The sequence below is a fragment of the Lycium barbarum genome, chromosome 12, assembly GCF_019175385.1.
Source record: "Lycium barbarum isolate Lr01 chromosome 12, ASM1917538v2, whole genome shotgun sequence".
Lineage (NCBI taxonomy): Eukaryota > Viridiplantae > Streptophyta > Magnoliopsida > Solanales > Solanaceae > Lycium > Lycium barbarum.
Genome location: NC_083348.1, coordinates 2369928 through 2442016, shown reverse-complemented (window position 1 = coordinate 2442016; position 72089 = coordinate 2369928). Strand labels below are relative to the sequence as shown.

The 72089-nt window shown below is 38.7% G+C and overlaps 5 protein-coding genes across 7 annotated transcripts; 4 read left to right on the top strand and 1 right to left on the bottom strand.

Moving 5' to 3' along the window:
* The first annotated feature begins 21923 nt into the window (after window positions 1-21923).
* LOC132622188 (uncharacterized) lies at window positions 21924-23671 on the top strand. Its single transcript, XM_060336746.1, has 4 exons — window positions 21924-22227; window positions 22339-22404; window positions 22550-23142; window positions 23654-23671. The coding sequence occupies exons 1-4, from the start codon at window positions 21924-21926 to the stop codon at window positions 23669-23671; spliced, it is 981 nt and encodes a 326-aa protein (XP_060192729.1).
* Window positions 23672-32113: 8442 nt separating this feature from the next.
* On the bottom strand, window positions 32114-34402 carry LOC132624887 (uncharacterized). Its single transcript, XM_060339626.1, has 3 exons — window positions 34279-34402; window positions 33799-34187; window positions 32114-33014 (listed from the first exon to the last, which is right to left on the bottom strand). Exons 2-3 carry the CDS (start codon window positions 34147-34149, stop codon window positions 32841-32843), a joined length of 525 nt encoding a protein of 174 aa, XP_060195609.1. The 5' UTR covers window positions 34150-34187; window positions 34279-34402; the 3' UTR covers window positions 32114-32840.
* Window positions 34403-34739: 337 nt separating this feature from the next.
* On the top strand, window positions 34740-59421 carry LOC132621506 (uncharacterized). Of its 3 annotated transcripts, none has more exons than XM_060335804.1 (7): window positions 34740-35515; window positions 39936-40038; window positions 40171-40236; window positions 53857-54030; window positions 54108-54204; window positions 55781-55909; window positions 59151-59421. In XM_060335804.1, exons 1-6 carry the CDS (start codon window positions 34951-34953, stop codon window positions 55901-55903), a joined length of 1128 nt encoding a protein of 375 aa, XP_060191787.1. In that variant the 5' UTR covers window positions 34740-34950; the 3' UTR covers window positions 55904-55909; window positions 59151-59421. The 3 variants fall into 3 exon arrangements, with proteins under 3 accessions (XP_060191787.1, XP_060191786.1, XP_060191785.1); XM_060335803.1 differs by having other exon boundaries at window positions 55781-55913; XM_060335802.1 differs by lacking the exon at window positions 59151-59421 and having other exon boundaries at window positions 55781-56207.
* Window positions 59422-61212: 1791 nt separating this feature from the next.
* Window positions 61213-64151, top strand: LOC132622537 (uncharacterized). Its single transcript, XM_060337144.1, has 4 exons — window positions 61213-61859; window positions 61957-62504; window positions 62591-63201; window positions 63579-64151. Exons 1-3 carry the CDS (start codon window positions 61528-61530, stop codon window positions 62767-62769), a joined length of 1059 nt encoding a protein of 352 aa, XP_060193127.1. The 5' UTR covers window positions 61213-61527; the 3' UTR covers window positions 62770-63201; window positions 63579-64151.
* LOC132622178 (uncharacterized) lies at window positions 62851-63971 on the top strand. The gene is made up of 2 exons (XM_060336728.1): window positions 62851-63201; window positions 63579-63971. Exons 1-2 carry the CDS (start codon window positions 62851-62853, stop codon window positions 63969-63971), a joined length of 744 nt encoding a protein of 247 aa, XP_060192711.1.
* Window positions 64152-72089: the final 7938 nt, after the last annotated feature.

Sequence of the window (72089 nt, the reverse complement as noted above, 5' to 3'; positions counted from 1 at the left end):
TTCATTAAAAGTTCCTGCTTAGAGAAATTTCCGTTTCATCTAGAAATTTAATCGTAGAAGTACCAGATTTAGTTATAGTTTCACTGTTGACTATTGAAATCAAAACTTTGAGGAAAGTGAGGGTGAGACATAGAAAGAATGTTGTCTGGAATATGTCTAGAGATTTCAAAGTTGCTAATTGCTAAAGTATGTAACATTGCATTAGTTACAACAGCGCTCGAATGACAGAATATTCTCTTTCTTCACAATATTGAGTTTGTTTTATATGTTTTCTTTACTTGTATTTTTTGCTATTTTTTATCTGACGAAATTGATGTATATGAAGGTCTTGAGATACGTTGGAGTCGTGGATGTTGTCAACAGAAAAGGGACTCATCGAGCTACAAAGATATAGTAAGGAGTGCACAACTCTCAGGGTTGGATAACATAATTGCATTCACAACTGAAAGATATGTGAAGCAACCTATAATAGTGCGTGTCCGGGTGCTTTGATAGCTGGTGAAGTATTCTGCTTTTCTAAGTACCAAATTTCAGATTTTGACTTTGTTCTATGATTTTCATGTGGAATGATGTATTTAGTGTTAAGGTTGTAGGTGAATCACTAACAATACCTGCTCCACACAGATATAAAGATTTCACGTTCTTCTCATAGAAAAGGCAAAGGCTTTTTATTCCCAAAGGTAGCCACTAATATCCATGGCTACGAAACTTGCTAATAGTTCATTTTCTATGTTCTCTGATTATTACATTTGGGAAAATCTCTGTTTTAAATACAAATATCTCTCTTGTTGTGGCAGGGAGGTTGGGAAAAAGATGAAACAGTAGAAGATGCAGCACGGCCTGAGACTGTGGAGAATGCTGGAGCACGAGGTGAAGTTGAGGTTCGGTTCTCCCTCGAGATCTATTTCAGTTCTTTTTATACTATACCTGTCGCTTCATTTTATATGACAATATTTTATTTAACATGTATTTTAAGAAAGAAAAAGACTTTTCTTTTTATTAAGGAGTTTCATTCACAAAAGGGCATCAAGAAGATGCATAGTTACAACCAATAATGAAAGAAAAATTGACAAACGAACTGAAAGAAAAGATAATCCCTTTACAGTATGTCAGTCTAAGACAATGGAACTAATAAACTCAAAAACTATTCAGTGCTAGATACATTAGCCAATTTAGACCAGCGAAAAAGTAAGAGTAAGCATCTAGATTTGAGGGAGTGATTCGGAGTTGAAATTCCATCAAAACCTCTGCTATCCCTCTCATTCAAAATACTCCAGAAAGTAGCAACAGGGATCATTAGCCAGATCTTTTTGATGGTGTCATCAACTCTCCACAAGCTCCAGTTCATATGTGCCTCTGTTATGGCCTGTGGCATGACCCATTTTAACCCAAAAAGGCAGTAGAACATGTTCCAAAGATTAGTGGCCACCTCACAGTGCAAAAACAAATGATACATTGTTTCCAGATTTTCCAAACAGAAGTAGTATCTATTTGCTAACAGGAAACCTTTCCTATTGAGGTTGTCTTGTGTTAATCAAGCTTCATGAAGGGCAATCCAATTAAAGCAAATTATCTTAGGGGGTAGCTTTGTCTTCGAAATCAGTTTCTAGGGCCAATTGTCAACTACTTGGTTTTGTGTATCAATCTTCCTGTAGCATTCTTTCACTGTGAAAGTGCTCTGTCTCCCCCAACACATAGTGTCTGCCGTGGTCATATCAATATCAATATTAACCCTTTCCGCATCTGCTAGCAGCTCTATCAGTTGGTCCATCTCCCAATCTTGAACTGCCCTTCTGAATAGGATGTCCCAGTAGTTTCCATTACTATTTTGTGCTACGGTAGAATTCTTATTTACAGCAATGTGATACATGGAAGGGAACTTTTCCTTAGGGGATGAACCATTGAGCCAGTTGTCCTTACAGAATCTAACGTGAGCTCCATTGCCAGGTTTGTAGTGGATGTTCAGGAAAAATTAAATTCCTAACCTGGTAATGAGCTTCCAAGGACCCACTCCATAAGGATCATTGGAACTTCCTGTACTCCAGTGATCATGTTCACCATGCTTGGCCTTGACCGCCTCCTTCCAAAGGCTTGTTTCACTAGTACCATACCTCCAAATAAGGCTCTTGTTGTGTGATGCCAAATCTCCGACTCCCATACCTCCCTTGTATTTTGGTAGTGTGACTTTTTCCTATTTAACCAAGTGAAATTTGTGAGTGCTACTTTTCCCCTCCCAAAGAAAATCCCTCCTGATTTTGTCTAGCTTCTTTAGACTTTGTTGGGTATAGGAAGCAAAGACATGTAATAAGTTGGCAGGCTATCAAGCATACTATTAATAAGAAAGAAAAAGACTTTTGGCACGTAGCAAAAGTATCCTCTAGATGTATGGTTACAAACATGACATTGACATTGTTATAAACATGACATTGACATTTCTATGGCTATAAGAGCATCTTATTAAGGGTAAAATGAAAAGTTTATGGCTAAAGAGTTTCTAAATATAGGAATGTAACATTCTTTTTGGAACAAACTAAAAATGATAGGGTGTCATATAAGATGGAAAGGTGAAAAATAAGCAACAAAGTCTTTGTGTTAACTTGTCTGTTACATCAGATAAATGACAACACTCCAGCTGTGGTGATCGTTTTGGATTAGGAATATGAGATTATCTGACTATCTGTTGTTTTGTTGGCATTGATTTTGATAAAGTAATAAAATCTATACTTTGATTATGTCTAACTTGTTCTAACAAGTTTGACTCTTCTGGTTTTGGATTGCTTATTCCAGTGCAATTGGAAACATGGTACTTTGAGAATAAAACCAGTGACACTGCTATGACAGGGCACATGTTTCCTTTGTTTGTAACTGAATAACTAGGCTCTTGGCCTGAGAAAGAGATTCGTGAAAGAACTTGGTATGTAATAACCCGTTCTTTTTAAATCTGTATATATATCAGCTTAGGTAACAAGTAGCTTCAAATGTGCAGATAAATGTGTGTGAAGCAAGAAAGCTATGCCAAAACGGGTGGATGAAAGAAGCGTTGGAACTATTAGTAAGTCGCCCCATATCATAAAGCAAGCGGTCCAAAGGTGAACTATTTCCAGGAATGGAATGTACTTCTAGTGGTAGAGCAACTCAAATTCTTTCTCTGCCTCTACCATGTTTTACTGAAGAAGTGTAGTCTTTGTTGATATTGATCCACTGTACAAGTAGTTTTTGTGAATAAGAATCATTGAAAATGAAAAAATGATCAATCTAGCAGGCAGATTAAGTTGTTCAGACTTCAGAGCATGAGTTTAGAGCAACTTCAGTTTTAAGGAAACAGAAAGAAGTACTAATAGGAGTTATATTGTTTGTTTGTTATCTCAGAAAATTGGAGTTGTGTGACATATTAGAGATTTAGAACCAGAGCTGGCAAAGGAAATGTACATTGGCTTTCAATGCGTCTAAGCAAAAGGTAGTTAAGTTTAATAGAATATATAAGCTTAATGAACTGCTGGCATTTGTAAATAGCTACTAGGAACAGTGATGCTAGAAAATAACTGCATTAAATTATTGGATTTTCTCTTGGCTTTCTAAAAAGAACTTACCAAGATTGCTGGAATTCAGAAGGTAAAAAAGGTTTCAATTTTGTAGGAAAATTATGCATTTAGAAGATAAATAAGTCGAGTGGAATTTTAAATTTTCGAATATATATATATATATATATATTAAATTTGGTACGTATATATGAAATATTTAGACAAGGTGAGCGTAAAATTGATAGATGAAATCCAGGAATCACAAATGAATTCGAGAATTTCTTAGACGGGGCAGGAAAGATTAATACTTTCGAGTGAAACAGTCAGATGTAATTATGGAAGAGATCCGAAATGTAGAAGAAGTAAGTTGTATATTCAGTAATCAATGAATGAATCCAATCAACACAAGTACATGGCTATATGTAATGAGAAAGGCAACTACTTAGCCTAATCAACTGTAGTATCCTAACAGAATTCTTGACAGCTAAGTGTAACTAACTTGGTAACTAACTCCTTAACTAACTAGCCAACTCATCAGCTGATGTGGATATTACAATTAATCTCGATATTCCACTAATCTAATTATTATGTATCAGTACTCCCTGCCTGAAAAGATCCTTGACCTCAAGGATCAAAAGTTGGAAACCTGAACTTCAAAGTGTTTACAAACTCCCAAGTGGCACAATCAGCAGAAAGTCCTTCCCATTTAATCAAGAGTTGAGCTACAGCTTTATTTCCTTTCTTTACCATCCTCCTTTGCAACATACATTCAGGATTAGGGCAGTAAGGACTAGCAATATCAGTCACAAGAGGGTAGGAAACCAGATCAGGAATCTGATAACACCTTTTGAGTAAGGAAGCATGGATTGTAGGATGTATCTTTACAGCATCAGGAAACAGTAGAGTATAAGCAACTAATCCTACTTTTTTGGCAATTTGGAAAGGACCATAATACTTAGCAGCTAGCTTGTGAAATGGTTGATTGGAAACTGTGACTTGTCTATAAGGGTGAGTCTTAAAGTACACCCAATTTCCAACTTCAAAACTCCTCTCAGACCTATGAGAATCAGCCTGTTGCTTCATTCTAAGTTGAGCTCTTGCTAGGTGGTGTTTGAGTAGTTGTAGCTTCAATTCTCTGCTCACCAAAGTACTGTCCACCTCAACTGAAGCAGATTCACCACGAAGATATGGGAGATGCAATGGTAGTGGCCTCCCATATAATGCCTCATAAGGAGTAGTCTTGATAGAACTGTGATAAAAAGTATTATACCAATATTCAGCCAATGCTAAACACTCAACCCAATTTGTGGCATCATTTGCACAAAAGCACCTTAAGTAAGTCTCCAAGCACCTATTTACAACCTCAGTTTGCCCATCAGATTGAGGGTGGTAAGCTGAGGAAGTGTTGAGTTGAACTCCTTGTATTAAAAACAACTCCTGCCAAAATGAAGTCAGAAAAATAGCATCTCTGACACTTGTGATGTTGTCAGGTAGACCATGTAGTTTAACCACCTCATTTAACACTGCCTTATCTATTGACTTAGCAGTATAGGGATGTTTCAAAGGAATGAAATGAGCATATTTGCTCAATCTATCTACCACCACTAGTATAACCTCATAACCATTGGATTTTGGAAGGCCATTAATGAAATCCATGCTTACCTGGGACCAGACTACATCAGGAATGGGGAGGGGTTGCAGTAAACCTGGATAAGCAGCTAAGTCAGACTTATTCCTCTGACAAATGTCACAATACTGCACAAATTTCTTAACATCTTCCCTCAGTCCTTTCCAATAGAAGAATGTGAATAATCTTCTCAAAGTTGCCTCAACACCTGAGTACCCCCCATTGGCAGAAGCATGCCAAAATGTTATGATGTCTTGTCTTAACTGATGCACCTTACCTACCACCAATCTTCCTTTTCTCCTCAACTGACCATTACTCCAAGTAAACTGTGAAACCAAGTCAGGAGTAGCTTGTAATTGAGTAATAATTGCTTTCACCTGAGAATCAACTTCCCAACTTTGAGCTGTAGCTTGTAATAAGTCAGAGATTGTATTAGAAATCACCAGTGCTAGTATCTCAGAACCAGTTACTCTAGATAGAGCATCAGCTGCTTCAGTTTTAGACCCTGTCTTGTATTCAATTTTGTAGTCAAATGGCATGAGTTTAGTCAACCACATAAGTTGAGAATTGGTGTGAATTTTCTGTTCCATAAGGAACTTCAAAGCTATTTGATCAGTTCTGATAATGAATCTTTGGCCCAACAAGGATTGAGACCATTTAGTCACAGCATGAACAATGGCCAACAACTCTTTATCATATACAGACATGGCAGCATGTCTAGGTGACAATGTTTTACTGATAAATGCAATAGGATGGCCTTGTTGCATCAAGACAGCACCAATGCCATAGCCACTAGCATCAGTTTCTACCACAAAAATCTTGTTCATATATGGTAAAGCCAAAACAGGCACTTGAATCAAGCCAATTTCAATTGTTCAAAAGCTGCAGTAGCATCAGATGACCACTTAAAACTATCTTTCTTCAAAAGATCAGTTAAAGGTCTACTAATCAACCTAAATCCTTGCACAAATCTCCTATAGTACCCTGCTAAGCCAAGAAATCCTCTCAGTTGTTTGAGAGTAGTAGGAATTGGCCAGTTCTTCACAGCTGCAATTTTCTGAGGATCGGTTGAAACACCTTCCTCAGAGATAAAGTGACCCAAATATTCTATCTTTTTAACTCTAAAGAATCACTTGCTTTGTTTGGCAAACAGCTGATGTCTTTGCATTTCCACAAAAACAGTCCTCAGATGGGCAACATGTTCACCAATATTCTGACTATAGATCAGAATGTCATAAAAAAAAGACTAACACATATTTCCTGAGAAAATGCTGAAATACTATGTTCATTAAGCGTTGAAATGTTGCTAGAGCATTTGACAAACCAAAAGGCATCACCAAGTATTCATAGTGACCTGAATGTGTTCTAAAAGCAGTCTTAGGCACATCTTCTACTGCCATTCTTAGCTGCTGATAACCAGACCTAAGATTTTTCTTGGAAAAGATCTTAGAACCACCTAATTCATCCAATAGATCTTCCACAATAGGGATGGGAAATTTATTCTTCACAGTATGTTTGTTCAAGTCCCTATAATCAACACAAGGTCTCCAACTCCCATCCTTTTTGCCCACCAAAACTATGGGAGATGCAAATGGGCTGTAGCTAGGTTGTACAATACCCTGATTCACCATATGTTTCACTAGTCCTTCTATTATATCCTTTTTAACAGAAGGATATCTGTAAGGCCTCTTGTTGATAGGCTCAGTACCAGCATGTAATACAATTGTGTGGTAAAAAAACCCCTCTAGAAGGTGGCAACTGAGTTGGTTTAACAAACAAGCTCTTGAACTCCTCTAATAACTCAGTTAAGCCAGGTTCCTCCTTAGAATCTTCTGTGGATTCTAAGGCATGACCATGCAATTCATAACACATAGTAGGAACTACTTGGATCATGCAGAGTTGTGAACTATTACCTAAAATTCTGTCAAGTTTGGTTGCTCCTGAAGTTACAATTTGTTTGCCTGCTCCTCTTAACAGATGTCTTTTTCCTTTGTACATAAACTCCATAGTAAGTTTGTTGAAGTTCATTTTGATGTCCCCTAGTGTCAACAACCATTGAACACCCAATACAACCCCACAAGAACCCAATGGTAGTACCAGAAATTCAGCAATGAACTCAGCCCCTTGAAGTAACCAAGTGATTTCACACACCTTATCCACTTTCATGTCATTTCCATTTGTTACAGATACCAACTGTGGCATGGTTGTTCTAGTTGAACACCCCAACTGCTTTACTATTTCAGGGTCAATGAAGTTGTGAGAACTTCCAGTATCAACCAAAATATGTAATGGCCTTTTGGAATGATAACCAGTGACCCTCAATGTTCTAAAACCCAATGATCCATTTAGAGCATGTATAGATATTTCCATTTGCTCCATAGGTTGGTTTACTTCAGCTAGCTCCATTCCTGTCTCTTCTATTAACCCCTCATCAGCATGAAGGTGTTCCTCATCCATTTCCTCTACTTCTAACAAATACAATTGCTTAAGGTTCTTGCACTTATGTCCTGGTACATATTTTTCTGTGCATAAGTAACACATATCTTGTGCCCTTTTTCCATTCATCTCCTCAAAACTCAACCTTCTTCTGGTAATCCCCTTACTGCTTGACTGATTCTCAAAGCCAGGAGTTGGTAATAATGGCTTATTTTGAAACCTTTGATCATTATTCCTTCTATATGCAGAACCAGGACTTGTTGAATATGCAAGAAACTGTTTATAGGCTTTAGATTGAGCAGCTAAGAAATTCTCTTGCATCCTATCAGTTCTATACAATTGTGATAGTGTAGTAGGATTAGTCAATTTTGCGGCTAAATGCAATTCATCTGTAAGTCCTCCAAGAAAGCAACTACTTGTATTTTCTTGAGACAAATTCACCCTTGTCAATTTACTTTCAAAGATGGCTTGGTATTCCTTTACTGAACCAGTCTGTTTTATCTTTTTAATTTCCTCCATTGGGTCATCATAATCATCCCCAAATCTTTCAACTAATGCCATGATATACTCATTCCAACTAGGAGGGTAAGTATATTGCCTATACCTCATGAATGACTGATGCCATTGTATTTCTCATCTCTCGAGATGAACTGCTGCCAATCCTACTCTTTGATCCATGGGAATGTCATCAAAGTTGAAAAATTGCTCAACTTTGAATAACCATGATCTCAAATCTTCTCCCGAGAATTTTGGAAAATCTAGTTTAGAATACCTAGCTATTCCATGATGATGATGATGATGGTAATTCATAGAATTATTGTTCCTTTGTACTTCATCTTGACGATTGCGGTGCACTGGATTCTTGTCCTTGGATCCTCATCAGTGGATTATCTCTCTCTTGAAGTTCCTGCTTCCATATACAATAAAGAAACATCACCTCCATTGCCTTCAGGATGTTCCTTCAATTAACAGTTTGATCCAGTTTTTTCAAGTTCGCGACTTCACCAGTAAGAATCCCAATGCCTAAAATCAATTTTTGCATCATTTCACTCATATCTCCACCTTCAGTGGTGGTTTCAGTTGTGTTTTCACCATTTGACCTAGTTCCTTTCGCCATTGATGCCGAGAATCAATGGGCTCTGATACCAATCATCGATGAAATCCAGGAATCACAAATGAATTCGAGAATTTCTTAGATTGGGCAGGAAAGATTAATACGTTTGAGTGAAACAGTCAGATGTAATTATGGAAGAGATGAGAAATGTAGAAGAAGAAGTAAGTTGTATATTCAGTAATCAATGAATGAATCCAATCAATACAAGTATAAGGTTATATGTAATGAGAAAGGTAACTACTTAGCCTAATCAACTGTAGTATCCTAACAGAATTCTTGACAGCTAAAACTAACTCCTTAACTAACTAGCCAACTCATCAGCCAATGTGGATATTACAATTAATCTCGATATTCCACTAATCTAATTATCATGTATCAAAAATAAGCCAAAAGTCCCCAACCATTGGCCAACACTCGCCTTGTCAAATAGAAAATCGAGTATTTTTTTTTTACTATTTTTTATTTTTATCAAGTTCAACTAATTTTATTTATTCATTTCTACGGAACTGCCGATTAGCAAATTAGTAGTAAAGAATGCCATAATTAGTCCCTTGTAAGCTAGACAATGTATCCAATTACAATACGCACACACAACTCTAGGTTTAAGCTAACAGTTTGGAGAATGAAATGAAGACTATCATTTGACTAATATCATGCTTGAATTTGACAAGAGAAATCATTTATGTACGTTTTTCATACTTGGAAAGCAAGCTAGGGGGCAAGGCTTGTTTAATTTGGTAGAGTATCTTTGCCTTAAAATAGTAGGACGTTGGAGGTTCAAGTTAAGTGAGAACCCGAGGGCAAAGAAAAGAAGCAACCTAGGTATTACGAGTAAAAATTTCACGAGTATCTTGTTGATAGCCCTGAAAGTGCCAAACCAGTGGTAGCCTTTTGTGATGTTAAAGGCTATACTTACTAAGATATAACACCTACCACCTCAACTACCTAACTTAAATTTTGTTGCTTAATTTTACAAGTTCAGAAAATTATCTAATCATTTTATCGTTCAACAAAGAAGACATTTGAATAGGATGATTATTCATCAATTTCAGCTTGTACTTTTGCATTTTGAATTTTCTATTACTCATTGCAATGCAGTTGTAATATGCCTCATACTATTTGTACTATTTACACGCATGGGACACACATGCAACGCACGTGTCCAAAAACTATTAATAATTATAATCCTATGTTATCTATCATCCTAATTCATTAATTTCCGGTGCCAATTTTCCAAGTTGGATCATTATTCAATTATGAATCATAATTATTAGCAAGTATTTCCACTGCCCAATACGAATATACAAGTAGAATACATAATGTATTTGCCTTTAGAATTTGTGGTGAAGTCTGCATATCTATTTACTTTCCAAAGAATGAGAAGTACTAATAAATAACAAACATTTATTTGATCTGTTATAGAAACTCATTAGTTGGCTTTGTTTTGTCTTTTGCTTAATCTCATTTTTTGTACTCATGTGGCTTTGTTAATTGGTGTACATTAAATTGTAATAATTTTTTGTGAATTTATTCTTGCTCTTTACTTCCTTCGATTCATATTATATGGTATTTTAGTTTTTATATTTAATTAAAATATCAATTTTATATATAATTGAGAAGGCATTAATTGTTTTTTTTTAAACTAAATTTTCCATTATTTAGATAAGTGAATTTTTACACAACTAAAAAATCAAATTAAGTTGGTACTATTTAACTAAGGTAATTTAGTAAACGCTTCTTACTTTCTAGCACAATCTAAAGACACCATATAATATGAGCAGAAAGGATTATTAAATATTTGTTATCATACATATTACATAGTAAAATTTAGGCAATTATGGAGCCATATTATCGTTTTCAACTGGAGCATTTATTAGATCTTACTAATTACTCTTGCCCCGGTTATAATTTATGTGGCACTTTTTATTTCGCCAGAGTTAATTTGACTAAATTGAATTAGATCAATTTAGTATTTAAATTAAATTTAGATATTAAAAATTCAAATAGTACTATAAATTGCAATATTAGCTTAGAAGAAATATTTATACGCATAACCTATATATTAAAACTAAATTGATCCTCGACGTTCATTTAATGAATTTAATTTCGTCTAAAACTAAACTTAAATCGCCACATTTAGTTAGCATAAACTCTTGTTACATGAAATATTATGAGTGAAATTAAAACTTAATAATACCAAAAAAAAATATTTCTATTTATAAATACAAAATTTATTTGCTCACAAATTCATAAAAATGTCAATATTTTTCAATTATGATTTTCACCGAGTTGTATTATTTTACATAATTTAAATTATGTTACTTTACAGAATGTCGAGTCGGTTGTGTCTCTTTGGTATTTGATGATTTTTCTGCTAAACTTCCTTTCTCATAATTAATATTTTTTAAAAATTATCTAATTAGTTGACTAAAGATCATTAATACTATCGGAGACTTATCAACATACATATTTAACGTGCCATTGAATTGTTAATTATGTGGTAAGAAAACATGTAATAAATTATAGGGAAAACATCATTAATTTCCCGCCCAACCCAAACTAATTACCCGCCTATGCCCCCTTCCAAACTATTTTTGCTTCTGCCAACCCAGCCCAAACTAATCACCCGACGTGCCCTCCTCGTCCAAACCCCTTCTTCCATGATATCATCGCAGTATATTTATATATCATAATGGTATCATGGAGGACTAAGAGAAGGACTGAAGCAGTTCTCTATGATACCGTCTTAGTATATTTATATACCACGATGGTGACATGGTCCTGAGGAGTGTCTCATTGACGGGCTGAAGCATTTCTCCATGATACCATCATAATATATTTATATAAGACGATGGTATCATAGAGGTTTTTTTTTTTTGAGAAAAGTGTGTCATTTTTAATAAATGAACATAATCATTCACAATACCGTCTCAGTATATTTATATATCGTGATAGTATCATGGAAGATTAAGATAAAGAGCGAAGCATCTTTCATGATACCATCTCAGTATATTTATATAACATAATGATATCATGGAGGACAAAGAAAAGGATTGAAGCATCTTCCATGATACAATCTCAGTATATTTATATACCATGTTGGAATCATAATTGAGAGGCATCTCGGGTAACTACTTTTGATTTTTTCTAGGGATACGAAAGTAATGGGGGTATGGCGGGTAATAATTTTGATTTGAGGGGGCATGCATGAGCTTTCCCCTAAATTATACTTTTCTAATTGAAATATGACTGCTTTTATATCTTGAGTTTGGGCCCGAACCTAGCACGGGCCTCAGGTGACTAGTAAATTAAATAAAGGAAAATTTTCATAAATGACTACCTTTTAAGGGTTATTGGCTGTGCATGGCTACATTTATGGTAGTTACATCTCGTAGCAAAGTTTTAGCAAAATCCAGCTTATGGTTTCAGTGTATTCAATTTTCTGTGTCACTGTATTCGTGAATACAGTAAGTAAAATCTGCTGAAATCTTGGGATGAAATCTCCTAAACATGGCAAACAAAGTAAAATCTTCCTACAATCACTCTCAACGACCTGGCTTCCTATTTCTACACGGTTCTTTACTAATCCATCAACTCAAATTCGAATTCAAAAAATTGAAATAAAAACGTTTAAAAACAGAGCACTTCACCAAAAACGATTCAAAAAAATCAATTCAAATATACAAATTACATTCAGAATCTATTTCGTTCCGAAGATTCCATTTTGCTGTTGTTCATATTGGTTTCTCTAGAGTTGTATACAGAATTTGTTGATTTGGCGGCATTAGATGCGTATATTGATTCTACATTTTTAAGGTAAAAAATAAGTTCAATTGATGTTCATGATCAAACTTGTAGTTTTACGTTGAATTTGTGATATTCACTTGCGTTCCTGAATTCAAAAAAAATGTCAAACATAACGACAGTAATGCGACATTCCGATTTTTGGAACGATGAAAATTGTTTTGTGAATTACACAATCGATGCAATAGTGTTCAAGGATTATGCTTCTTCTGAGGAGTTGGTTGATGTAATTGCGAAACAATTGAAAATAGATACGAGTAGCAAAAAAATTAAGATCAAATACATGATCGAAGGTGATTCTATGCCTCTTGAAATACACAATGACATGAGTGTCAGGGTGTATGTTGAACTGAACAAAGATAGTAGGCAGTTCAGGATGTATCCTCTGTGCATCACTACAGCTGATAATATGAGTGAATACACTGTGTCGGTTGAAAGTGTTGTTGAAGGTGAAATGCTGCAAATAGAATACAATCGTCAATTACAGATTATGAATATATATGATTCGATAGCACTGGCAGCATCAACTTTTGGTCAGCCAATAGTTTTGTACAATGATTTCATCATTTCAAATCGTAATCAAAAGGAGATAATGGTAAATCAAGTATACAGTGATAAGGATACTTTGAAGGTTGTGATGACGAAATATGCAATTGACCAATAGGTTTCAATTCCGTACAGAGAGGTCAAATTCTATAAGGTCAGTTCATTAATAGTTTTTGATGTATTTGTACAATTCTTTACATGTATCCTAATATCTATTATTGATTGGTATATGTCACGACCCGGCTAGGGGCCGTGACGGGTACCCGGGGCTAACAGCCGAGCACCGCTCGTACTATTACTTTTTAGGCTTATTTAATAATCATTTATCAGATTCATGCTCGATTTATAAAAAAAAAAACCTATTTTCATTTCGAAACATAATGTTTTTATACACAAGAGCACTTAGGCTAGCAAAATAATATGTATACTTTAATACATTTACACAATGACCACGTCGTGAGACCACATGACCCACATTGAGTATCTACGAGCCTCTATGAGATGACATCTACAATTGTACACAAAAGAGTCATCATAGGCACCTCCGGGACAATGGAGTGCTTTCAGTCAACTGACAACCTCTAAGAATCCAGAGCAAGATCTCCTCCCTGTCTACCTGTGGGCATGAACACAGCGTCCAATGAAAACGGACGTCAGTACCAATATTGTACTGAGTATGTAAGGCAAGACTGAAATAAATATAATAGAAGGATCATGAGTTATGAAAGAAGGATATAACCTGCGTAAGTGTCATAGGCAATCACAATTCTTACATATGTCACATTTTACACAGTCATAGTATACATGTCATCACATCTCATAAATCATCTCATCAAAATCCTCATCGTTAACCCGCGTCCGGGTAACCATCTCATCATATGCCTCCCACTAGTGGTGATCATGCCCGGCCCTCTAGGCTCGGTGTAACATCACAGCCCGCCTTAGCGGTGACATGCCCGGCCATCTAGGCACGGTGGAATCACATGCAGCCTATCTTCGCGGTGACATGCTCGGCCATCATGGCGCGGTGGAATCTTATCATCACAAAATCAATAATAACGCATCACTCTTACACATCTCATTACATAGCATCATCTTATGGACATATCATACATTAGCATTAAGAGCATACGTTAGGCTTTAAGGATAGTCATACTATGTCGAGGTGACGTAAGGTCGTGAACTACCGATCGTATTATGAACATTTATGAGTATCATGCCTCACCTTGAAGGAAATAGAGCATAAGGCGAGTGTTAACAATGATAACATCATTAGCATTGTAGGAACATCGTGCCACAATTTCTTGAATCTCTATACTCTAGCTCATTATCATTATTATCATGATCATATGTGATTCAATATATAGAAGGGCTCATAAGCTTCATCTTATAGAAGGATTATGGAAAATTGAAGGATTCATGCCTTTTGAAACAAGAGTTAAGCCTCACATACCTTTGACGTTTAGCTAAGCTATAACTTGTGTGTTCTCCTTTAATGCACACGTTCTACCTTCAAGAGAATTTATATCGTCATTAGCTACACAATTATAAGAACGGACTTTCGAAAGCTAGGGAAAATTGGACAGCACTTCCTTTTTTTATACTACTTTTCCCATATTCCATATTAACTCCCAACACTCACAACAACAATCACAATATAGCAATCAACAATCATCATTCATATACAATGACCATAATCCACCATTTCTCTTCATTTCTCCACATTCATGGTTTTAGCTTACTATCGTGTTTTCTCATATATAATACGTATTTCATGGTCTACATGTCATTTATGACGTTTTCACAATCATAACACACCAACATTTATGATTCAATCCAACTACCATTCAAACATGACACTATTCACTCATTAATGACTCATCTCCTATGCCTTGCTACAATTCAAGTATCTTAACATTTCAATACCTTAAACAACATGGTTTAGTCATGAAACTTACCTTAGATGATGGTTGAACAAGTCTTAAGTGGATTTTCTCCTCTAGCACCAAAATCCTATCTCCTCTCTTTTGGTTTTCTTTGAAGAAGATGAACTTTACTTGGGTTTCATACACTTTGATTCATGGATTATGTGTTGTTGCTCTTGGTTTCCCTTTGATTTCTCTTGTAGTTGAAGAGTAGGGAGGGTTCTAGATGTTTCTGGAAGTGTTGAGTGAAAATAGAATGGAAATGAAATGAAAGAGGTCTCTTATACTTAAACTAAAAATCTGCCCGGCCATGTTATACGGACCAAACATACGGTCCGTACTATTTATACGAACCGTATGTGTGGACATATGTTTGGTCCAGTAGCTGGTGTCCTTCTTGGCCAATTATACGGTCCAACATACGGCTGGTACAATTTATACGGTCCGTAGGTTGGGCCGTATAATGCCCAGTGATTTCGCTTTCGTTATAGTTGTCTCGTTTGATCTCCGATCCTTATGGAACCTTCTTGGCACTTGTTTAACATCTCAACATCAACCTTAGGGGCATTATTACACTTCTCTAAGACATCATTATGTCATCATGGATTTGTTGCTCGGAATTCTTATCCAATACACAATATATGACTTTGTTTTCCTTAACAACTTTCTTTCCCTTGCGCTATATGCCTCTAAAATCTCGTTGAGGTTGTCGAATACTATCTCTTACTCATCAAAACATTGCATATGCTATGTCCTCTGTTAGCCTATTCACTGTACATGTACGGGGGAGTTTTCCAAGGTGTAACATTCTCCCCCCCCCCCCCCCCCCCCCCTCCTCTTTTGGAACATTCGTCCTCGAATGTTAAACACTAGGGATTCTACAAAAATTTCGCCAGAGTTTTCCCTGTAACTTGGCACTACCAACCTGTCACAGCAACCCATAATATCATCGCCTCACAGGGATACATCATAATATCAACACATCTATGGCCACATACGACCAAAATCATAAAGATAATGCATACATACCTTATATTGTTGGTGTTTCATCTTGGATCTCTCCTGGGGGCTGGAATAAGTGCGGATACTTGGACTTCATCTTCTCTTCTGCCTCCCAAGTCATTTCTTCCCGATTATTGTTTCGCTATAGAACTTTGACTGAAGCTACCTCTTTATTTCGAAGTCTTCGCACTTGCCTGTCTAGAATGGCAATAGCCACCTCTTCATATGTTAGCTTTTCTATCACTTGCACGTCATCTATCGGGACAATATTGGTGGGATGTCCAATACACTTGTGGAGCATCGAAACATGAAAGACTGGATGGACTGATTCAAGCTCCGAAGGCAGATCCAATTCATAGGCTACCTGACCCACCTTGCGGGTGATTTTATAGGGTCCAATGTATCTGGGACTTAGCTTCCCCTTTTTACTAAATCTCATCACCCCTTTCATTGGTGACACTTTCAAAAATACCCAGTCATTAATTTGAAATTCCAAGTCTCGCCAGCGGTTGTCCGCATAAGATGTTTGGCGACTTTAGGCTGTCAACAATCGATCTTGAATCATCTTGACCTTTTCTACTACTTGTTGAATCAATTCAGGGCCTATTAATTGGGCTTCCCCTATTTCAAACCATCCAATTGGAGACCTACACTTCCTTCCATATAGAGCTTTATATGGAGCCATTTGTATACTAGAATGATAGTTGTTATTGTATGCGAACTCGATTAGTGGCAAATGATCATCCCAACTACCACCGAAATCCAGCACACATGCTCGTAGCATATCTTCTAGGGTCTGAATGGTACGCTCGGCCTGCCCATCAGTTTGCGGATGAAATGTCGTGCTAAACTTCACTTGCGTGCCTAAACCTTCTTGAAAAGACTTCCAGAACTTAACTATAAACTGTGCTCCTCTATCTATAATAATAGATAATGGAATTCCATGGAGTCGCACAATTTCCTTAAGATACAACCTCGCATAATCTTCGGCTGAGTATGTGGTTCTAACTGGAAGAAAATGGGCTGCTTTTGTCAATCTATCCACGATCACCCATATCGAGTCATACCTGCCACGGGAACGGGGTAATCCCACGATGAAATCCATGTTGATCACTTCCCATTTCCAGGTGGGTATCTCTATTGTTTGCAATAAGCCTCCCGGCTTCTGATGTTCAACTTTTACTTGTTGGCAATTTGGACATTGTGCTACAAACTCTGCTATGTCTCTCTTTATGCCATCCCACCAGTACATCATCTTGAGATCATGATACATTTTGGTTGCACCTGGGTGAATAGAATACCGGGAACAATGTGCTTCTTCTAGAATTCGTCGGCGCAATTCCGCCACATTCGGCACACATAGCCTGCCTCGGTATCTCAGAATCCCATCCATAGAAACTTCAAACGGAGACTTTTCTGTCCCATGAAATGTGTCTCTATAACGACACAACTGAGGATCTTCATACTGCCATTCTTTCACTTCCATATCCAAGGATGAAATTGTGGAATCATTGATACTAATCCCTGCATGACCCGAATCAATTACACGCACTCCAAGATTAGCCAATCGATGAAGTTCTTGAACCATCTCTTTCCTTTCCGGAGGGACTTCACATAAACTGCCCATTGATCGGCGGCTAAGTGCATCGGCTACTACATTTGCCTTCTCGGGTGGTATAAAATGTTAACATCATAATCTTTTAATAATTCTAACCACTGCCTCTATCGCAAGTTTAACTCTTTTTGCTTGAAAAAGTACTGAAGACTTTTGTGATCTGTATAGATATCAACGTGCACACCGTACAAATAATGTCTCCACATTTTTAAGGCATGAATGACCGCAGCCAATTCGAGATCATAAGTTGGATAATTCTTTTCATGTTTCCGTAATTGTCTCGAAGCATATGCAATAACCTTACCATGTTGCATCAATACGCATCCTAAACCCACACCGGAAGCATCACAATACATAACGTAGCCATCTGGCCCTTCTGGAAGTGTTAAAACCGGAGCTGAGGTCAACCTGTTTTTCAACTCTTGGAAACTACGTTCGCAGGCATCGTTCCATTGAAATTTAGCTGACTTCTGGGTTAGCTTTGTCAAGGGGGCCAAAATAGATGAAAAACCCTCTACGAATCTTTTATAATAACCTACCAAACCCAAAAAACTACGAACTTCTGTAGGCGTCGTAGGCCTTGGCCAAGTCTTCACAGCTTCAATTTTCTGAGTGTCGACTCGACTACCATCATTTGAAATAATATGGCCCAGAAATGTCACAGAATTTAGCCAAAACTCGCACTTTGAAAATTTTGCATACAATTCTCAAGCTCGGAGAATACCAAGAACAATTCTCAGATGATCTGCATGTTCCGATTCCGTGCGAGAATACACCAGAATGTCATCAATAAATATTATCACAAATAGATCCAAGAGAGGCCTGAATACGTTGTTCATCAAATGGCCATATCTCGTTCTGAAGGCCGTTTTGGGAATATCCGCTTCTCTGACTCTCACTTGATGGTAACCCGACCTCAAATCTATGTTGGAAAACCACTTGGCACCTTGCAACTGGTCGAACAAGTCATCAATTCTTGGAAGAGGATATTTGTTCTTTATCGTCACCTTGTTCAATTTCCTGTAGTCAATACACATTCGTAGAGATCCGTCTTTCTTTCTCACAAACAAGACCGGTGCTCCCCACGGTGATGCACTGGGTCTAATGAATCCCTTCTCAAGCAAGTCTTTCAGCTGCGCCTTTAGCTCTTTTAGTTCTACCGGGGCCATTCGATAAGGAGGAATAGAAATAAGCTTGGTGTCCGGCAACATATCAATGGCGAAGTCAATCTCCCTCTCTGGTGGAAGACCTGGAAGTTCATCTGGGAATACGTCTGGAAATTCATTTACCACCGGAACTGATTAAAAAGTTGGCGGCTTTTGCCTCAGTGTCATGAACCCGAACTAAGTGATAGATATAACCCTTGGCTATCATTTTCCTTGCCTTGAGGTAGGAAATAAACCTGCCCTTTGGAGATGTTGTATTACCCTTCTATTCAAGCACGGGCTCTCCCGGAAATTGGAATCGAACCACTTTTGTGCGGCAATCAACATTTGCATAACACGAAGCCAACCAATCCATACCCATGATTACATCGAAATCTACCATTTCCAGCTCAATCAGATCATCTTTGGTCTGACGATCACATATCACAATAACATAATTTTTGTACACTTGTCTTGATATCACGGGATCACCAACCGGAGTAAACACCTCAAAAGGTTTAATTGGTTCGGGTTTCACCCCAATACAACCAGCAACATATGGAGTAATATAAGAGAATGTGGAACCCGGATCTATCAGTGCATACACATCACGAGAGAATATAGAAAATATACTTGTGACCATATCCGGAGAGGACTCGAGATCCTGTCGTCCGGCTAAAGCATATACACAGGGCTGAGTGGCACCTGAAGTAAATACTTCCCCTCGGCCTCTAGCTCGGCCTGCTGTCATCTGGGGAGTCTGCCCTATCGGGCGAACTGATGAAGAACTAGTTGCTGAGCCTGTGGGCTGAACCCCACCTCTACTATATCGTGAGGGACAATCTCGCATCATATGCCCAGTCTGTCCACAAACATAACAAGCATCTGTGTCCTGACGACACGGCCCTGAGTGTAATTTGCAGCACCGACCACATCGTGGAACTGGGGGTCTTCCCTGACTATAATCACCCTCAAACTGGGAACCTGAAGCCCTCGAACTCTGACCCTGTCCCGAGCGAAAGGAGTTGTCAAATCTTCTATCTGGAAACCTGGGAGGTGCGCTAGTCGCTGATTGGCCTAAATGTCGAGAATAATCCTGCCTCGATCCCCCTCTATAATCACTGCCTGTGCCCATAGATCTATCCCTTTTGCTTTGTCTTCTATCACTGTCGCGATCACCCCTTTGTTGTTGTTGTCGCCCCTCCAAATTCTGAGCATGGGCCTGTATTCGGGAAATATCCATCTCATCTTGCAAGGAAGCCGTCAAGCAATCTCTGAATAAATGTGGCCCTAGGCCACTCACAAATCTATGTACCCGGTCTCCCATGTCGGCCACCATAGTCGGAGCATATCTAGCCAAAGAATTAAATTGCATACTATACTCTCGGGCACTCATGTTTCCTTGCCCCAAATTTAGAAATCTATCCGCTCTAGCTCGGCGGACCTCGGGTGGTAAATAGTGACGAATAAAAGCATCTACCAACTCTTGCCAAACCGGAGGAGGCGCATTCTCTCCTTTTGATAATACCCAATTGTTGTACCATAACATCGCCACATCCCGGAGTCTATAAGATGCCAACGACACGGATTCAGTTTCAGAGGCGTGGACAATCTTCAATGTTCTCAACATTTCATCAATGAAACCTTGTGGGTCTTCCTCCAGCTTTGACCCGAAGAACTCCGGAGGATTTAGAGTCATAAAAATCACGGACCTTTGTACTTGCTGCCCGATCGCTTGAACCCATATTTTGTCGTTGTGCCTGAGCGGCAACCAACTGTGTCAATAACTGGATGGCCTCGGTCATTTGTTGACCCGAAGCAACCGGTGGAGGAATTGGAGCTGGGGCTCCTCCTTGCTCATCCACATTAGGCGGGGTAGATGAAGTATTAGATAAGGCCTCATTATGTGATTCGCCTTCATCTATATTCATCGGAGGCTCTCTTTCTACCCACCTCTTTGCCGTAGTCTTACCCTTCTAGGCGGTTGCAGCTTTTCCCTTTGGCGGCATTCTGAAATCATAACACGCTATTAGGGAGGATATAATCTTATATACGGCTCTATCGCACGATCTCATGAAAAGAAAGATGGTCACTTTTCCTAAATGCCCTGTAGCCTCTTGTTTATTGATGTGGCGCGCGACACACCATAAACAAGACTCTACTAGACACGGCTCGTAGACACTTCCTAGGACCGAACTACTCTGATTCCACTTTTTTCATGACCCGGCTAGGGGCCGTGACGGGTACCCGGGGCTAACCGCCGAGCACCGCTCGTACTATTACTTCTTAGGATTATTTAATAATCATTTATCAGATTCATGCTCGATTTATAAAAATAAAAAAAATAAAAAAAAACCTGTTTTCATTTCAAAACATAATGTTTTTATACACAGGAGCACTTAGGCTAGCAAAATAATATGTATACTTTAATACATTTACACAATGACCACGCCGTGAGACCACATGACCCACATTGAGTATCTACGAGCCTCTATGAGATGACATCTACAATTGTACACAAAAGAATCATCATAGGCACCTCCGGGGCAATGGAGTGCTTTCAGTCAACTAATAGCCTCTAAGAATCCGGAGCAAGATCTCCTCCCTGTCTACCTGTGGGCATGAACACAGCGTCCAAAGAAAACGTACTTCAGTACGAATATTGTACTGAGTATGTAAGGCAAGAATGAAATAAATATAATAGAAGGATCATGAGTTATGAAAGAAGGATATAACCTGCGTAAGTGTCATAGGCAATCACAATTCTTACATATGTCACATTTTACACAATCATAGTATACATGTCATCACATCTCATAAATCATCTCATCAAAATCCTCATCGTTAACCCGCGTCCGGGTAACCATCATATGCCGCCCACTAGTGGTGATCATACCCGGCCCTCTAGGCTCGGCCTTCCGAGTTGAGAGTCATCGAATACTATCTCTTACTCATCAAAACATCGCATATGCTATGTCCTCTGTTAGCCTATTCATTGTACATGTACGGGGGATTTTTCCAAGGTGTAACAGTATATGAATTGTAAATTCCATTTTCGCATAATCATTTGATATTGGCTAGTGACTGAATGTATACATCTGCAATTGCGGATTTGCAGCTATACAATTGTATGTCTATCGGAAAAATGTGAGTGGAAATTGAAAGCTTCGAGCATTAACAAATCAGCAATGTTCAAAGTGAGAGAGTTTGTGGACAAACATATATGTTCGTTGAAAGATAAGGTGTATTCTTGTAATCAAGCAAGTAGAGATTTTATAGCAGGCATTATTAAACCAAAAATAACAAATTATAAGTGGAAGTATACACCAAAGGATATAGCAGATGATGTGAACAATGAATTTGGTGTGGATGTGAACTACATGAAGGCATATCGTGCTAAAGAAAAGGCTATGACTGAGTTGAGGGGAGAACCAGCAGATTCATACAAGAAGTTACCTGCATACGTATATATTTTGGATAAAACGTACCCAGGTTCTCATATAAGAATGCACAAATCGCCTAAAAGCGAGTTCTTGTATCTGTTCGTAGCACTGTATGCGTTTATAAAATGATTCGACTGTTGTCGACCCATCGTGGTTGTAGATGGTAGCCACCTCAAACAAGAATACAATGGTACATTTGTTTCGGCAAGCACATTGGCTGGTGCAGGTATTTCATATCTCTGTATTCATTTTTTTTTTTTTTTGCATACAGTGCTTGCAGTTTTAGAAAAAATCATAATTTTTTTGCATATAGTGCTTACAGTTTTTGATACAATCAGTAACTTTCTGCATATATTGAACTGAACTTGCAGGGAATATACTGTCTCTAGCATATGGCGTGATAGATTCAGAAAATAATAAGTCTTGGTCATGGTTCTTTCAACGGTTCAGGGAAGCGTATGGGGTAAGGGATAACGTGTGTATTGTATCTCATAGACATGAAAGCATCATCAAGGCTGTATGTAGAATTTATCCTAATGTTCCGCATTTAGCATGCATATGGCATCTTTGGAAGAATGTATACAATAGATATAGGAAGAGTCATGAAGTGTTGAGTGGGGTGTACTATAGATTGGCAAAAGCATACACGCAGAATGACTTTGATATGCCAATGGAAAAGGTTGAGAAGGAGTACTTGGAGTTAGCTGGAAGAGAAAAGTGGGCTAGGCTCTATTTTCCAGTTAATCGAGCATGGACATTGACATCAAATATTGCTGAGTCCATCAATGTGGCACTTGTATCTGCTAGAGAATTGCCAATTTATGATTTTATGGAAGAAATTAGGTTGATGTATGGACGGTGGAATTGCACCAACCGACAGAATGGTTCTTACACATTCACAACACTTGGGAAAAAATTTCAAGAGTTCTTATCCATCAATGAGCATAAATCTACGCGCATGAGGGTTTGTATCTGTGTATCTATTTATGTGTTCTATTGGTTGTATACCTTAGAACATATCCAGTTTCTACTTCTGTTTCAAATATCTAGAATTTTTTTTAAAAAAAAAAAACTAAAGCACTATGATCTATTCAACTTGATTAAAATCAATCTTTGGCCTGGCTGGCTTTGGAGGTGCCTCGTTATCGCTTTCGGCATCGGTTTCTAACTTCCGCTGAGCGTATTCCCACAGAAGTGCACCATATATCATACGGATTAATTCAACATCAAGGTCACCGATTGGAATACTTTCTCCTTGACTCAAATACTCCGCACATGCAGCCACATACATTTCACAATCCCTACACACAGGAAAGAAAAAACAAAAATGTATATGAAAAAGATGAATTATCTGAATATATGTAACTGTAGAAAAAAAGAGAAACATCAGTACATGCTCCCCGGCCTTTGTTATGGCAGATTGTCAACAAACACGACATCTAATTTATCAGCCGGTGCTTTGCCTTTGTATGCAGGGTGATGATTCCAGTTAATTCCTTGCCTTTCTTGATAGAAATATGTGATATGTAAGAACAATGGCAATAGCGAGGCAAGCTTTCCAATTTAAGACGTAATAGCTGCATCGTGACCTGCAGCTTTGTACGAGTCATATACGTATATCTGTCTGTCCAATAATGACAAAACTGCCAACAACCAGTGATTTCTTTCTTTAACGTTGATTGGAATGAATACATGGTCAACCAAATTCCACGGGAGAGTGCATAACAAATGGTGGCCTTTAACGTATTCAGATAAATCATCTTCTTGTCGACCAAGGCTTAAGGCAGCATCCGGGTCAGCATACGCTTTGTGAATATCATCAATCTTTGACTTGAAAAGGCAGTCGACAGTGGTAAACTTGTATGTGTTGTTTGTATCATACTTGGATTTCTTTCGGAAGTAATAAAACATGACATCAATGTGCTACAATAACAGAGACTACAAGCAGTTATTATTGAATACATACAACTTTAAACTGTATGTGAAAAAATAAGGTATATCGCACCTCGTCATTCCACATTTGACCATCCATTGCTAAAAAGTAGAACCAATTTTTGTCATTGAATTTCTTTATACCACAATCCAAGAATTTCGCCAATGTTGCCTTGCCCTTTTTGTAATGGTCATCTTTGTTCTTTTTATACAATACATAAAAAAACCCCGGTTTATCAAGCATAATCAACACTATGTAAGATATATCAAAAAACAGGTCATGCCTGAATCTGCGATAAAAAAAAATTACCTGTTCTCATGCCTTACAAGCATCCCCTTCCTAATCCATTTTGAGAAATTATCGAAAAGCTTTGAATCATGTGGCCCGTTGATACAGTTATTCTCAAATGGGTGCTTTTTGTCAAATATTTCTGTCAACTTAACTGAACTACTTGCTTCACAAAAATTAAATCACATTAAATAAAAGGAGAATTGAATACAATCTTAAAATGAAAAGTAACTCAATACTAACCCGAAGCTGACCCAAAATTTGTCCTATAGGGAGAAACTTGCAAAGGGTCGGGGTGCCTGTCTTTATGTAGTGTCATCACAATTTTTGCAATAGTTTTTTGAGATGGGAGTAAGTCATCAGCCAACTCAAACTGAGAAATGTGTTCCATTTCCACTACAACATCCCCGTCCTCAAACTCAACAAGGTAATTACCTTGTTGAATGTCAACTTTGACATTGTGCAGCGTCTCTCGATTTGAATCGGCTGCAAGAACAACCTTTGATATAGAAGATAAACCTTCAACACTTTTATCGGCAACTGACTTGGGGCTTCCTTCATTGGTAGGCATGACACCATGAGCTGATTCTTGATATACCTCGACAGGAATCTGAGATCCAAAACCCTATAAGCAAAAAGATGGAACATTTTAATATTATTCCAATTCTGAAATGCATTAAAATCTTTGAACAAATATTTGCACCAGAGATTGTATTCATTTTAATACCTTTGATTCACCATGTTCACTTGTAATGTCACATGCTTCCTGAATCTCTTCAGTGGAAGCTCTTAATGTATCGCCACTAGAATTAAGCTTGTTGACATCAACATCCTGTATGAATAAAAATGAATGGAAAATATATCACAAAACAAAATTAGTGTATACGGTTGGCATATATGAATAGATAGATATGAATACAATATTCATATATGAATACAGTCTTGTATACAGTTTGCACAGATACAGTCTTGAATACATATTCATATTTGAATACAGTGATATGAACAAACACATATACAGTGATATGAATACAGTTTTGTATACAGTTTGCACAGATACAGTCTTGTATATAGTTGGCATATATGAATACATAGATGTGAATACAATATTCATATGTAAAGTAGTCACTTCACTAAGTATAAAAATTCATATTTGTATACAGTGATATGAATACAATATTCATATGTGAATATTGTATTCATATATACAACTGGTTCAATTGAAACGATACATATACAGTGATATTATTACAGTCTTTTATAATACCTCTGTTTGAAAATGAGCTGCATTAGTATCATTTTGTACAGGTGATTTGTGGAGTGTGTTTTGATCAACTGTACGGTCAAATTCAACAGCATGTCGCTGAATGGAGATTCGCTGGCAGCACACTATTGAAAAGAAATCATTTATGTATGATTATTTCACTTGAATATAGTAGTGTGTTTAATTGCTTTACTTTAACTTTTCTGAATCATTATCCCTTTTTATTGCTTGAAGGACCTTTGTCAGGTTGTCATTGATCAATATACGGAGATCCTTGAACTCGTTCGTCACCTGAAATTTGAAAGAAATAACAATAAATCATGCTTACCACGCAATATCAAGAACAGCAGAGAAAAATGGAAAAAAAAAATATAAATTACACATACCAACTTCTTAAAATCATCAAGCTCTTTCCTCATGAGAGACAACTCGTCTTGTTTGCTGGTTGTCAGGGCATCACGCTCGACAGATGGTTGGGTTGGATGAACTTGTTCAGTTGTATTTGTAGGAACTGACTGTTTAGTCTGAATATCGGGCATCTTAGTCAACGTCTTCCTACGGGGAGTGATGTTGGAAGTTGAAATTGTTTCGGGCTGCATATCAACTTTCATTGGTGATGAAGACCCAACAGACGTCTGCTTATGTTTCTTAGCAAGTTGAGAGTCTGATGCAACAACTCCCTTTTTGTGTGTGTCATGACCCATATTGCGTGGGGTAGAAGAAAAATGTTACGCCCCGGAAAATTTTGCGTAACCAAAGCTGTAGATGGCCTAGTATGGGCCAAATGAAGAGTAAAGTTACACCAGGATCAAGGAGGTTAAGCTTTCGAGGCTTTGGAAGAAAGTTAGGCAAGGTCTGATACAAAAATTTTGGTCTAAATGGAAGAAATGATATGTTCTAGTATATTAAAAATTTTGAAGTAAAACAAAATTTTAAAAGTGAAGTTCGAGAGGTCTAGTTTCCAGCGCAACAAACCGCTCCTTAATCGGACATCGGGGTAAGGAGATATGGACATTACAAGTTGGACGGGCGAGCCAGGAAAATGGTCTGCGCGAACGCGCCAGCAAGTGGCGCGAACGCGCAGAAGGCCAAAAGGCCAATACAGCGCGAACGCGCTGAACAAAATTTTGAAAATCAAGTTCGGAATGAAGGTTGTGTTATAAGAAGGTAATAATAGCATATATATGACATTTGGAGACCATATGGTGTAAATTAGTTCATATGTTAATTGACGAAAAGCCCTCGTGGCTGTAAGCTAAGTGGGGCCCACATGTCGGAGTTTTAAAAAGGACATATGAAGATACATACGCGTAGCATATGGAAAGTTGAGCAAGTCATAAGAAGGACCCATAAGCCAAAAATGAGCATAAGCCCTCCAAAAGGACAATTTAAGGAAATATTTTCGGATGATCTACTTCTAGGGGCAAACACGGTATTATAAGTTTAGAATTTGGGAAAGCCCCCAGAAATACAAGTTGTACATAATTGAATTAGCTTTCCAACCATAGGTCGTGGGACCTCATACGATGTCTTCCCAGTTCACGGGCGGGCGATTTGATAGCACTGGGCACTCAGGGGCAGGCCAGAGCTCCAGGGCCTCGGGTTCGCAGGGGGTCAGAGGTTCCGGTACCACGGGTGCTTGTTTTACTTGTGGCTATCAGGGCCATTATATAAGGGATTGTTCGCTTAAAAGAGGTTCAGCTAGTGCAGCCCAGCCTACCGGATCAATTGCTGGTCCATCTTCCCGTTCTGTAGCCATGCGCCCTACGGGGCAAGGTATGCTGACACCAGCAGGTCGCGATAGAGGTCGGGGCGGAGTTCCCAGTTCTAGCGGTCCTTCGAACCGCACATATGCTTTGGCCAGTCGACAGGACCCGGGGGTGCCACCAAACGCGGATACGGGTATGTTAATGTTCCTTTCCCGAAACGTATATGCATTGACAGATTTAAACTCTATTTTGTGATATATTTTCCCTCCTAGCCCCTGATAGAATTGGGATAAGACCCAGATTGATAGGGCCGGTTAAGATAGCTATTCATACGGATAAAAAGTGAATGTTGAGAATTTGAAAGGCTAATTTGATAGTTACATAATCAGGAAAATGAAAGACCCTCTTTAGAGCGGAGTGGGACCCGCTACGAGAACTTTCCAAAAATTGTTAAGACCCCCGACTTGTCCTAAATGATGTGAAAAAGGGCGTGCGAGGCAGTCGACACAACTATATCAGCATTAACGCACCAAAATTCATCAGAGTTTCGAGGTTAAGCGTGCTGGGGCAAGAGAAATTTTAGGATGGGTGACCCCCTGGGAAGTGTACTAAAGGTTTCATAAATGTAGATCTAAGAGACAAATAGGGAGTTAAGGCAAATATTAACAAGATATTGGACTAACAAACATACTTGTTATGGTATAACCGTATTCAAGGAAGAATGATCCGATAACGGGATGTACCCGAGAATAAGATTATGGACGGACTACAAGACTAGTATGAACATTCGAGGACGAATGTTCCTAAGGGGGGGAGGATGTTACGTCCCGAAAAATTTTGCGTAACCAAAGTTGTAGATGGCCTAGTATGGGCCAAATGAAGAGTAAAGTTACACCAGGATCAAGGAGGTTAAGCTTTCGAGGCTTTGGAAGAAAGTTAGGCAAGGTCTGATACAAAAATTTTGGTCTAAATGGAAGAAATGATATGTTCTAGTATATTAACAATTTTGAAGTAAAACAAAATTTTAAAAGTGAAGTTCGGGAGGTCTAGTTTCCAGCGCAACAACCCGCTCCTTAATCGGACATCGGGGTAAGGAGATATGGACATTACAAGTTGGACGGGCGAGCCAGGAAAATGGTCTGCGCGAACGCGCCAGCAAGTGGCGCGAACGCGCAAAAGGCCAAAGGGCCAATACAGCGCGAACGCGCTGAACAAAAATTTGAAAATCAAGTTCGGAATGAAGGTTGTGTTATAAGAAGGTAATAATAGCATATATATGACATTTGGAGACCATATGGTGTAAATTAGTTCATATGTTAATTGACGAAAAGCCCTCGTGGCTGTAAGCTAAGTGGGGCCCACATGTCGGAGTTTTAAAAAGGACATATGAAGATACATACGCGTAGCATATGGAAAGTTGAGCAAGTCATAAGAAGGACCCATAAGCCAAAAATGAGCATAAGCCCTCCAAAAGGACAATTTAAGGAAATATTTTCGGATGATCTGACTTCTAGGGGCAAACACGGTATTATAATTTTGGAATTTGGGAAAGCCCCCAGAAATAAAAGTTGTAGATAATTGAATTAGCTTTCCAACCATAGGTCGTGCGACCTCATACGATATCGGGATTAAAAGTTATGACCATTTTACTGAACGAAGGTCCGGGCAGAAAAATAGGTTCAACGCGAACGCGCCAGAAGGCAGCGCGAACGCGCTGAACACTTTTCCAGCTGCTTCTGGCAGCTTCTAAAACGTAATAAAAATGGGGAAACTCCCTCATTTTCAGTTGGAAACCCACGAAAAACACCCCAAAAATCCCAGAAAATTCCCCAACTTTTTAGCACCAAATTTTAGCCCAAACCAGGTATAATTTCCCAATTCCAGTCCGGATAGCGTATAGTTTTCACTGCAGAATCATATGGCAGGCGTGTGGTGGCCAAAAATTAGCGAAAAGGTGAAGATACAGCAATATTAAAAGGATAAAGGTATGAATCTCTTCTTATTTGTGTTAATACTAGTTTATTTACGAAGAAGACGCGATTAAATAATTGTATACTGAGTTAATTAGTTGTGGAAAGTTGGAAAACAGCGTGTGGGCTGTTTTATGGAATATGTTGATATGGAAAAGGATATTATTGATGTTGGAATTGTTGTTGTTGTGAGTGAAATTGGGAGATAAAAATGTGTTGCGAATGATTATGTTGAAGATTGGAAGTTTTAGGTGAATTATGGTTTTGGTGGAAAGTTTGTATATTTTGTATATCTTGTGAATATTTTGTAGAAATGATATGAAATGTTTTTAAATTGCATTGTAATGATCTTGATTAATGATGAATATGAAAATATTGAGATTGGTTTGGAAGTGTGAAGTCGGAATGAAAGTTATTGCATTATGTCAGAAAGAAGAATAGTTGTGCCATATTGTGCCTCGTCGTTATTGTTGTTGATGTTAGTGTGGTTATTGGGTTGTTGTTGATATATTGAGCCTATCTAAGTCTCGGGGATGCTATATATATAGGGGAAATGCTGCCGAAATTTCGGTAGACAAATATAGACTTAAGTTTGAACTCTTAAAGCTTGTAACTCATAATTGGTAATTGTGACCAAATGTAGATTTTGGAGCAAACGGGATTTGAGTTTGGGCAGGCGTAAGGAGCGCGAAAGGTATGTAAGGCTTCACTTTTCATTCTTTTGGCATGTCTTAGACCTATTAGGCTTGGATACGAGCCTCGGGGGCGATCCTATTCCTAGAAATCCGAGTTTGAATTTGCCCCTTTTTCAATCAGTAGAATTGATCTAAGTTTGGCATATATTGATGAATCAATTGCGCAAACATCTATAATCTGCCCGAATGGAACCGAATGATACTAGAACTATTATAAGTGACTCCGTAAGGCTTAAGGTATGTAATTTGTGTACACCACCTCGACTTGACCCGAGGCGGGCCCACAATCCTCAAGACTTATTTGTGTTGTTCTAGTTGACTCATTTCCATACGATAATTAAGGAAAACGTTTGGTTACTATTCCTAGTTGTTGTGATTCGCATATATCCTCTGAAATAAGTATCTAGAAACTCTGATACGAATATTCTGAGTTGAACATCCGGATACAGATAATCCGTTAGGAGTATCCTTTGAACCCTTCGATGTCTCGCTTTTCAGGTAATAGTATGTCCGATCATTTCATCGAACCTTGTAAACGTTTCATGATTAAGTAACGAAATAAGTAAGAAAATTGTGTTTCTAAAAGAATTTGGTAAGTCTTAATGTCCTTAACCTTCATGGAAAATGTTCTAAAAGGAGTCTGTAAGTATGATAGCACGTTTGAAGATATGATATGATATGATAAGATATGATATGAGATGATATGACGGTATGTATATAATATGTATGGATCGGGATGCACGTTCCGCAGCAATACGTTATTTTATTTATGGATCGGGCCGAACGTTCCTCGGCAGTGTATATGGTATTATGGATCGGGCCGTACGTTCCACGGCAGTAAATGTTAGTTATATTATGGATCGGGCCGAACGTTCCTCGGCAGAGTATTCTATATTATGGATCGGGCCGTACGTTCCACGGCAATATGGTATGTATATATGGATCGGGCCGTACGTTCCACGGCAGTATATGATATGTATATGGAGACATAGGACTCCAGCACGTAAGGTTTGTGTTTGGGAAGTAATCATTTCGGTATTCTAGATGATTTATTCGTTTGTGGTACTTTTCCAACATATGGCACCGGTAAGTATGATGTACGTTCGGAAGATAAGCATCTTGGTATTCTGACTATTGCACTTACTCTCTTGCACCGTTGTTCCGGTTACGTTTCTATTTTCCGTATTTTATGCCTTACATACTCAGTACATATTCCGTACTGACCCCCTCTCTTCGGGGGCTGCGTTTCATGCCCGCAGGTACAGACGCTCGTGTAAGAGATCCGGCGGTCTAGGTTACCTGTTCTGCTATTCCGGAGTGCTCCCTTGTCCCGGAGCCCATCTTTTGGTACATACCTTTCTGCCATGTACATGTATGTGTATATTCAGGGGTACGGCAGGGCCCTGTCCCGTCATATGATTATGTTATGTCTGTTAGAGGCCTGTAGACATATATGTGGGTCGTGGGTCGCTGTTGTCCGGTTACGTATGCGGTTTGCTCCGACAGCCTCAACGACTTGTATGTATTTATGCTTTGGTCTGATATGTATGATTTATGCAACTGTTTCGGAAAAAGAAAAAAAAATCTGTGTTAATTGTTATATGTTAAACAAGAATGAGATATGACTATGTTGATTGGTAAACAGGTAAGTACGGGTGCCCAACTCGGGCACCAGTCACGGCCCACGGGGTTGGGTCGTGACAAAAAGTCATCATACGCAGGGGTTGGGACAGTGGTAGTTTGTGCATCGATAACAAGGGGGGGGGGGGGCAGTTGAAGGCAGGCAAACTCATTAACCGTCGGCACTATATTATCAAAAGTACACATCTCCTACATCAACATTATAATTCTGTTAGAACTTGTATCAAACCAAATATAAAATACAAAGACACACATTTACAAATGACTCGGCATAGAGGACACAGGAAGTATTATTTTTTGAATACAAGCTGTGTAAAAGTAGACAGTGTATCAAATTTGTATACACTGTGTTATTGACTGCAGTGTATCAACAATATGACGGTCTATTATCAGCTTTAAACTTGAATACAAAAACTTGAATACATCACAATATACATTTCATATGGAAAAAAGCAACATATACAAGTAAAAATAAAAAATGATATAAATAAGGTTGATTAAAACAAATTACCGGGCTGTTATCTTCTTTAAACATGCCATCCATCAGATCTTTGAAAGTTGGTTAGCTTTCTATTGTCCTCCAATTTAACATTCTAGGGATGTCGTTGTCCGACTTGACTGCAAGAGTCTCATCAACATGTGAACAACACTCATATAACCAAACTTGCATCGCAAGGGGCATTCCGTGAAGCCTATAAAACCTTTTCTCCGAATTCATCTTGTGTGTCATACTTTTAACCAACTCTGTGAATGCTTTCTTACCTCATGGGTAATCTGCGTATCTTCCGGTCTCTACCAACTCAAAATGTAGCCTTGGTATCTTTATAACCTTCTTCTTATTGGACAAGATGTAAGTATGTATGAAATACAATATCGCAATCTTAACGGCATCAGCATCATTGAGGCCCCAGTTTTTATCTTTGCAACATTCCATCAAAGCTTCCTTATAAGGCATGGTTTTAGAACCACCAAAATATTTCTCCAAAATTCTGTTTTTTCCTTTTCGGTTAAATGGGAAAGCATTCTCATCGCCAATGCACTTCAACCCAGTTATGAGTGCAAATTCCCTGATAGAAAACCGCAATTCCTTACCATTAATATCAATTAAAAATGCATCTGGAGTACTTTCCATAAGCTCTTTCACCATGCAAAACCTTAGGATCTAAGCTTGAACGTCACAGTGTTGCATCCGAATGAATACACCAAAGCAAGTTTCCCCAAACATTTTGTACTGCTTGTCAGTAAGTTTTTCCTTTAGTTGTTTAAATACTTCTGTATTGGTGCAACAACTCATGTGCACCGGGTGAGTAGGAGCATCTTTCACAAAGAAGTTACTCTGCATAATTTCATTAAATTTAGCTATTATATCATATACATCAACACATCTACTGGTACACTGTATTCATAAATATAATCAAGTATGCAGTGTATCAAAAAAATAAAATGTATGTGAATACATATATGATACATTCATACAAGAACTACATAAAAGCATATCGTCCTTTAGTTGTTTAAATACTTCTATATTGGTGTAACAACTCATGTGCACCGGGTGAGTAGGAGCATCTTTCACAATGAAGTTACTCTGCATAATTTCATTAAATTAAGCTATTATATCATATACATCAACAAATTTGCTGGTACACTGTATTCATAAATATAATCAAGTATACAGTGTATCAAAAAAATAAAATGTATGTGTATACATATATGTTATTGTCAATAACAAAAGTTAGCTCTTCTAAGTGTATCCAAAACAAATCATTCTAGTCACATTGTTTCCACTATTAAAAACATATACAGGTAACCAAGTGCAGTGTATTCAAATAAAATAATCAAGTATTCAGTGTAAGCTATTCTAAGTGTATCCAAAACAAAGCATTCTAGTCGCATTGTATTCACTATTAAAAACCATATACAGAGAATTTTGTAGTCTCCGTTCAAATACAATAATCAAGTATACAGTGTATCCAAATGTAACTGTATGTGTATATATATACACTATTGTCAAAACAAAAGTAAGTTATTCTAGGTGTATCCAGAACAAATCATTCTAATTATATTGTATTCAATATTAAAAACATATACAAGATTCCTAGAGAAAAATCGAAATACAGTACCTCCAATTCTTTGGAAGGTCCATCTTCAACAACATTTTTGCCCTTGTTAACTGAACTGCCATCGATGACTTTTCTTCGCTTTTCAGTACTTGGTGCAGGGGATTTGGAATTCGAAGGATGAACGACCTCTTTTCGTTTGATAGATTTTGAACCTTCCTCATCCATTGTTTCCATACTTATAGGGTCATGTCGCATCTTAATACTACTCTCTGCAACCATTCTAGCAACTAAGCCTGTAAAATCTCCTTCATCTTGAGTTATACACAAATCAAAAGATGGAGCATCATCAAAATTCTGTACAAAATTGGGTATACCTCTAGTAACTCTGCATGGAGTGCTTCCGTCCGCCATTAAACCCAAAATTCAAAATTGAAGTTTGTTCAAAAACCCTAGCAATGGCGGAAACCCTTTTGCTTAAAATCACAAAAATGGAAGAAGATATTTAACAAAATAACGGTATAAAACAACTCAAAAACTTACCTATTAGTGCGCAACTAGTATTTAGGTAAAAGAAATCTGATGGAGAATCGTGGCGAATGAAAATGAAGGAAAACACGGAAGAGATTGGGGTCAATGGGAGAAATTGGTTTGAATAGGGGTGATTTGTGCATACACACCTTAAGTTACGGTTAGTTTTACTAATATCTTTATTTTTACTGTATTAGTTATGTATTGTTATTTACTTTTCTATGAGATGTAATTTAGGCAAAATATAGCTACTAAACATAAATAAAACCTAATGTTCTGCATGCCTAGATTTCCCTTAAATAAAAGCAAATAGAAAACAGAAAATAAAATAAAAAAATAATAAAAAAAGCAAAGAAGATGATGATCACGTAGCAAGGAGGGGACATTAAGTTTGACATGGCACGAGTTGATTGGTAACAACCATGTCAATTACCCCAAGTTTTGGTGCCACCTTTAGATCTACCTTTTTTCGTATTTTTTAGAAACATAAATGCTGAAAAATAAAGTGAAAGACATGTAAAGATTGAGTTAGAGAAGAAGAGTCCCAATCAGTTTCACATTCTTTCAAACAAACAAATTCTTGAGTCCAATTTGTCAACTAATTGTAGGTAAGAATAAGATCTCGTGTGAAGTCTTTTCTTTGCTTCCTTGTTGAATCTTCGTTGATACACATTAGATGAGGAGATGGGCAAAGCTTCAGTGATTATCTACATTACGGTTGCTGTACTCCTCCTACTCTTCCTCTCCCAGTCTCCTTCTTCCAACAAAGCTAAGCGTACCCGCCATGGTCATCGCCGACTCAAACTACGCTCCAACTTCACTTTTGACCCTTCACATTCACATGAACGCATTCCCTTTGACCCATTAGTTGCTAAAATAGAGCGCCAACGTGAGGATAAAGAATGGGAGAAGCAATACATTGACAGCCATCATCCTGAATTAGTACACGAACATGCTCCTGCTCAAGAATCACAGCCTGAATGGGAAGACTTTATGGACGCTGAAGATTATTTGAATGATGAAGATAAGTTCAATGTGACTGATAGGCTTGTATTGTTGTTCCCAAAGATTGATGTGGATCCATCTGATGGTTTTGTGAGTGAGCATGAGTTGACTGAGTGGAATCTAGAGCAGAGTAGGAAGGAGGTCTTGCATAGGACTCAAAGAGATATGGAAGTTCATGACAAGAATCATGATGCTTTTGTCTCTTTCCATGAATATGAGCCTCCCAGTTGGGTTCGCAATTCAGGTCACTCTTTCTATCTTGTTTTAATTTCAAGAAAGCTCTTTTTTGTTTAATAACCTGCATTGCTTTATGCCACTCTATTTTTCTGAATTGGCTTGTTGCATTCCTATCTTAGGAGGTTTTTTAATTCGCATTGGTAGTAGTCTCTCAATTGATTGTCTTCACTGCTGCTTATCTTAGAAATGGTGAAGTAGATGGGTATGAATACAACAACAACATACGTAGTGTAATCCCACAAGCGGGGCCTCACCCCTACCTTTGTGGGGTAGAGAGGTTGTTTGCAATAGACCCTCGACACAAAGATGCTAGAAAGTAAAAAAATAACGGCAGCAAGGTGGCAAGATAAACACAGCCAATGAAGCAACAACTAACAATAGAAAAACGAAGTAAAAGATACAACGCGAGTACTAAATAGTAATATAATACTACTAATAAGGAGAAAAGGAGAAGAGGAGACTAGCCCCATGTCTCTACCACATAAAGGTGCTACAACACGCGGCTACCTACTAACCTTCTATTGTAATCCTCGACCTCCAAAACTTCCTATCTAGGGGCATGTCCTCAGTAAGTTTTCATGTCCTCATTAAGTTGAAGGTGTAGATGGTATGAATCAAGCTGGTTAATAGGATATTAAATTCGGATGTAAGGTTGGGGATGTGTGTGGTGTGAGGATCATTGGACAAATGGTTTGAAGAAAGGGTTCTATGGGTGCTAAGTATTTCCCCTTCTTCAATTGGTTGATGGCCTATATTTAATGGCACAAGCAAGTTGAAGGTCTACTTCCTAGAGACAGCTACCACTGCGTCTTATGTGATCTATTATATTTGTGGCAATAGCTTGGAAAATTTGATACTTTCTACAGTTCATGTACCAAGTACTACTGCAGTTTACATTGATAAAAGAAACTTTCTAGAAATTGTTTTAGGTTTTTGCTTGGGTCTATATATGTGGATAGGTACCTTTTCATTGTAGAGTAATTTGGTATGTCATTCTGTGGCCATCATCTGAAACTTTGTTTGTTGGTCAATGTTTGTTTATTTTGACACTGCACGGCAGTCATTGTCAATGATTCAACCTTCTTTCTTTTCTCATGTTCTGGTCAGTACTTAAAATATTTTAGTACTTAGGAAAGTCACACAAGGCACAATTTACATGAATTTCTTCCCAACTTTGTATTTAACTTGTGTACAAAGAACACAAAGACTCAACCTACAAAAAGATGAGCCAACAGGCCAAATCTAACCTGTGTCAAGCTTGCCAGCACCTATAAATAGTGCCACTGGCCCTTGACACATGTCAGTCCCATGTGCAACGGGATCCTAATGCAGTTGACATCCCCCAACTGCTAGAAACATTCAAATATATTCAAATTCAGACTTTGCCACATGACTATAAACGAATAGGGATCAAGGAAACTGCTTACCTGCCTGCATGTGTGCGGGCACGTTAACGCTAGCATTCAAATTCTGACGCCAACCGGCCAACTGATGCCAAACCTGCGCGCAACTGATTCAGTCCTTCACCCATGTCTCCCATGTCTGCGCGTGGCATGCCTGACTTCGCTGCACATCCGGCTCGTCCCTGACACTACTTCGCCTATGCCACAACCACTTGTTGTGTCAACCCTATGCCTTTGCCTTGCCTTGCCATGCTTCAGCTTGTCATGCCCTGTGGTCTTGCCTCGCCATGGTCTTCCTTTGCCATGAACGGGCACCTAGGCTACATGCCATAGCGCCCAACGCCATGCCAACTCACTCAAGCCTGTGCCAGGCAACCTTGCCTCCCTCAAGGTACCCATGTCAGTCTAAGCATATGTCTAGAGAATCACTTCACACGATGTCAAGAACTACCATAAGGTTGTGCCAAGGTCCATCATGCAAATCCCTTGTCACTACCATGCCACGTTCGACCAGATGAGCCGAGGGCCTAAAAAACTTCCCCCGCTAGATGAACTTGTCGCCCTCGACGAGGCAGAACTCAGGTATGCCTGTATTTGCTAACCGAACTTCCAAAAAGACGCCCCTTTCTCCCAAGTTTCATCACATTCAGGTTTCCCTTTCCACTGCACCAAGAATTCTGTACGCCTATTCTTCTTGCTCATACCTGGCATTCGATAGTCCAATATCTTCTCGATGGTCTACTCTAACTGTTTGCGCATCTTCAAACGGGATGTCATACCTTGGAATCAACCCACGATGACAGGTTTTGTTACTGATTTCTTCCAAATCAGTGGAATAAGCTTCAGTAGTACCTTATTACCAAATTTAAATTTCAAAGCACGTCTGTTTTATCAGCATATTTCTTCATCCTCTTCGACGCTTTCCTTAGGCTATCTTGTGCCTAAGCCAGCAACTCTTTCTTGTCATGCGCATAACGGTAAGCAACAGACACTTGCCTCCCATTTTTTGCTTGGCAACTTCTAGTGGTGCATCAAGCTGTCTTCCCAAGACCAACTCAAATGGACTCATTTCGGTTGCTGTAAGATCTGTGCAAGTTTTACAAAACTGTGCACTATTCAACAAATCAACCCAATTCCTTTGCCTTGCCGTTACGTAGTGCCTCAAGCAGATGATTGATGTTTGACCATCAGTTTGTGGAGGATTTGCTGTTGACAATTTCAAGTCAGTTCCCATCATTTTGAACAAAGAAGTCCAAAATCGGCCTGTGAATGTGGCATCCCTATGACTACATCATGTGATATACCAAAATACTTCACCACATACTTATAAAACAATTAAGCAGCTACTTCAGAAGGACAAGCAGTAGGAGCAGCAATGAAAATACCATATTTAGAGAACCTGTGAACCACCACCATAATTGATGCCATACTGTTCACTTTAGGAAACCGTGAAGTCCATTGAAACTGAAGCCCACGGTCGCTTCGGAACAGGTAAAGGCTGTAACAAACCAGCTTCCGTCTTCCGCTCAGTCGTATCAAGTTGACAAACGAGACAAGTTTTGTCATAGGCTTCAATATCATCTTTCATTTTAGGCCAAAAATATTTTCGAACAGTAATGCTAACATCCATTCAACACCCGGATGTCAGGCATATGTAGTGTCATGTGTCTCTTTAAGAAGAGAACAACACAGTCCACCACCTTGATGAACCACAATTATCCCTCCTTTAAAATGCAGTAGATCGTCCTCGATCCAATACCGTTAGACTGTCCCTCCCTCACTTGATCCATTATTTTCACATATAACAGATCATCCATTGTTTGATCGTATCAAGAAAATCTGATTCAATCTTAGTGAGTGATTATATTGGCGAAGAAGTATCAGTGGCGCACAGGTTTGGCGCCAGTCGACTGCTTGGCGCCATAATCCGAACGCTAGCGTCAGTATGCTGCGCACATGCAGGCAATAAAGCAATTTCCCTGGTCCCTATCCTTTTATAGCCATGTGGCAAAGTCTTGTTGTCTTGTATTTGAATATATTTTGAATGTTCCTAGCAGTTGGGGGATGTAAAACTGCATTACGATCAGGTTGCACGTGGGACTGACACTTGTCAAGGGCCTGTAGCAGTATTTATAGGTGCTGGCGGGCTTGACATATGTTAGATTTTGTCAGATGGCTTATCTTTTGGTAGGCTGAGCATTCTTTGTACACGAGTTAAATACAAAGTTGGAATGAGATTCCTGTAAATAGTGCCTTGTGTTCAATCTTCATTTAACAAAGAAAATAAAAATTTCAAGCCTTCTATTCCACTGTTTTTACTTTATTTCCTTTGAGAAAGGTTTGAAAAACTAGGTTAAAAATAAGATTTTTTTTTTCTATGCAGAGGTTGCAGATTTTCTTTTAAAATTAGTTTGTTAACCGTTTCTTCATTTTCTTCTTTGTGGCTGAATTAGATTTACCTCATATTTTCTCAGTTATTGTCCTTGCTTTTGGGCTTCCCTCTCTGCAAAGTCCCTATGTTGGCTTTATATTTCAGAAACACAAAAATGAGAATTCTTCATGAGGATTGACATATTCTGAAGGTTTTACTGTTTATTATTTCATCTTTGCTCAGATTCAGTGTCCTTCATGTGTTTTTTGAATGACTCTTGAATTTGTTATTTGCTTGATTAATGTGGACATGATGTTTACTTCCTTTCATTTTTTTTGGGTGCACTTAACATCACGCAAATTAGTTGCCTCTTATTTTGCTTCCCAAGCCTCTCACTGATATTTTATTTAAGCCCCTGTTTGAGAAAATTGCTTCATGCAGGCTCTTTCTACTTAAACTTGAATCGGTCTTTCATACTGACTAGTGACTACAGCTAAAATTGTTTCATGACTTATAGTAAGCCATTTTGGCCATTGATTTAATAACTCACCGCAATCACAGTTTCTGAAGTGTATATCTGCTCCCTTTCTATATATATATCTAATCCGTTCCCTTCCTTTTTGACAAACTTTGATGTGGTTATGCTGCAACAGATAATAGTTCTTTTGGATATGATATGGGCTGGTGGAAAGAAGATCATTTTAATGCATCAGATATAGATGGAGATGGGCTTCTAAACGTTACTGAGTTCAATGAGTAAGTTTCTGCTGGCCCAGGAAAACCATTTTAGTTTTTACTACCCTTAGCTCCTTTGCTTAATAGTTCTCTGAACTTCATTTGATGATTTCATCTCATCCAATGACTTCTTTCTTTGTTGTGATTTCATAGTTTTCTACATCCCGCTGATACCGGCAACCCCAAACTACTCCACTGGCTGTGCAAGGAGGAAATCAGGTTCATTCTTCTGACTTTAATTTCTCTAGTATAAAGGTCTTATTTTACCTGTTGTTAATGTGCCAATTGCTATGTGTTGTACCCACCATCAATTCTTCTTTTCATTTGCTCTTTTCTTGGTGTCATGATTTTTCATGCTGGCTGCGAAAATTAATCAGAATGATATTTAGGAACTTTTAGATGAAGTCATATCAAGTGAAACAAGGTTTACAAATGAAAAGAAAGAGGGAGGTTCAGGAGTGAGGAATTTGAAATTAAATAACAAATACAACAACAACAACAACAACAGCCCAGTGAAATCCCACATCTTGGGGTCTGGGGAGGGTATAATGTACGCAGACCTTACTCCTACCAAGGTAGGATGGCTGTTTCCGAGAGACCCTCGGCTCAATAGAAGCATAAAAAGGGTGTCAGAAATTAAATAACAAATGTATCATTTAAATGGCTGTGGAGATATACTAGGGGTGGTGATGAAATCTGGAAGAAGCTAATAAATGCTATTTATTGAAAGAAGGATGGTTGGAAACAATACGCTTCACAATTGAGAGCAACAGGGCATGCTTGGAAAGGCATTGGTGGGATGTGGGATGAGTTTTTACCTATGTTGCTCGGACTCTCCAAAGGTATTGTCACACACGTGTCAGATCCTCGAAAAATGCAATACTTTTGGATGATTCGACACACATCCGGGCCATTTCTGAAGAGTCCGAGCAACATAGGTTTTTACAGTATACTAGATTAGAGGTGGGTAATGGAGCCATAATTAAATTTTGGACAGATCTTTGTATTGGGAATACGAGGTGGGTAATGGAGCCATAATTAAATTTTGGCCAGATCTTTGGATTGGGAATACAGATTTGAGAAGCAGTTATCCAGATTTATTCAGATGTTCTGTGCTTAAGGATGGATATGTTTCTGAGTTTCATTCCATCTCCGGCTGGAATCTAGAATGCAGAAAGAACCTAAATGATTGGGAACCGGAAGCTTTCTGTCAACTTACTAAACAATTGAATCCTATTTTAATTGATCAAAACAAGGAGGATGAATTGATTTGGGTGAATAGCAAGGATATAATGTTCTCTGTTAGTGATTGTTACAAACTGTTAATGATCAGGGAATATCTAATTGGCCCTGGAAGATCATCTGAAAGTCTAAAGCTCCTGGTGAAGCTTCCTGCTTTGGATGGATTGTCACTTAGGAGGCCTGTTTGACTTAAAAAATGCTCGTGCGAAGTACCAAGAAACAGGGGAACATCTGTTTTTGCATTGCGAAGTTCCCTGAGAATGCTGGGATTTTTAAAAAAAAAATGTAACTGATGTTTCTTGGGTTATGCCTTTGAAGATTAGGAGTATAAAGGATTGCTGGCAAAGTGAGAGGATGTCTAGAAACCTGAATCAGAGTTAAAGAGCCATCCCCATATGCATTTTTTGAATTATATGGCTGGAAAGAAATAAAGGCTTGCTTTGAAGGAAAAAGGATGCATGTTTCTAGAATTAAGAACTCTTGTGTGCATAATTTATATTTCTGGTGTAATCGCCGTAGGGTAGATAGCCTGGATCAGTACATGGATTTCTTGAGCATCCTAGGAGGGATTACTTGAGATGCTGATATTTCTTATGCTGTTGGTTTTTTACTTTTCGTACCTTCTTGGTACTTTATTAATAAAACTTGACCTTATAAAAAGAATGGCATATAGTATGGTTCATTTCAACTGATCCAAACATTTTGGTATCAGGAATAGTCTATAGATCACAAGCGACCTAGTTTTCTCTTTCCTGTTCTGGTGGTATCAAAATGCTGGTATGTGGGGATAGCTTATCTGTCTCTCTAGGAGAATAGTTTTCTCCAGAAAAGGTTTTAAGTTCAATCATTTTATTCAAGCTCTTCTCAAGGATCCATTTCCTGGGGAAAAGAGTTGCCTGTATGGCATTTGCCTCGATGACTTTCCGTAACTGCTGGAAGAAAGCCATACTGAATTCCTTCTGGTACCAGGAGTTGGTCATATTATACCAACCTAATTAGTCAAACCCCTCAGATCAGCAGTTTCTTCCTTCCTGATTCAGAGCAATGAAAGAGGCGCTCAAGCTCTTCTCAGAGATAAGTTTCTGGCCCTCTGCATCGATCCAGTATTTTGACAACGAACCTTCTCGCTGAACATTTCTTGTCGTGTGCAAGAAGTTTGCCTACTTATCCCCCTTTTTAACTGGATCACTGCTTGGGTCTGTCTCCAATGCGTATCTTAAAAGATTGCGGTGTTTGATGTTTCGCTGTGTTTGATGTTTCCTTTCAATCACTTCTTTGATTTTTCCTCCAGCATATCCAGTTTCCCTCCCTGCTATGGCGGTCTAAGCTCCTTGATCATACTTTTGGGTTGATATCGTCTCTTCCAAAACCTGATTTTTGCATCTTCTTTTAGCAACTTCCAATGTCCTTTTTGGAGGTCTCAATCTGCTCTGTGTTACTTCAGATAATTATTCAATCTGCTCTGTGGATACTCTCTTTTTACAGCCAGATTTCATCAAATCTGGATAAAAAGAGGGCAGCCCAATGCCCTAACCTCCCGCTATGCATGGGGTCTAGGGAAGGGATGAATCACATTTGGTTTATTGTACACAGCCTGACCTTACCTTGCATTTTTGCAAAATGTTGTTTCCACGGGTTAAACCCATAACCTTCTGGTCACACGACGGCAATGATTAACATTGCGCTTCTGTTACCTTGTCCAAAAAAAAAAAATGATTAACATTGTGCTTCAGCAAATCTGAGTGGAACTGCACCCAAGGGTGTCCTAGTGGTCAATGAAGTAGGTTGAGAACTATGAGGTCTCAGGTTCAGATCCCAGCAGAGACAAAAACACTAGGTGATTTTCTTCCCACCTGTCCTAGCCTTGGTGGACAAAGTTACCTGCTATCTATTGCTAGTGGAGGTGGCAGGTACCCCCGAGAATTAGTCGAGGTGTGCGCAAGCTAGCTCGGACATCACAGTTATCAAGACAAAAAAAAAATTAACTGGAACTTTAAATTCTTCTCTGCATTCCACTTTTGAGCCTAGTGAGAATGGTGCTAACCTAAGCAAACAATTTTGTGCCTGAATCAGGATAACCTCCAGATGTCCTTATATTTAAATCTATTGTACAGTTCACATGTTCTAAAGAGAATCCAATTCCTGCACCGTGCTATTTTTTATATTAAAGAGCTTGTTCCGTTTTTGCTTTACTTTTTTGAGGACTTGTACTGTTGTATTCCTCAGCATTAAGAATATGCTGGAGATCTCCAAAAAATCAGGAAGTGTTAAACTACAAAAAGATCAACAGATTACAAGGCTCCTAATACATCTACAAGATCTTATGCATCCTCTATACATTGCTCGTTACACCAAAAGTAAAAAGATCCAATACAATTCCATTTTTCCTTCGCCTTTCTTTCTCTTTTTGTTCTGTCTCTTTTTCTCTTCCTTCTTTCTTTCCTACTAAGCAGGGAGTCAAAGGGCAATAGAATTAGGTGAACCATATAAATTCATCTATATGCCAGAAATTACTTCAATCTTTTAAGTGGTTTGAGAACCTAATCATGTATCATGTACGTGGATTCTTTAACATTTTGAGCAAAAAAAATAAAATAAAGGAGGCTAAAGAAAAATACGGCTTCCAGCATTTTGAAGATTATGGACAGCTCTAAAGCACCCAAAAAAAAAAAAAAAAAAAAGGAATTGTAGACAATAATTTTAACAGCTCCAGCATTATGAAATAAGAATCCAGTAATAATAACCTAAAGCTTTTAACATTTTCCATAGACAAGCTTGTGGCTGTTCTTAAGAACTTGTATAGTATCAGATGTATGTATAGTTTATAGCATGATGCTCCATTGGTATATGTGCATTAAAACGTAAGTCTGGTATATCACCGGAGATTATACTAGTTTTGAGTTTCAAATTGTTCTATCACTCTATGCCTTCAATTTTTTTTTTTTTTTGATCAAGTAAAAGTATTTCATTCATAAACATGGCCAAAACGACCGTATACAAGTGGTATACCAAACATTAAAAGATATAAAAAAAAAGCTCTGACTTTTCTCTCAGGCACATCTTTCGAGGAAATGTCTTAAAGACACTTTTAGACTCCTTCTTCCATCTCCGGTGATCAGAGGGATCACTGGAAAAACTTCTCTCTCCTCTCTCATCTTTTTTCTCCTTCTTTTCTTTTCTTTCCTTTCCTTTTTTCTCTGTCTTCGATTGCTAACAATGGATGACATCATGTACTTTGCAATAGGCTCCAAGTCGTATGATATCACAAAAACAACTGGTGCGATAGGAGAATGGTATGACCGGACCGAAAGAAGCAGAAATGCTATAACAAGAACAACTTTCAACAAGAAGACTATGGAATGGATCACTATGATTCTGCGGGAAGCATCCAAGATGAAAGGGAATAGGGTGAGAAGATGGAAGAAAAAGGACAACTTCTCAGAAGTCTTTTGTGCTAGGAACTTCAACAAGTATGGAAGATATATCAGTCTGATTAATGTAAGGGGCAGAAGGAGGTCGGTCATAATTATTCCTGAATTGACATTTAATTCAGGTTGGGTATTCATTGCGGAGAAAGTTGATAGATTCATTTACAGTTACACAGACATGAGAAGGATGGAAGAAAGCAGACTGGCTGACATGAACATTCCTTATGCAGAAGTAAATAAAGAGCAGTAAATGGACTAACAGGCAGGACAATGTCACAAAAGCAAATCCTACATTGAAGAAGGGAGAAGGAATTTGCATTAATGATAGCTCAACAAATCACTATGTAACATTAAAGAGGAGCTTAGTAGGCCTGTTCGAATTTAAGGCGGGTGAGCCACCAACTCTATCAGAGATTAGAAGATGGGCTAGCAGCCTATAGAAGCAAAGCCATGGTTTGAATATATATATGAGATGGGTAATGGATCTTTTCTCTTTGAGTTTGCTTCAAAGGTGACAACAGAGCAAGTTATTGAAGGAGAATGGGCTTAGAGAAATTTTACGGTCAAGCTACAATGGTGGAACCCAAGAATAGGTGCAGCGGGGGAAAATAATAGACCAAGCTCAATTTGGATCAGAATCGTAGGTTTACCCCTATACTTCTGGTCTCAGAAAGTATTTAGAACCATCAACGATCACTGTGGAGGCTGGATGGAGACAGAAGAAATAACACAACTAAGGAATCATCTTAAATGGGCTCGGATAAAAGTCAAGGGCGATGGGTACGACATTCCCAAGGAGGTGAGTATTGAAGATGATGAATTTCGCTATACCATGCAGATTTGAACCGAAGTGTCGGTAATGGTGGTTACCGGAGATGGAGGTTTAAATCATTTTGCACATCAGTCAACAATTACAAATCCAGTGGGTAAAGAGGTGGGTGATTGCACCTTTGAACAGCTGACAGATGGAAGTGTTGGGAGCCCACGTGAGAGCACAGGTGCACGTGGACAGAGAGAGAAAACTGGTAAAAAGCAAGTGGGCCTGAGTTTTTGGGTGTTGTTTCTTCACAGAAATGAAGCCCAAATTTTCTCGTGGGCCAATCGGCCAAAGCCCAAACCAATGTATCATTTAACCCAACAGGACAGACATGTGAGGGGCACGAGGAAGCTGTTAAAGGATTAAAAGGGATTCAAACACTGACCTCAAAATTTCTACAGGCTTTCAACGAATAGGAAAGCACTGTAGCTCCCAACTCTTTAATTGAAACTCAATCGAGAGGGGAACATAAATCACAATCCATGGAAATTGATCAAAGAAGAGAGGAGAGAATTGATCCCGCTCCCTTACAAGAGAGAGAAGATGCCGCAGACAAAAGTGAGTACCAAACAGAGGATTTCAACTTACAACTCCAACAAATTCTTGATGCTGTACCTGTAGCCATGCATGTTCCAAATGAACAGGAAAGTAATGAAACCAAAGCTACAAATTGGGTGAGAGGGGAAATTCTGGATATAAGCAGCAACTATAAAGCAACCATAGAAGGGCTGAGGGAGAAAACAGAAGCCTTGTTCATGAAACTTGATGCAAGGAAGGCTGCAAGTGAAAAAGATCAAGAAGGGAGGAAGAAAATAATTGTCTCCCCAAAAAGCAGAGGAGTAGCCTTCACCAAAAAAAAAAAAAAAAATTCACCAAAAAAAGCAGAGGAGTAGGAAAAAATGAACTGAAAAATCTATAAATCCAGCCTGAATGAAGAGGTGGAGGGAGTTAGAAGTAGAGGGAGAGTACTTGCCTTGTCTTTTAGATGAATGTCAAAATAATCACTTGGAATGTGATGGGACTTAACAAGATATCCAGCAGAAATCTTGTTAAGAGTGCTTTGCAAAAATGGAAGGCAGATGTATATTGTTTTCAAGAAACAAAGGTGAACAAGAAGGTGAAGGCTATTACTAAACAAGGGTGGCCTTGCAGGTGGATGAAATGTGGTTTCATTGAAGCTATTGGTAGTAGTGGTGGGATCCTGATTATGTGGGATAGCAGGGTTTGGAGTGGGAGCCATATAGAATCTGGTCAATATTCTATTTCCTATAAATTTGAATCAGTCCAGAGCTCCTTCAGTTAGCACCTAACAGGGGTTTATGCTCCACATACAAGAATGGAAAAGCTGAAATGCTGGGAAGAAATTACAGTTGTCAGAGTTTTGTGAAGGACCTTGGGTAACTTGTGGAGACTTCAACACTGTCAGATTCATGGTGGAAAGAAGAGGCTATAGCAGGATCACAAATGTGATGAATGATTTTTCCAGCTGGATAGAAGAACTGGAACTACATGAGTCCCACTTAAATGGTGGGAGTTTTACTTGGTTTAGGGGAATTTATCACCACAGTGCAGCCAGAATAGACAGATTCCTATATTCTATGGAATGGGAGGAAAGCTTCAAGAACATCATACAGAGAATATTGCCTAGAGTAGTATCTGATCACAGTCCCATTGTTCTTGAATGTGGGAACTGGGAACAAAAGAAAGCAAGTTTCAAGTTTGAAAACAGGTGGTTAAAGGTGGAGGGGTTTAATGAGTTGATCCAAAACTGGTGGAATGATTTCCTGGTAGATGGTTGCCCTGATTATATTTTTTGTTCAAAGTTAAAGATGCTCAAACAAAAACTCAAAGACTGGAGCAAACAACCTTTGGGGAACTCACAAACAGAACAATCTTCTCAATGAACTAGCTGAGATTGACTTAGCTCAGGATCAAAGAGAGCTGTCTCGAGATGAGATGATGATAAGGACAACAGTTCTTGTCGAATTGGAAGAACTGGCTAAGAATGAGGAGCAGTTGGAGGCAAAAGTCTAGAATACAATGGCTAAAGCAGGGGGGATAACAATACAATTTTTTTTCAGAGACTGACAACTGCTCACAGGAGATACAATAACATAGACAGATTGGTCGTAAGGGGGGAGGAAATAACATAACCAGCAGAAATCAAAATGGTAATGATAGAGTTTTACAAGAAACTTTATTTAGAAACTGAAGAATGGAGGCAATCATTTGAACTTGTTGACTGTCCAAAAAATTCCACCTGAAGAGAAAAACTAGCTCCAAAGCCATTTACAGAAACAGAAGTTTTGCAAATTGTAGACCACTGTGATGGTGACAAAGCACCTGGGCTTGATGGTTTCACTATGAGTTTCTTCAAAGCATGCTGAGCAATAATAAAAGATGAACTGATGTTGACTATCCAAAACTTCCTTTAGAATGAGTTTTTTGAGAAATCCCTTAATGCTACATTTATAGCTCTTACCCCCAAGAAACATGGAGTAGCGGAACTAAAAGATTTTAGACCTATAAGTCTGATTTGGGGGGGGGGGGGGGTACAAAATAATGTCTAAGTTGCTAACAGTGATAGATAAATTGGTGGATGTCCACCAAATGGCTTTCTTGAAAGAAAGACAAATTTTGGATGCAACTTTACTAGCAAATGAGCTGATGGACTCTAGGGTGAGACAGAATACTCCGGGAATTCTTTTTTTTTTTTTTTGAAACTGGTAACTGGATTGTATTCCATATGAACAAAACAGTACATAGGTTGTACTGAAACCATATCTACAAAAGTACTCTAAGACTCTACTATTCTAATCCTATATTGAATCTAATACATCAATAATGGAAATAGTATCATCTGAGTAGGCCTGATTACACCAAAAACAAAGCAATAAAATACAATTCAACTTGACCTTCTGCACTCCATTCTCTATACTCTCAAAACATCTGGAGTTTCTCTCCTTCCATATTGCCCACCATATGCTGGCAGGGACCATTCTCCATCTATTTTTGTTCTTTGCCTGCAATCCTGCCTCTTCCCAACTCTTTAGAGCCTCTGAAACCTTGCTAGGCATAGTCCAGGCTATACCTTTGAGATTTAAAAATATTCTCCAAAGCTGTTGTGTAAACTTGCAGTGTAGAAACAGATGGTTAACTGTCTCTGCTGTTTCTCCACATAGGAAACATCTAGAGCATAAAATTATCCCCCTTTTCATCAAATTATCCTGTGTAAGAACTGCTTCTTTAGGTAAAAGCCACACAAAGCAGCTAACTTTATGTGGGATTTTGGATCTCCAAATGTGTTTCCAGGGCCAGTTGGTAATCTGTTGAATTGATTGATTCATCATCCTGTAGGCTGAACTAACTTTGAACACTCCTTTTTTATTCCCCAACCACCAAAAAACATCCTCTCCTAGCTGAAGTCCCTTAAATTGTTGCAATATGTTAAGAAAATCAGCCACTCTTTGTATCTCCCAATCATTGATTTGCCTTCTGAAAGTGAAATTCCATCCTTGAGGTGTCCACAAATCAGCCACAGTCCTTTGATGATCAAAGACAATGTTGTATATGTCTGGAAATAGTGTTTCCAGATGACCAGCCTCAAGCCAATTATCCTTCCAGAATCTGGTTTTGACCCCATTCACTACTTTGATCTTGGAGTTGCACTTAACTTCATTCCATAAGGCTCTTATGGATCTCCACAGACTAACCCCATATGGTGTGGTAACCTCCTTTGTCATCCAGCTATCTTCCTCTTCATATTTTGCATTGATAACTTTTCTCCATAAAAGTTGATTTTCATTGGCATACTTCCATAGCCACTTCATTCTGAGTGCTTTGCTCTGCATGTAAACTACATATAGAGAAGGCTTATGATCATGTAAATTGGAGATATCTCTTGAAGATTCTCAAGGATATGGGATTTGGCAACAAGTGGTTGAATTGTATTAAATTTTGCATATCCAATGTTAAATTTTCACTTATCATCAATGGAGATACTGAAGGATTTTTTAATTCTCAAAGAGGATTGAGACAGGGAGATCCTCTCTCCCCTTTCCTTTTCATTTTAGCCATGGAGGGGCTCAATCACGGGATCAAGAAAGCAAATGTAAATGGGTGGATGAAGGGTTTCAGGGCTCTAACAAATAGGGTTCATGCCATGGAAGTAACTCATCTGCTGTATGCAGATGATTCTCTGGTCTTTTGTGAAGCTGAGGTATTACAAGTCAGGCATCTGAGGGTTATGCTTACCATTTTTGAAGGTATTTCTGGGCTGCATGTAAACTGGCACAAGAGCCATTTTGTTCCAGTGAATCAAGTTGGTAACCTACAGGAGATAGCTGAGAACTTAGGCTGCCAAGTGGGATCTCTGCCCACAAAATACCTGGGCTTGCCCCTGGGTGCTATGAACAAAGAATTGGAAATTTGGTGTGAGGTGCTGGAGAAATCTGAAAGGAAGCTGGCTAGATGGAAGAGTCAGTACCTATCTTTGGGGGGGTAGAGTGACACTGATAAAATCTGTGATGGATGGTCTCCTTTCTTACATGACGAGCTTATTCCCAGTTCCAAAAAGCATTGAAAAGAAGTTTAATCAACTGAGAAGAAACTTCCTCTGGCATGGTAACAAAAAAAAGAAAGGACATAATCTGGTGAGTTGGGATGATGTGACACTTAGTAAAACTCAAGGAGGTTTGGGGATAAAGAACTTATGTATACAGAATAACTGTCTACTACTTAAGTGACTATGGAGATTCTGCTTTGAAGATAGGGCCCTCTGGAAAAGATTCATTGCACAGAAATATGGTCTTCTAAATCAGTGGACCACTTTGGAAGTTGATGGAACCTTTGGGTGTAGTGTATGGAAGACAATTAGAAGGTTGTGGCCCTTGCTCAATACTAATATGCACATAAAGGTGGGGAATGGACTAAAAACATATTTTTGGAATGAAAAATGGATAAGAGATACTAGTCTAAAAGAGCTGTTCCCGGACTTATACATCACAAGCCTTCAAAAGAATGCTACTATCTTTCAAATGTGGAGCAATCAAGTGTGGAATTTGATTTTTAGAAGAGCCTTGAATGATTGGGAAATAGACAGAGTAACAAACCTTCTCCAGATTTTAGGTACCTTCCAGGGCACCTTAATTGGCCCTGATAGACCTGTCTGGGAGCTGCATAACAAGGGAGATTTCACAGTAAAATCTTGTTATTGGAATATGAATAGCAATCAATTAATGCTAGTAGACTGGCCTTGAAAGCTAATTTGGAAGGTCAAAGTTCCTCATAAGGTAGCCTGTTTTACATGGTTGGTAATCCGAAGAGCATGCCTAACTCATGAAGCTTTACAAAGAAGAGGTACTCAGATTTGCTCAAGGTGTTTTATGTCTGGACAAGAAACAGAGATCAATGGCCACCTGTTCCTATATTGCAAAACAACTGTAAATCTGTGGAGCATGTTCTCATGTTTACTTGGAGTGAGTTGGGTCATGCCAAAGACCACTTTTGAACTTTTGAACAGCCGGAAAGGAATTGGAAAAAGAAGATCTAAGGAGAACTGGTGGGAGAGCATACCAGCACGGATCTGGTGGACATTATGGAAAGAAAGGAATGCAAGATGTTTTCATGATAATGGCAGCAACACTCAAAAGATCAAGATGAAGTGCCTTAGTTTACTTTATTTTTGGTGTAAACAGGATATGGTGGGGGAAGCAGAATCCTTAGTTGATTTCATAGGACATCTGTAAAGTCTAGTTTTTTCTTGTTTTAGGGTAGTTTCAGACTACCGAGGGATGTAAGTTTATACCTCATCACCCCTATGAGGAGTTTTTTGTGTGAATACAAAAAAAGTGGTATACCAAAAAAGTAGAGAATTTACAAAATATGATCCTCTACAAACTCCACCCAATCATCTATACAACAAGGGACCTTCTGTGTGCACCAAAAGAAAATAGGGGAACAGAGACTACTCTTCAACGGAGAAAAACTCGACTCTACACCTTCGAAAGCTCTTCTATATCTCTCTCTCCAGACAATCCACATTAGTGCAAGTGGTACCATATTCCAAGCCCTTCGTCTTCTCCTTCTTCTCACGCTCTCTCTCCAGACAATCCACATTAGTGCAAGTGGTACCATATTCCAAGCCTTTCGTCTTCTCCTTCTTCTCACGCTATTCCAACTGAACTTTAACTCTCTCACAGTGTTTGGCATTGCCCATGAAGTGCCAAACCACCCTAGCATATCCCACCGTAACCTCTCGTATCATATATCTTTACTAAATGTGACATTGAGAATAGATAGCCTGCAATGTGGAAGAAGGTGATCCACATCCTCGCCCGTCTCCTTACACGTATATCACCAACTGACGCAGACAACCTTGCTCTTTCTAAGATTTTCCCCATTCAAAATCACCCCTCTGGTGGCTAGCCAAGTAAAGAAGCACACTTTCCTTGGTACCTTTGAAATCCACACGGCGTTATATGCTCCTCCCTAGCCAAAAGCTTTTTACAAGACTTCACAGAGAGCACTCCATTTTTTTCCAAAGCCTACCGCCAAACATCGTGGTTATCAACCGGATTGGCTTGCCTATGCAGTAAGACTTGTAATCTCTGAAACTCAGCCACTTCCCAATCAAGAAATTCCCTTGTAAATCTCAAATCCCAAAAAGCATCTCAACCTTGTATCCCTCTGATTTGTTGAATTGTCAAGTCTACTTGGCAAGATATTCTGTACAAACTCTGGAATTCATCTCTCAATACCATGTGTCCCCAAAATCTCACTCCTCCCATCTCCGACCTTGAACAAGATATTTTCCCTGAAAACATCCCATCCCTTCATGATGTTCCTCCGTAACCCACAACCGAAAGGTAAAGTGATATTTCTAGTTCTCCATCCTCCTTCCCTGACCCCATATTTATGAACTATTTCCCTCCACCGCAAAGCTTGTACCTCCATACCGAACCTCCACAATCATTTGCCCAATAAAGCTTTATTAAACATCTTTAAATCTTTAATACCAAGCCCTCCCCATTTTTCGGAGATGTGACGGTCTCCCATCCCACCAAATGAATCTTTTTTGTCCCATCCGCCTTATCTTATAGAAAAATCTCTCTGAAACTTTTGCAACTTATTAGTGACCAAAGCTGGAGCATGAAACAAAGACATGTAGTAAGTGGAGATACTCGACAATGTGCTCTTTCTTCCTTCCCTCCTTGGACAAATATCTTTTCTGCCACCCTGCTAGTTTTTTCTCAACCCTCGGAAGAACCGGATTCCACACCGAAAGATCCTTGTTTGAAGCACCTAATGGTACACCAAGATGGGTAGTCGGAAGGGCCCCAACCCTACAATTCAAAACTTGAGCGAGTGATTCGATGTCATCCACCTCCCGAACAGGATAATCTCACACTTCCTCGAATTAATTTTGAGGCCTGACACCGCCTGAAACCAAGTAAAGACTTGGCCTAAATACTCCAACTAGATCTCAACTGCATCACTGAACACCAAGGTATCACCCGCAAAACAGCAAGTGAGGCACTGTGATTGTCCCTACACCCCCAACCACAGCATTGAAACCCTTCACATAACCCCCCAAGACAGCTTTATCCATCATCCTGCTCAAAGCTTCCATAACGAAAATAAACAACATCGGTGATATGGGATTCCCTTGTCTCTAACCCCTCGAACTCCCAAACAAAACCACATGGATTACCATTTACCAACACAGAAAATCTCAACGAAGATATACAAAAATGGATCCATTTCATCCACTTCTCCCCAAATCCCATTTGTCGCATAATGTAATCTAGAAAACTCGTAGACCTTTTCAAGATCAAGTTTGCATAACACACCTGGTACTCCTTGCTTTCTTCTAGAATCCACCATTTCGTTTGTCACGACACCAACGCTGCATCCAAAATCTGTCTACCTTCCACAAAAGCATTCTGCAAAGTAGAGACAGTCATGTCCAACACCTTCTTAAGTCTAATGGAAAGCACCTTAGCAACGATCTTATATATGCTTTCCACTAGGCTAGTAGGTCTATAGTTCTTCATATTGGTAGCTCCCTCCCTTTTGGGGAAGATGACAATGAACAACATTCATCCTTTTCTCGAATTCACATCCTTCTTGAAACTCAGCAATACAATCCATCACATCAGTTTTGACCGTGCTCCAACAATGCTTAAAGAAAGCCAAAGAGAAACCATCGGGGCCCGGTGCTTCAATTTTCTATTTGCTAATCATTATTTTATTAATGAACTTGCTTAAGAGATAATTTTGTAGTAAAGCTGTGTAGTGAAGCTGTCTTTCCTAGGTGAACACTGTTTATAATAATTTGGTTTATAATTTCAGGGAGAGAGACAGTGACAAAGATGGTAAGGTTAACTTCAAAGAGTTCTTTCACGGGCTGTTTGACTTAGTAAGAAACTATGACGAGGAGAGTCATGATACTTCTCATCATTCTGAGGATTCACGAGACTCTCCGGCTAGAAAGTTGTTTGCTGAGCTTGATAAAGATGGGGATGGGTAAGAAACTAGACATCTCTTTCAGTAATTGTCTTGAGTAAATCCATCAATAAATCTTTAAATTTGATGTTATGCAGATATTTGTCAGACACTGAATTGCTACCTATAATTGGAAAGCTTCATCCATCAGAGCGTTACTATGCCAAACAACAGGCAGATTACATCATACAACAGGTAATTTTCATTGAACCGAAGTGCCTGTGTCAATAGAATGCTGAATTGGCTCATTACTACTTGCTATTACCAACAAGCCCTTGCATGTCTGCCTTATCTTTATTGCTTAAGCTATAACCAAACTGCTGCCATTGATTTACTTTTTGCCTGCTTAGGAGCTATAGCTAGAATTTTGGAGGACAAAATTGCCTTTTATACTGCAATGCAAGAATATATTTGCTTGCCTGTCCTTTCTAATCCATCTCTAAAGTTACCTGATAATCTTTTCATTATGACTATTGTTAAATAACCTGTCTAATGAACCGAGTCAGCCCGGGGACTGGCCCAATAAGAGCATGTCTTGGGTCGTTTCAGTAAGTGAAAGGTGGCCTAGGCTGGTTCAGAAATTGGGGGCTGGGCTGGGTTAGATTTTTGAGCCTGGTAACCCAGACCGAAACCAGCCCATTAACTGGCCCACCAGTGGCTCAGCCCGGAACCAGCCCGGTTCGTGCCTTTTTTAATTCTAAAAAAAGTGGTTAATCTTTGGTTCCTCCTCAAATTAATGTGGAGGATATGATTGTCCTCTTAAAAACCTTTGATCATTTTTCATTCATCAATTGTACTTTGAACTCTCTTTTCTTAATTCATGAAAGTAGAAAACACTTTTTGTGATTTTCAAGTTTAAATTTCTAAACACAAACTTGCCCTAACCACTTCTTTAACGGGTTGTGGGTTGTGCCTGGTTGCCTCCCTTGAAAATTAGCTCGGCCCCTAACCAGGCCCATTAAGCAGCCCTGCCCTTCCCCGTTTGGGAATTGGTGGGCTTACCCTTAAATCTTAATGTGTCGGTTGGTCTCAGCGTGACCCACTTGACAAGCCTATTGTTGAATAATGTTAAGTCCGTTTACTCAAGAAAGGATTTACTGTCATCAAAAACCATTTGCGCCTAATCAGGGCTATTTGCTCTTAGTTTTAAGTTATCTTCTTTAGAATGTTTTTCTGGATGACTTGAAAGTTAGGCTGTTCACAAATACGCTGTTGTGAACAGTGATATTTCCAAGTCATCCAGGATTAGGTGGTGAAGTAACAATTCAAACAATTTTGTACCATCTGTAATGTAATAATTCTCCTAAAGCATAGGTTTTAGTTGGAAAGTACACTGTGTCCAGTATTATCAATTTTTGCATACATCAATGAATCTCCTGGAAAGTACTGGTCCCTGGTTATGGATGAACACTACAATGTAGTGGTGTCGGCGTCTGCTTTCTTCTTCTAATTTCGTGCATCTTTTTTCAAAGAGAAACTCTAATTCTTATTGGTTAAAAGGCTGTGAATTATATGAAGGACATTGCACATGAAAAGTTCCCAATTTTGTTCACCTTTTCACACTAGTGAACCTGAAACCCTTAATCTGATTGAATCTTTAGCAAATCTAAAAACCTTAATATGGTTGTCTTACTATCCCATGTAAAACTGAAATATTTCGAAACAAAATAGATTCAGAATGCACCTCATTCTTGTTTGCTGATTGTTCTTGGTTGATGTAGTAACTGAGTGGGAATAGTGTGTTAAATAATTCTACTATGGTTTCTCTCAGGCTGATGCAGATAAAGATGGAAGGCTTACTCTGAAAGAAATGATTGATAGCCCATATGTGTTCTATAGTGCAATATTCAACGAGGATGATGAAGACTATGAATCCCATGATGAGTTCCGTTAGTTCAGGGTAGGTAAGGATGGATTTTCTACTTTCTATCCTTTCCTCTATTCTTTTCCTTCTTTTCCATGGCGACCTTTGTTTCTTCGGACCCCCTAGTCTGCTACTAATTTAAGAGCATTTGTCTTCATATGAGTTTATTTCCTCAGAGCTAGATAAGGATGGCTTTATACTTTAATATGTTGGGAGGATGGCTTTTGTACTTTCTATTAGTTTAAGCTTTCAAGTGAGGCAATGTGCAGTCGATCCATTTTTCAGATGTACATGTAAACAACTTGTTTTAATAACACCAATACTTCTTTCAAAAGCACTTTTTGTCATTTTAGACCTGGCCTTCTTTGTTTCGCAATCAGTGCATCAATCTTTGTGTGTTATTACAAGGGTGACTCTTATTCACGTCACTGCACGAAAGTCAAGGTTCTCACTCTACTCAGCCTTACTAGTTTTCTTTTGGTTAGGGACTCGGAATAATTTTTAGCAAGTAATATTGAATACAAGGCACAATTACGAGATAACTGACTCCCAACTTTGTATTAATCACGAGAACAAAGAAACTTAAGTGATTAGGTACAATACAAAAGCCAGCAAGGCCAATGCTGACTTCCATGAAGGCTGTATGTACATATTTATAGGGCTGCCCTGCCTTTGACACTTGTTAGCCCAACACCAAAGCCTATCCTATGGAAGTTAACATCCCTAACTGCTAGACACATCTAATATTTATAACTACAAGACTGTCACATGGCCACACTTGGATAAGGGACAAAAGTATCTGCCAAATAGCAGTCATGGCATGCATGTTTGTCCACTGTTGCCTAGTTGGGCGCCCAAGGCTTGCTTGGCACCATTCTTGATATTGTCTTCTCATGTCATGCTGCACGCCAACTGCACATGCCACTTTGCATTCCATGCGCACATGCCACTGCCTGCACGCCCACGTGTCTTGGCCACATGCCAGACTTGTCAATGCCAACCCTTTCCTTGTCTCGCCTTGCCCATATCTTGACATGCCTTAGTCTTGCCTTTGTTTGCTTTGCCTTGCCATACGGTACCCCGCCTAGGCGCAGCTTTGCCATACCTTGGCACCACTACCGCATGCCCTGATGCCCAATGGCATGCCAACTCGCACACCTATGTGCCACTGCTAGGCACCCGTGTCTCCACACTCACCCAAGGTGCCTTTGTCAACCCACAACAAAGTCCGTCATGCTTGGTTTTCATCCGTGCACGATGCCAACAACTTCCATAAGGTTGTTTCAAAGGGCTATCACACATAAATCCCTTGCTACAATCATGTCATACTGAGCAGCTTGTTCAAGGGGCTAACAAACCACCCCAACCAGATGAACTCGTCGTCCTCAACGAGGCAGAGTTCCAATACTCCTATAGTTGTTTTTTCAAACTGCCTCAATTTCGTGCCCTTTTCTCAAGTAGCAGCACTTTCAGGTTTCCCTTTCCACAAAATAAAAAATTCTGTCCGCCGGTTCTTCTTGCTCATGCCTAACGTCCAATTGTCCAAGATCTTCTCAATGTCCTCCTCAAACTGTTTGTGCACCACAGGAGTAGCACGCTTGGTCGTGCTCCTTGATGGATCATCAACGTCTTCATAGAATTGCTTTAGAAAACTAACATGGAAAGTTGGGTATACCTTAAGTCGATACCGATAACTCAAGTCATTACACCACAATATCAACCTTTGTAACTTCAAAAGGGCCGTTGTACTTTGGAATCAGTCTTCTATGACTCTTGTTGCTACTAATCTTTTTCCAGATTTGGGAGTAAATCTCAAAAGCACCTTGTCTACTTCATTAAATGCCAAAGCATGCTTGTTCCTCCCAGCATACTTCTTCATCCGCTTAGAGGCTTTGCTTAGGCTGTCTTGCACGTCTGCCAGCATCTCTTCCTTATCTCTTGCATAGCGATAGGTCGCAAGGCACTTCCCACCTGTTTTTGGTTTGGCAACTTCAACTGGGTAGAGGGTTGATGTCCCAACACCAACTCGAATTTCAGTTGCTGAGGATCTGTGCAAGCTATAACAAAAATGTGCACTGTCCAAAGATCCACCCAATTTTTCTGAGTTGCCATCACGTAGTTCCGCAAATATTCCTCCAATAAGTGATTAATTCTTTTAGTTTTTCCATCAGTTTGCGAGTGATTTGCTTATCCGAATGTGGCCATTTGGCCATGTGGCAGAGTCTTTTAACTGTACTGGAATTTGAATGTGCCTAGTAGTTAGGGATGTAGGTGCTATATGGAGAAGTGTGAGTTTGCACAACAAGAAGTACAGTTTCTTGGGCAAGTAGTAAGTCAGAATCAGGTACGGATGAATCCAAAGAAGGTGCCGGCTATTGTTGATTGGCAGGCACCGAGCAGCATGAAAGACTTGAGGTCTATCCTTGGGATGGCAAACTACTATCGGAAATTCATTGTTGGGTATTCGAAGAAAGCTGCCCCATTGACAGATTTACTGAAGAAAAATGTTAAGTGGGTATGGTCCGAAACTTGTGATGGTGCATTCAGATTTCTGAAGGAAGCCATTGCTTCAGAGCCGATCTTGCGGCTGCCTAACTTCAAATTTTACAAAGGACTCACGAGTTTGAAGGCTCACAATACTGAAAAATGCCTTAGTCAACTGCCTACTAAAAAAGGAGCTGCCAATGGCAGTTACAAGGGGAAGGGCGTGCCTGGCACATGTCAAGGCTGCATAAATGAAGGAAACATAAGTCATGATTTAGGACACCTTTCCAAACGTAATTGTCGCACATGCTATGCACACTTGCCCACCGTTCACATGCCCTGCACGCTTTGCTTGTCAGCTTCGTCCACACTTAGTTTATTTCTAAACATATCTTTATGCCCATGCCATGCCCTTGTCACAGACTTTACTCACACCCGTCTAGCTCATGCCAACACACATGCTGCACGCCTGAGTCGTCCCATTGTCTGGGGCACACCTTGGCTAGTACCGTGTGCCAGTCCTTGTCTTTGTGAATGGCATACACTCAAGGCTGCTTTGCCATCACCCAAGCACCTTGACATAGTTGCACACAATGTCCACATTAAGCAGCACCGCACATTGCTTCCAAAACCCACAGTCGCCCGTGCCAACAAGCCCTTGACACGGTCTCCGCCCGGCGTCCCGCATGTTCGAACCTTAGGGTCTAACAAACCACCCCCATTACTTTCTTGAATGACAGATAGCTGCATTACTTTCTTGAGTGACATCATGCACTTTGTTTTGTGTTTGCAGGATGATGACACGTCTCTCATGTTCTCAGTTTACTCGTCTACGATGCTTTTCGTTTAGGTAGATGTTTGAAATTTTTATTTTGGTCTCACCAGAAGATAGCATGTGGTGTGACATCAAAGTTTTATTTAAGTGGATTCGCATATTCAGGATCTTCTATTGTTTTGTAGAGGAATTTTAGTGGGACGAACTTGTCAAGCGCAAATTTTGCAATGTGAATATTTGTTTTTATGTTATCCTTTTGCAATGCTCAAGATAATTAGTTTTAATCTCACCATCAAAGCTGCATGAGATCTTGTCATTCTGCCTGTTGCTGGCATTTTTCAACTGACCCAAGTGATATGGCTAGTGTTGCTGGAGGATGTACTGATAAGTTTACTGTCCAAGTGATGGATTCTTGTATTTTCTATAGGAGCTGAGTTTTCTAGTAAATTTATTGCCAAGAAAATGAACTCGAATAATCAACGATATCTCAAGCTTCACCAACAAATGTGTTCAAAATCAACCAAGTCATGGTTTGGTTAGTTATCATTTTAACTTGGGGGTTGTAGTTGGATGATCTTGGTACAAGCATAACACGCTCATGTGTTAAGTAGGTACGCACAACGCTGGGGGTGGTCTTTAATTTTTACCCCTCAAATTGGTGGTCTTTGCCCTTCGCTTAATACTCCGAGGTTCTGGGTTTAAATCTAGGCTCAGTAAAAAAAAAAAAAAAAGGCAAGGCATAAGTTGGGGTAAAGTAGAGGTTTGCCTTAAGGCAAATTTTTATCTAATATTAGGCCTAAAGAGGTTTGTAAAATTTCAACAAAGAAATTTTCTGAGAAAACCTCGTTAACTACTTATTAAAGACAAACTATTTACCATCTTTCGCCCCCAGCCATTTTAATTACGTGGAATACCCATTGGGCAGAAATAGAGCCCGTTTGGATTGACTTATAAGTTAGGCAAACTTACAGGAATGACTACCTTATTATAGGTTCTTACCATTAGTAACTACCATTTTATTTATTACATTTCGTAGCTACCTTTTTAGTTAATTACCATATGTATTGCGTGTATTTACGGTATAGTAAATAGACTCAGAAGCTGTATCTTTAAAAACAGATCCCTTAGAAATAGACATTTAATTTGGTCTTAAATGGGAAAATATATTTCATAATAATATCTTTCATAATCTGCTCCACAAATTTAGCTTCCATTTCCATATTCTCCACGATTCTCCTTCTCTCCACCCTTCTTTTTCAAATGCAACATAAAATTCAAAAATTCAAACTAGTCAACTGCAGAGGAAAAACAGCAACACAACAAAATACGATCATCTAATGGTAATTCGAAAGTACCTGTTTTTTTGTTTTTTTTTTTTTAATAAAAACACTGAAAATGTATTTCAGATTGGCATTGATTTTTGTAGTTTTTTTACTTCTTATCTGTCAAACATTGCTAAGTTCCTTCGTCTTTGAATTGCTCTTCAGCGACGAGTTTCAAATAAATGTGTTATATGTTCGGCAAAAAAATTGAATGTAGTATTTTTGTGTTGTATGTTTGTTGGGTATTTGACCAGTGATGAAGTGTGTGTTGAAAACATATACATTCAGTTTTCGTATTTATGTAGTTTGTTTCAATTTGTGAATACACAAATCTTGGTGTTTTTGTTGTGTTGTTGTTTTCCCATCCCAAATACATAAATAAATACGATGTCTTTGTATGTATTTGAGACAGTGTATTGTATATCTCTTATGTTTGTCACGAGTGTTAATGTATTTGGAATACTGTATAGAATAGATTGCTGTATATATAATTCTGTCGGTATTTATGTATTTGGTAGACTGTTTCATGTGTTCATTATGATATGAACTGGTGTATTTGAAACTATGTGCGTATTTGATAAACACAGTTTCTGCTTCAAATATGTTTCAGATGTGTATATATGGCTGTGTGTATTTATGTATCTGAGATAGTGTTTTCATAAGCTAACTCAGATACATAAATGTTAATGCATTTGAAAATATGTATGTAGTAGATTTGTGTATTTAATTTTGTATATTATTTTATAATGTATTTCAGGTTGTAATCAATCTCAACTAGTTCATTCATTTTGAGTACAAGAATGTCCACTATATCGTCGTTGCTAAGACACTCAGGTAATTGGAACAATGAAAACTGCTATGTGAATTTCAAAATCGATGCAGTGGCTTTTAGAGAATATTCGACATATATAGACTTATTACAAGCAGTTGCAACTCAGCTGAATATAGACATGCAACTGAAAAACATATACATCAAATATATAGTTGAAGGTAACGATACGCCAATGGAAATACATAATGATATGAGTGTTAGGGTGTATGTGGAATTGAAGAAAGAGAACAAATAGTTAGCGATGTATCCTTTGTGCATAACTACAACTGATAAAAGCGTTGATACTTGTGTATCTGGTGAAAGTTGTATTGAAGGAGGATTTTTGCAAATTGGTTACATAAAACAAACAAATGCTATGGAAACAGTAGTGAGTGGAGACTTAGCTTCTTCAAGTTGTGGCAATGCCGTTGTTGTGTTCGAAAACGACACAAATCTGGTTATATCAGATAAGAACCAAAAAAAGGTTGTTGTTGATCAAGTTTACAAGGACAAAGATACACTAAAGGCTGTTATGGCGAATTATGCAATTTCCAACAGGTTCAATTTTCGTGCCGAGAGGTCTAATGCGATAAGGTGTGTTTAATTGTTCTGAACTATTATATTTTAAATTTAATGTAGTTATCTGATTTATTGTCAACTAATGTATTTGTTTTCATGTTTGTATTTGAAGCTATACACTATGTGTGTCTGAAGAGTGTGATTGGAAATTTAGGGCATCGAGCGTTGATAAATTAGAAATGTTCAGGGTTAGGGAGTTTCGTGACAAGCATACATGTCCGCTAAAAGATAAGGTGTGTTCACAACGCCATGCGACAAGTTGGTTTATAGGTAGAACTGTAAAACCAAAAGTAGCCAACCATAAGAGGAAATACACACCTAATGATATAGCGGAGGATGTAAGAAATGATCTTGGAATGGATGTGTCCTATATGGTTGCTTGGCGGGCTAAGGAAAAAGCAATGAAGGATTTAATGGGTGAACCATCAGATTCTTACAAAAAATTACCTGGGTACCTATACATCTTGGATAAAACGTATCCAGGTTCACATATAAGAATGCGAAAATCCGACGAAAACGAGTTTCTGTATCTGTTTATAGCATTGTATGCATTCATCAAAGGGTTTGATTGTTGTAGGCCAATTGTTGTAGTTGACGGGAGCCACCTCAAAACAGCATACAACGGAACGTTCGTTTCAGCAAGCTTGTTAGACAGTGGAGGTAAGTCAAATACACGGTTCAGCTTGATTATACTAAAGAATGAATATGTAGAACTGATTTTTTTTTAATTGCCGCGGTATGTGCAGGTAATATACTTCCTTTATCATATGGTGTGATAGATTCAGAAAATGACAGGTCTTGGACGTGGTTCTTTGAGCGATTCAGGGAAGCGTATGGTTTGAGAGAGAACATGTGTATTGTTTCTGATAGGCATGAAAGCATAAACAAAGCTGTTTCTAGAATCTATCCGAATGTGCCGCATTAAGCATGCATATGGCATTTTTGGGGTAACGTATGTAAGAAGTATAAGAAGAGCCATGATGTGTTGAGTCCCGCATTTTATGCAATGGCAAAAGCGTACACGCAGGAAGATTTTGATGAGCTTATGGGCAAAGTTGAGAAGCCAGATTTTCGGGTGGCAGAGTATTTGGAATTGGCTGGAAGAGAGAAGTGGGCTAGAGTGTATGCAACTGCTAAACGAGGGTGGACAATGACTTCAAACATAGCAGAGTGTATTAATCGTCACCTTGTAGCAGCACGAGAGCTTCCTATATTTGATTTTCCGGAAGAAGTGAGGAAGATGTTTGGAAGATGGAATTATAATAACCGGAAAAATGGTACATACACGTTCACAACACTCGGTAAAAAGTTTCAGGAGATGTTGTCAATAAATGAGTATCTATGTTTACGTATGACGGTATGTTTCTTTTCAATTTGCTTAAGTATGTTCGATTGAGATTCATTTATGTTCATTGTATTTGATATATTTATCATATGGAATCTGTGAGATCTATGTGAAAATGATAACATGTATTTATTAGTTGAATAAGTATTTTGATTCTATTACATTACTGTATTTGTTGTATTTAATTATATGCAGTCTGGATATATGTGTCAAATATTTTCACATATTTGGTGTATGTGACTAGATTGATCAAATACAATTAGTCAGCTATGAAAAATAATTAGCAATATGTTTATGACTATAATGGTTTAATCTTTGCAATCATGAACTTATGTGTATTTGAATTTACGTGAAGTATGTTTTTGTTGAATTTGACTGATCTGTTGTAGGTCGAACCATCAACCGAATACTTGTACACAGTATATGATGTAGGAAGGCGTTTCATCGTTAACTTGGACAACAAAACTTGCAGTTGTCGGATGTTTCAAATAGACGAAATTCCATGCCCACATGCATGGGCTGTCATTAAGAAGAAAAATCTAATGGCTGATGATTACTGTTCCGAATTGTTCAAACTGCACACCGTGGTGAAGACGTATGATGTCTCCGTGGATCCTCTCCCTGACGAGCGGGAATGGAAGATTCCAACATACATATCAGAGGATGTTGTTTTGCCACCAAGATACAAGAGACCTCATGGTAGGCCGAAGAAAAAGCGTGATAAACCGTTATTTGAATTTCTTCTTGGAAAAAAGAGACATGCTTGTTGTACTTGCGGATAGACTGGAGATAATAGACGATCTTGTAGTAATTCCCCTAGAAGGAAATAATTATTTTTTGTTTGTAGAAGTTTAGATTTGTTACACTAAATACACTATTGGTTTGCATTTTTTTTTTTTTTTGAATGAAAAATGAAATATGTTTCACGTACTACTTGTGTGATATCTTCATTTAGAATTGTATTGAATAGTTATCTTTAAATTCATTCACAAATGAATATAAAAGGCAACATCAATTCTTTCAAAAAAAAATAGTTACTATATTTTAATATGTAATAATGGTGCCAAAATACATCAAATATATATAATGTAGAAAGTGTATCTGACTCTGCCATCTTAATAAGTTGTAGATGTATTTGAAATATGTTGATGTTTATGGGTTTGGTGAATTCAAATACATATAACCCATATAGCAAGATATACACATTCATATAAATTGAACTAAACAAAATCACACAATGGTCACTGTATATTAGAATGTAGGCAGATTTACACATTCATCCAAAAAATGGTCACCGTATATTAAAATGTAGTATTGTTTCCAACATACATCAAGTGCATGTAATTTAAACAGTGTATCTGAAAAACTTGCAGATGTATTTGAAAAATGTTAACGTTTATGGGTTTGGCGTTTTCAAATACATATAACACCCTTGTTTCAATATATAAATAAGCGTACGTATTTATAGTGTACCACACTTAGTCGCTTCCAAGATATAGCTAGATATACACATCCATCTAAATTCCCAAAATAAAATCACACAACTTTGATAAATTAGAGTAAGCTTAAATGTTCCAGTTAAAACTTAAGTAAAATGATAAGATAGTCAGAAACTAACTAAATCTAAAATATTTGCTATCAAAATAGCCATAGTCTGAAATTACAATTAAATATTCCTACATCAATCCTAAGTAATATCAATTCTGACAGCTTTGCCATAGTCCACTGCTGGCCTAACTGGTTTTGGTGCCGCCTCAATGTCGCTCATAGCATGTTCATCGATCTTCCGTAAAGCATAGTCCCAAAGGAGTGCGCCATACCTAGTGCGGATCATTGTTGCATCGATTTGTGCTGGGATACCTTTACTAGTGCTTAGATATTCAGCGAACGCTGCTACGTATACACCACAATCCCTGGTAAGGTATAAAAGAAGTAGAATTATTAGAATGAACCCCGTATATGAAAAATTGCAATACATTAAATGTTATATCATGTATTTTCGAACGTCGGATTATTTGTAAGCTGAGGTGGGGCCCACACGTCAAGATTTTTTTTGGGACATGTGACAAATTATATGAATCACATATGTGAAGTTAAACACAACTCAAGAAGGACCCTTGGGCCAAATCAAAGTGGAAGCCCTCCAAAAGGACAATTTAAGGAAGCATTTTCGGATGATCTGATTTCTAGGGGCAAACACGGTATTATAAGTTTGGAATTTGGGAAAACGCCCAGAAATAAAAGTTGTAGATAGTTGAATTATATTTCCATCCATAGGCCGTGGGCCCTCATACGATATCGGGATCAAAAGTTATGACTGTTTTACTGAACGAACATCCAGTCAGAAATTTTAACCCTGCGCGAACGCGCCCAGAGGGGGCGCGAACGCGCAGAAGGAAATCATTTAACTCTACGCGATCGCGCCAGAAGGCAGCGCAATCGCGATGAGCACTTTTCCAGCTGCTTCTGGCAGCTTCCAAAACAATTATAAAGAGGGGGAGACCCCCTCATTTTCAGTCCAAAACCACGAACACCACCCCAAAAATCCCAGAAAATTTCCCAACTTTCCACCACCAAATTTTAGCCCAAACCAGGTATAATTTCCCAATTTCATTCCGGATAGCGTATAGTTTTCACTGCAGAATCGTATGGCAGTGCGTTGTGGCATAAAACTAAGGTGAAAAAGGGAAGATACAACAATATTAAAAGGAGAAAGGTATGAATCTCTTCCTATTTGTGTTAATACTAGTTTATTTACGAAGAAGACGCGATTAAATAATTGTATACTGAGTTAATTACTTATAAAAGTTGGAAAACAGCGTGTGGGCTGTTTTATGGAATATGTTGATATGAAAAAGGATATTATTGATGTTGGTATTGTTGTTGTGTTGTTGACTGCTGAATTAAAAATTCGGGCTAGGCATATAAGCAGGGGAGATGCTGCCCAAATTTCTGTAGACAAATAGTGAATTAAAGAATGCTAAAAGTCTTACTATTGACAATTGGTAAATGTGACCATTTGTAGATTTTGAGCGAAACGGGAATTGAATTTGGACAAACGTAAGACGCAGCTAAGGTATGTAAAGCCTTTCCCTTCATTCTTAGGCATGTTCTGAACATAATAGGCTCGGCCGCGAGCCTTAAATACGACTCCGTTCCTCGGAATTCGATATGGAAATCTGCTCCAATTCCTTCAGTAAGATTGAAACCATGTCCTTATAAAATATCTTTAAAGTATGCTTTTGTACGAAACCTTCCTAAACGGAGTCGGAATACTTCCGAATGATTATGGATGACCTCATAAAGTCTTTTATCAGTAATTTATGTATCTTGCCTCGAGTTGGTCCGAGGTGGGCCCACGGAGCCCCGATACCCCGTGAATGATCTAAATTGCCTCATTTTCGTCCGTTTTTCACAGACAACATCTGAACTATCATTTTGAACATAATATGACTGTTTTTATATAAATCTCACAATATGGTTTTGATATCTGAAAATCTAGTTCGGGTTATGATCTGTCGTGCCTCCCCAAGTGACGTGTAGGTGCGTAGTTTGAAAACTATCTGAATACTTGATTCGATCTGCCAGTTGGCCTATTTCTGTTCCGTGGAATCTGTACGACGATTTGTACGTATGTGGTTTTTCATTAATCAGTTCGTGCATGTGTTATGATTCCTTTCACCGGATCCCGGGCCGGTATGTATATCGTGCGGATGGGCCGCCGAGCCCCATATGTGAATTCCGAAGTATGATGTGTCCGGTTTCGGGGTACTGTGGTATATGTCCGTCCCCGATTACCGAGGATATATTATGAAGTATGATGTGTCCGGGCTCGGGGTGCTGTGTTATCTGTCCGCCCCCGGGTACCGTGGTTATGTTATGATGTATGACAGAGATCGGAGAAGAATTTCTGATATATGTTGTGTTGTGGTGCCAATGGCAGGAGTGGCGACCACGTTCCTGTACCCTATATATGATTCTGTCTGTCCGTCTGGATTATCTGTCCGACCGATTATGATTCTGTCTGTCCGTCTGGATTATCTGTCTGACTGGTTATGATACTGTCTGTCCGTCTGGATTATCTGTCCGACTGGTTATGATTCTGTCTGTCCATCTGGATTATCTATCCGACTGATTATGATACTGTCTGTCCGTCTGGATTATCTGTCTGACTGGTTATGATTCTGTCTGTCCATCTGGATTATCTGTCCGACTGGTTATGATTCTGTCTGTCCGTATGGGTTCGGATTCTGTATGTCCGTATGGATTTTGATTCTGTCTGTCTGGACCATGATTCTGTCCGTCTGTCGGGACTATGGCTCTGTCCGTCCGGCTTATGATTCTGCCTATTATATTTCTGTGCTTCTGGTCCAGATCATGATTATGTTTGATATATTCCTGCTTTACATACTCGGTACATTTTTGTACTGACCCCCGGTTCTTCGGGGGCTGCGTTACATGCCCGCAGGTACAGACGCACCTGGAGATACGCCGCCAGTTTAGGGCATCGGTTCTGCAGTTTGGAAGAGCTCCCTTTGATCCGGAGCGTGTACTTTTGGTATATATCTTTTGTCTTCGGTATTTTCTGTATGTATGGTTACTCTGGGTACGGCAGGGCCCTGTCCCGTCATCTGATTCTGTATGTCTGTAGAGGCCTGTAGATAGATATGTGGGTTACGGGTTACATCTGTTCAGGTAGGTACGAACGATCTTGCGACTCCGTATGTATGTTAGCCTCATCGGCTTATCTGTGGATTTCAGTATGTTCAGGTTTGCACATGTGTACGTGTGCCGTATCTGTATTAGCTCGAATCTGTAAACACTTATTTTGAAAACAAAATTTTTTGTATAATACGCCAATTCTGATAAGTAGGTACGTATGGGTATCCAGTTAGGATACCAGTCACGGCCTACGGGGTTGGGTCGTGACATTAAAATATACGTACATGCTGGTAGTGTCTGGCTGCGGCAGATTTTCTACATACTCCACTTGAAAGTTCTCATTCTATGTCATGTCCGTATTAGCTGGGTGATTCTGCCAATTTATGCCAGTTTTTTAGTGTAGAATCCACTTATGTGTAAATAATGTAGCAGGAGGGTTTCTACAACCGCATTGTGGCCTGCGCTGCCTCGGTATGAGTTGTACACATAAAGTCGCCTGTCGTACCGAAAAGAAACATTAAAAACTGTGTGTATTTGAAAAAAAAAGGCAACCAGATACATGGAATGTAAATTCAAAAAATATCAATAAACTTGAACCAAATACATTGGATAGTTTTACATATACATAAAGTACGTTTTGAATGCCAACAATGATTATCCGAAAAGAGTATACATAAATATATTGTCACGACCCAGCCCCGTGGGCCGCGACTGGCACCCTACCTGGGTACCCAGACCAAATCACATATTCATTTACCAAATCCGATCTTATTTCAGAATTTCATAAAAGTCATATCAAACATAATTTATATCAAAACATGTCTTAAGCGGTCGCACAAATCAAAATGTCGTATCAAATCCAAACGGAGCGGCGGAATGGACATCGCCGGTCATAAGTGCAAATATAAGCATAAGGGCCATTTAGGGCCATCATAACAAACGGACCGCTTTAAGACCAGAAAACAAGATCAAACAAACATATATAGGACCCTCGCCCCACATATATGACTACAGGCCTCTACGAATTCAAAACAAAGGCATATGGCGAGACAGGGCCCCGCCGTACCCAAATAGTCAAATGTACAGAATATATACATAGCAAAAGAAGTCTGTACCAAAAGTGGACTCCGAGTCAAGAAGGAGTACCCCGAAATAGCAGAGAGTGAAGCCTACAGTGGAGGATAACCAATATCTGTACCTGCGGGCATGAAACGCAGCCCCCGAAGAAAGGGGGTCAGTACGAAATATGTACTAAGTATGTAAAGCACGGAGTACAGAAATATGGGCCAAAACTGAAAGCAAATCAGATAACAAAGTGGAGTACAAATCGGTATGTCAAAATCCGTATCAGAATCATATACATATACATAATGCAGACGAAATCATGCAAACGCTCAAGAATGTGGTCGCCACTCCGACGCTGGCGCCACACACAGCATAACACCAGAAGGTTTCAAATCTCCGTACATCCCCGAACGCATACATATGGGAGCGTATCGCATCACCAGCCATATCACAGCATAACTCCAAACGGAACCCGGCCCTATGGCGAGGCCTCGGGAACCGGAACACAGCATACGGCCGAATTATCATAGGGCGCACGAATCATAACCGGCCCAGGAACCGGTGAACGAAGTCATAATAAGGCACGAGCGGAGTCGTGAGCAGACAAATGCAAATCATATTTCAAAATAGCCTTTCAAAACATAATGATTTCATAAGTCATTTCATAATCCAAAATAATCGAATACTTAGCTGATACGAAGGTTTACTTCACAAAATGTTTCCAAAGTGGTACGTATGGCTCAGAACGTAACTTAACATATCATAATGGTCAAAACATACTTCATAGGGGGAAGTTTCAAAACCGAAGAGTCCATATCGAAGTTTATCCAAAACGAGAGCCCGATAGGACAAATAGGGCGTCTCGGGGTTAGCGGGCCCACCTCGGATCGAATCGAGGCGGCGAACATAATTTACGAACATTTAGAGGCCAAAAGGTCATACATAATCATTTCCAAGTGACCCGATCACGTTTCGATAGGTTTCGGACATTTGGTTGCATTCTAGCCAAAATGGAGCCTTTAGGCTTCAATTGAATTGAATGAATAGTAACTATTCTGTGGATCGGGTTTCGAGGAGCAGAAATGCTCCGGAGGTTCCAATATTCACCTAACATACTAAGACATGCCAAACGAAGAAGTGGGGAGCTTTACATACCTTATAGACGTCTTATGCTCTCCCAAAAATCAAATCCCGTTTCGTCCGAAATCTGCAAATGGTCAAAGTTACCAATTAGAGGTTCTTAGGCTTAAAATTCCCATTAACTTGATTTTTGTCTACTGAAATTTCGGCAGCATTTCCCCTATAAATCTAACACCCCCGAGACTTATCTCGGCTCAAAATACATCAACAACAACAACCCAAACATCATCAAACAACATAAACCATAATCAAATCATTCTAGCTTCAAAGTTCTACCTTATTGCATAAGTTGGCAACTTCTCATTCAAGCTTCAAAATTCCAAATCTATATCCACATTATTGTATTCATTCACTCATTCAAGATTATTCAATCACATCCCAAATATGTTCCAAACCATATACAAAATTTCTCAAAGTTCATTACTTTCCATATTCTATCCAAAACATCAAAAGTCACGACGAACATTCTAACTTGCATCGATTCATTCCGAATTCATTAACATCAACTATATGTCACATTTAAAGTCTTTAGCATCAAAGATATACAATGATATGCGCAAATATACAAAAGGTATACACTTTCCCGTAATGATCCGAAATCCTTTTCCAACGCCAATTCAATTCTTTAAACGTTCATTTATGACATAAAGGTCACAACGACACATTGAACAAACCAAACAAGATCAATTCACATTTCTTTCTTCTTCCTAGGGCACACGACCATGACATCAAATATACATATACCCACGGTTTTGCACACACATCAAAACGACGGAATTCTCGTCTATTCTCAATCCTTAACACATTCACACCAATTCCATAACATTAGAGGGGCAAAATTCTTACCTTTTCTTGAATTTCCGACTTGTCGCAAACGCGCACCTTTCGCCAAACTAATTGTACCCCGTTGAAGAGGGTCTTGAGTACTTTACAACTATGTGAAAACTAAGATTTTTGGATCACAACAAGGCTTGGGGAATTTTTTTTCTTTCTCTTTCTCCTAGTCTCGGCCGAATGGGGTTTTATGCTCAAAGTTGAGTTATGGTTTATTTCTTGATAATTCAAAGGGACAAGTTGATATATATCCACTATAGGTCATGTGTATATCACATGACCTTTAAAAATGTGGGCTTGGACCATGCCATGGCCGGCCACTTCAAGCTTTGGGCCTCAATTGTTTTTGTTTTATTTTTGGCCCAATTCATTAAAAGTCCCGTTTTGTAATTCCCGAAACTAATTTCCGAAATTCCAAATTTACCCTCGGCCTACCCCGATGTCTTAACATTAATGATTTCATAACCAACATAGACATATCATCTAGAATCAAAATATTTCCTTATAACACACAAGTCTTGATTATTTCTCGATTTCCAATTATATGAAAACACGGGACATAACATATATGATTCATTAAAACACAGTCGAAACTGAAAATACTTAACTAATAAAAGATATATACATAAAATACCTGTCATTGAATGAGAGTACGACCAAAATCCAATGATTATCCTCTTTGATGTTGACAGGTATAAAAATATTGTCAACTGAATGCCAAGGGACATTTGCCTGCAATCTGTAGCCCTTAACATATTGACATATATATCGTCTTCTTCGTTGGCTACATTGGGTCCAGTTTCCGGATTGTTGTATGCAAGATATGGTTGATCAACCTTTCGTATGAAGAGACAGTCAACTGTTGTGTATTTGAAATTGCTCCTTCTGTCATACTTTCCTTTCTTTCGCAAGTAGTAGAAAATCACGTCAATGTGCTGAAAATCGAAACACATAAACATTAAAAATATCAAAAACATAAATCTTAAAACAATGGAATCTTGTATTTTATGTGTCTATATCTTTATTGAACCTCATCATTCCACGGATGGCCACTCATTGATAACTGGTAGAACCAGTTTTTGTTCTCTACTATTGTGATGCTAAAATTATAAGGATAATTTGTATCATTCTCCAAAGCTGCCATCTTCTTTCTGTAATGGTCTTCATTGTTCTTTCTACGAAAGAATTATGCAAAATAC

Coding starts and splice junctions, on each gene's coding strand:
- LOC132624887 (XM_060339626.1), bottom strand. CDS start 34,149: ATGGCGGACGGAAGCACTCCATGCAGAGTTACTAGAGGTATACCCAAT. Junction 33,015..33,798: donor GACCTTCCAAAGAATTGGAG/GTACTGTATTTC, acceptor GAAATTATGCAG/AGTAACTTCTTTGTGAAAGA.
- LOC132622188 (XM_060336746.1), top strand. CDS start 21,924: ATGTTCAAAGTGAGAGAGTTTGTGGACAAACATATATGTTCGTTGAAA. Junction 22,228..22,338: donor TTTGGATAAAACGTACCCAG/GTTCTCATATAA, acceptor TCGTGGTTGTAG/ATGGTAGCCACCTCAAACAA. Junction 22,405..22,549: donor AAGCACATTGGCTGGTGCAG/GTATTTCATATC, acceptor CTGAACTTGCAG/GGAATATACTGTCTCTAGCA.
- LOC132621506 (XM_060335804.1), top strand. CDS start 34,951: ATGGGCAAAGCTTCAGTGATTATCTACATTACGGTTGCTGTACTCCTC. Junction 35,516..39,935: donor CAGTTGGGTTCGCAATTCAG/GTCACTCTTTCT, acceptor ATGCTGCAACAG/ATAATAGTTCTTTTGGATAT. Junction 54,031..54,107: donor CTTGATAAAGATGGGGATGG/GTAAGAAACTAG, acceptor GATGTTATGCAG/ATATTTGTCAGACACTGAAT.
- LOC132622178 (XM_060336728.1), top strand. CDS start 62,851: ATGGCAAAAGCGTACACGCAGGAAGATTTTGATGAGCTTATGGGCAAA. Junction 63,202..63,578: donor ATCTATGTTTACGTATGACG/GTATGTTTCTTT, acceptor GATCTGTTGTAG/GTCGAACCATCAACCGAATA.
- LOC132622537 (XM_060337144.1), top strand. CDS start 61,528: ATGTATCCTTTGTGCATAACTACAACTGATAAAAGCGTTGATACTTGT. Junction 61,860..61,956: donor GAGAGGTCTAATGCGATAAG/GTGTGTTTAATT, acceptor TTGTATTTGAAG/CTATACACTATGTGTGTCTG. Junction 62,505..62,590: donor AAGCTTGTTAGACAGTGGAG/GTAAGTCAAATA, acceptor CGGTATGTGCAG/GTAATATACTTCCTTTATCA.